Source organism: Giraffa tippelskirchi, chromosome 13, assembly GCF_054371585.1.
Source record: "Giraffa tippelskirchi isolate mGirTip1 chromosome 13, T2T-mGirTip1v1.2.pri, whole genome shotgun sequence".
Lineage (NCBI taxonomy): Eukaryota > Metazoa > Chordata > Mammalia > Artiodactyla > Giraffidae > Giraffa > Giraffa tippelskirchi.
The window spans coordinates 102,988,225-103,053,703 of record NC_137287.1 but is presented as its reverse complement, the minus strand read 5'-3'; the positions used below and the strand labels follow the sequence as shown (position 1 = coordinate 103,053,703).

General features: G+C 44.5%; 3 protein-coding genes and 1 long non-coding RNA gene across 5 annotated transcripts; 1 reads left to right on the top strand and 3 right to left on the bottom strand.

Moving 5' to 3' along the window:
• Window positions 1–9,514: 9,514 nt before the first annotated feature.
• On the bottom strand, window positions 9,515–18,844 carry REM1 (RRAD and GEM like GTPase 1). 2 transcript variants are annotated; one of them, XM_081559477.1, is made up of 5 exons: window positions 18,754–18,844; window positions 17,342–17,870; window positions 16,156–16,238; window positions 11,568–11,769; window positions 9,515–10,129 (listed from the first exon to the last, which is right to left on the bottom strand). In XM_081559477.1, the coding sequence occupies exons 2-5, from the start codon at window positions 17,679–17,681 to the stop codon at window positions 9,858–9,860; spliced, it is 897 nt and encodes a 298-aa protein (XP_081415603.1). In that variant the 5' UTR covers window positions 17,682–17,870; window positions 18,754–18,844; the 3' UTR covers window positions 9,515–9,857. The 2 variants fall into 2 exon arrangements, with proteins under 2 accessions (XP_081415603.1, XP_081415605.1); XM_081559479.1 differs by having other exon boundaries at window positions 17,342–17,715.
• Window positions 18,845–23,195: 4,351 nt separating this feature from the next.
• On the top strand, window positions 23,196–25,997 carry DEFB124 (defensin beta 124). The gene is made up of 2 exons (XM_081559481.1): window positions 23,196–23,253; window positions 25,849–25,997. Exons 1-2 carry the CDS (start codon window positions 23,196–23,198, stop codon window positions 25,995–25,997), a joined length of 207 nt encoding a protein of 68 aa, XP_081415607.1.
• Window positions 25,998–40,211: 14,214 nt separating this feature from the next.
• On the bottom strand, window positions 40,212–52,757 carry DEFB123 (defensin beta 123). Its single transcript, XM_081559480.1, has 2 exons — window positions 52,591–52,757; window positions 40,212–40,454 (listed from the first exon to the last, which is right to left on the bottom strand). The coding sequence occupies exons 1-2, from the start codon at window positions 52,646–52,648 to the stop codon at window positions 40,309–40,311; spliced, it is 204 nt and encodes a 67-aa protein (XP_081415606.1). The 5' UTR covers window positions 52,649–52,757; the 3' UTR covers window positions 40,212–40,308.
• On the bottom strand, window positions 45,011–48,171 carry LOC145533054 (uncharacterized). The gene is made up of 2 exons (XR_014073782.1): window positions 46,351–48,171; window positions 45,011–46,217 (listed from the first exon to the last, which is right to left on the bottom strand). It is a non-coding gene; the product is annotated as an uncharacterized LOC145533054 (long non-coding RNA).
• Window positions 52,758–65,479: the final 12,722 nt, after the last annotated feature.

Here is a 65,479-nt window from a genome sequence, read left to right as displayed (position 1 = left end):
GCCTGGATTCAATCGCTGATCAGGGAACTAGATCCCACAAGCCATAACTGAGTTCACATGCTGCAACTCACGCCACAACTAGAGATCCTGCATGCCACGACGAAGTTCAAAGATCCCGAGTGCTGCAACTAAGACCTGGTGCAAATAAATAAATATATATGAAAAAGAAAAGCAGATTATACATAATATGTATAGTATCAGGGGCAAAATATCAATAACCTCATATATCCCTGGAGAAGGAAATGGCAACCCACTCCAGTATTCTTGCCTGGAGAACCCCATAGATAGAGGAGCCTGGTGGGCAAAGACTCAGACATGACTGAGTGACTAAGCATATGCAGATGACACCACCCTTATGGCAGAAAGTGAAGAGGAACTAAAGAGCCTCTTGATGAAGGTGAAAGAAGAGAGTGCAAAAGCTGGCTTAAAACTCAACATTCACAAAACTAAGATCATGGCATCTGGTCCCATCACTTCATGGCAAATGGATAGGGAAACAATGGAAACAGTGACAGACTTTATTTTCTTGGGCTCCAAAATCACTGCAGATGGTCTCTACAGCCATGAAATTAAAAGACACTTGCTCCTTGGAAGAAAAGCTATGAAAAACCTAGACAGTGTTTTAAAAGCAGAGATATTACTTTGCTGACAAAGGTCCGTATAGTCAAAGCTCTGATTTTTCCAGTAGTCATGTATGAATGTCCCCCCTGAGCAACTGAACAACTGAACAACAACAATAATATCAAGGCAGCAATTGCTTGCTGCCCCTTGCTGTCCCTTCTTTCTTTAAAACAGAATCCCTGATATTCCCTGATTTTGAGCTGGTATATGGCTATTCAGAAATAAAGTATCCTAGACTTCTTTTCAGTTAAGTATGGTGATGAGACTAAGCTCTGGTCAATGGGATATAAGCAAAAGTGTACGTACACTTTCTGAGAGGTAGTGCTTTTTTTTGAGCTCCTAACTACTTCTTATTGGCTGAAACGTGGATGTGACTACTGCAGCTTGGGCGGTATAATGGATCGAAGATGGTGGAGTCACAGGATAGAAGGAGCCATGCCAGTCTTAGACTGTCTACTTCTGGATTTCTTTTCCATGAGAGAGACACATACTTCTATCTTATTTTCATCCCTGCTGTTTCGGATTTCATCTCTTCCAACTTTTCGGTCCCTTGTAGCTTTCATCGCTATGCAGCAGAACACATATAACTATGACCCCATTTATGTGGGGGAAAAAAAGCAAACAAACCTATATATGTGTGCTAGATGGTTGATTTTTGACTTTGGCACAGAAATCCCCAAGGTAATTTGCTTCAACATTGAAGATGTATTATCTTATGTAACAGTAAGTCCAGAGGCGGGACAGCTTCATAGTTGGCTCATTCAGTGGCTCAACTTCATCACCAAGGACTCAGGGGCTTCCCATCTTTCAGCTTTGCCACCTTCTGACTAGATTCCATCATAATTGCAAGATGGGATCAAGCTCCAGGAAACATGTTCATACACTTCAATGACCAGAAGAAAAAGGACTTCCCCTTTTTGCTGCAACTCTTTTGTTTGCTTGCTTGTTTTTCATCTCTTTTTCAAGGGCAAAGAAACATCCTCTAGAACCCTCCAGGTTTGTAGGTCCATCTTTAAATTAATCAATTAGTTAATTAATTAAGCTGTGTTGTGGGGCTTTTGGACTATTAGTTCCCTGACCAGGGATTGAACCTGGGCCCTTGGCAATGTGAATGCTGAGTCCTAAACACTGGACCACTGGGGAATTACCAGGATTTGTTCTTTATTCCACGGTGGAAAAGGAGAACAACAGAGCAAAATGTGACTCTTGATGCTGTGGAAGAAAAGAAATACGGCCAAATGTCTGCTATGATGTATATCTAAGTGGGCTGAAAAATCAGAATGGATACACCCCAAACTGCTAACAGTGGGTACTTTTGGGGAGAGGAGTGGGATGTGGGGAGAATGAAAAGAGTCATGTAGAAAGTACTAAAATTGTTATCCAATAACCTGACCCACTTCTCTGTTGCTTGCAAAAGGGATGACTCATTGGCTCAAGCCAGGTGTGGTGATCTCATGCCTTTTTGACTGATAGTTGCTTTCTCAAAGTCCCTTGCAGTTAGTGATGGCCATAAGACTCAGTCTTATAAGTGAGATACAAAAGGAAACTGTCAAGGGAATAATTTCCTCCTTAATAAAAAGAAAACCTTTCTCTGTCCTTTCCCCTTCCATTCTTGCTTGAAATACTGGTGTGAGAATGTGATGCTTGGAGTTGTGGCAGCCATGTTGCAACCATGAAGGAATTGCCTAGAGGTTTATGGAGATGCAGACCCAGTGTCCTGATATTATAAGGTGGATGAATCAACCTTAGAATTGCTTACTTCTGGACATCCTATAAGAAAATATCCTTATAAGGATTTGTATCATGTGCAATTGAGGGCAGCTTAACAGATAAATGCATTTTTACTTTTACCATATCTTTTATGTGGTTCTGATTTATCTTTATAATTAAAATGTATTATTTATGTAATTCAAAGTTCAATTTAAAAAATGTACCACTTGGCATTGGGCACCTTTGGAATCCCAATAAGTCTGAAGAGGTACTCTTGAACAAAAAGAACAAACTGTTCTTTATAATTAAGTACTAACTTCATGGTATGAGGGGTGACCTTGCAGACTGGGGGATGGCTGAAAATACATTTCTCTATCACTATTTGGGTTTAGACCAGAGGTTACAAACTCTCAGCCTCTGGTCAGAATCCTACTGTGGGACGTGTTTTATTTTTTCTGTCCAGGGCTTAAAAAAAAATTGGAATTAGCAGTAATTATTTAGGAATTGGGATACTTCACATAAATATCTGTCTTGCTGCCTTTCTTAGAAAAACTGAAATATCTGGCAACATTGGGTTCACATCCTAACAGGACTAACAGGAAGCTTAGTTCTGTCTCTCTCTTTAGGCAAGGCAGGACTTCAGTTTGCCACAGAACTTGATGCTTCCTAATGCCTGTTACCCAACTGACTTCACTGATTTATATTCTCTGATTCTGTGGGCACTTGCATTAGTCACCCTTTTAGGTTTTGGAGTCAATGTGCATACATACACACGTGTATATAAGATTCAACTGTTTCCTAGACAACAGACCGTGAGAAAAGGCATGAAAACTTATTCACACAGGTGGGCAGACCTTAAAAAGGACTAAGTTTGGAGTGGTCACATTTACTGTAGACTGTTTTGTAAGACTGCTGCTGCTGCTGCTGCTAAGTCGCTTCAGTCGTGTCTGACTCTGTGCGACCCCATAGACGGCAGCCCACCAGACTCCCCCGTCCCTGGGATTCTCCAGGCAAGAACACTGGAGTGGTTTGCCATTTCCTTCTCCAATGCATGAAAGTGAAAAGTGAAAGTGAAGTCGCTCAGTCGTGTCTGACTCTTCGCAACCCCATGGACTGCAGCCTACCAGGCTCTTCCGTCCATGGGATTTTCCAGGCAAGAGTACTGGAGTGGGGTGCCATTGCCTTCTCTGAGAAGTGGTAAAAAGAGGCAAGAGCACCCTTGACAGCCCTGCTGGGACACCTGGGGTCTTAAGTAAAAGATGCTCAGTTGTGTCCAACTCTTTGCAACCCCATGGACTGGAGCCCATGAGGCTCCTCTGTCCATAGGGATTCTCCAGGCAAGAATACTGGAGTAGGTTGCCATGCCCTCTTCCAGGAGATCTTCCAAACCCAGGTCTCCCACATTGCAGGTAGATTCGTTACTGTCTGAGCCACCAGGGAAGCCCAAGAATAGTGGAATGGGTAGCCTATCCCTTCGCCAAGGGATCTTCCCGACCCAGGACTCGAACCCAGGTCTCCAGCATTGCAGGCAGGTTCTTTACTGTCTGAGCTACCATGGAAGCCCAATAATTGAGCTCTTAATCCAACCCCAATAACTCAGACTTCTGAAGATTACTGCTGAGGGAGGGGGATAATTCTGAGGCAAGACTTACATCTGTCAGTAGGGAGTAGGGTTCTCCAAAAGGTGAATGGAGATTTCCTCAGGGTAGGCTTGAAAAAGCTAGTGCTTTTGGAGAGAAGCATGGGCTTGAAAAAGGAAGGCAAGGTCAGACTCTGGGGACAGTGTCCTGTGCCCCTGACATCCCCAGGAAGGAACCCCTTTACCTTAGGGCCTTCTCTGTGTATTCATTAGAACAAGACTGAGTTTGTGTGTTGGGGGAGAGTAACAACCTAGCCACAGTCTTCCTATAGCCTCCGCTTTATCCTGCCATGGGTTGGCTCCCCCCTCCCCTCAAATGTCCATGTCCTAGTCTTTGAAATCTGTGACTATGTTACACAGCAGAGGGAAATTGAGGTCACAGATGGAATTTCAGGTTGCTTATCATCTGACTTTAAACCAGGAAGATTATTCAGGATTGTCGGGGTGGGCTCGGTGTAATCACAAAGGTGGAAGCGTGAGGCAGAAGAGAGAGAACCAGAGAGATGGCAGCATGAGATGGACTTGGCTCCACGATGCTGGCTTTGAAGATGGAGCAAGGGGTTACGAGCCAAGGAAAGTGGCTGGCTTCTAGCAGCTGAGAAAGGCAAGGAAACAAAGTCTTCTCTAGAACCTCCAGAAAGTAATGCACCACGGCAGACACCTTGGTTTTAGCCCAGTGAGACTCAAGTTGGACTTTTATTCACTGGAACTATAATAGGGCTTCTCAGTTAGCTCAGCTGGTAAAGAATCCTTCTGCAATTCAGGAGACCTGGGTTCGATCCCTAGGTTGGGAAAATCCCTTGGAGGAGGGGATGGCAACCCACTTCAGTATTCTTGCCTGGAGAATCCCCATGGGCAGAGGAGTCTGGCCGGCTACAGTCCATGGGGTCATGGAGTCGGACACAACTGAGCAACTAAGCACACACATGAGATAATAAGTTTGTGCTGTTTTAAAACATTAAGTTTGTGGTAATTTGTTACAGCAGCAACAGGTAACAAAAGTACCAGGCCACCTGGAGAGGCTAAGTGTAGGTGAGACTCCACTTTACTGCCAGGATCAACCTCCTCCAACGTGAATGATTCCAGCTCCAGACTGTGTGAGATCATTCTAGTCACTCCGGTCTTTGTGAGTTTCCCAGCTTAGGTCTCAGAGAAGAGCCATACCCACTTTGCCCTGCCCAAATTCCTGACTCACAAAATCTATGAGATAGTAAAACAATTGTTTTTATGCCACTAACCTTTGGGTGATTTGTTATGCAGCATAGAAGCTAGAAGAGCGATCCATCTTAGCCTTGAACTTGAATCAGCTGGAACTGGGGAAAATGACACACACTGCTGAACCCAGAGCTCCCATCCCATCGTTAATATTATTTTTAACTAAACTCTGAGCTGAACAGAAGGAAACAGGGCCGAAATTGAAACTGAACTTGTATATTTTTTCAAGCTGTTCCACTAGAATATTCAAATATTCTTGAGACAGCCGCACAAAGAATTCTACCCTAACCCTTTCACTCCGTATATTTTGATTTGCCTAAGGTCACTCAGTCATGGCAGGGCTGAGAGATTCTTAATCTTTAAAAAGAACTTTAAAAAAAAAACCACAGCAGCCAATTGTGTCCGTTTCTATCCTCCTTACAGAGAAGGCAGTGGCACCCCACTCCAGTACTCTTGCCTGGAAAATCCCATGGATGGAGGAGCCTGGTGGGCTGCAGTCTATGGGGTCGCGAAGAGTTGAAACAACTGAGCGAGCTCATTTTCACTTTTCACTTTGATGCATTGGAGAAGGAAACGGCAACCCACTCCAGTGTTCTTGCCTGGAGAATCCCAGGGACGGCAGAGCCTGGTGGGCTGCCATCTATGGGGTCGCACAGAGTCGGACACGGCTGAAGCGACTTAGCAGCAGCAGCAGCTATCCTCCTTAACTTCCTTCAGAGCACACACTCTTGTCAAAGTTTGAATAAAGGAAGGATTGAACTGTGCCTGTGAGATCCCACCATCCAAAAACGAGGGAATTCCAGCCTGAACCTGATTCCTTCCTTGGGGGTCCCTGAGTGGAAGCTTCATGCCCTTGGCTGAGAAACTGGAACTTTCCATCCAGGCCAGGATCAAACATGGATCCTCACTCAGTATTTGAGCAGCCAGGCTGGGGTGTGTTGGGATCCAGGTGGCCTTCATCTCATCTGAATCAGGCCAGCACAGTTTGTGGCCCTCCCCTAAAGCAAAAGGAGGGGGGAGACTCTGAGGAGACTTGGGGCCCCTGGGGAGACATTCATCTTTCCAGAGCTTTATCACTTTTTCCATAACAGTACCCTCCCTTCAAGGTGGAAAGTCCCAGCTGGCGGCTGAGGATACTCTCAATGTGCTTTTGTTCTTCACCCTGCCCCCAGCCGAGGCAGCAGGGTGCTGGGTAGACACCAGCTGCGCTGAACTTTCTGCACCATCGAACAGCACCATATAGATCGCCCCTCACACCATGGGACTAGACTGCCTCGATTCCAATCTTGGCTCTGCTATTTGCTAACTGTTCAACCCTGGCAGGGTTTGAAACTCTCTCTGCTATAGTTTCTCCATCTGAAAACTGGCATGGTGATGATATGACCCATTTTGAGGATTTAATCTATGAAAAGCACTTAGCACAGTACCTGATACATGATAAGAGTGAAGGAACTGTTTTCTGTTATTATTACATAACCTTGGGCAATTCTCCTTTCTCTGGGCCTCCGTTTCCCCATATGTACAATGAAGATGGTAGTTCCTACTTGCCTCTTGTCAACTTATCTGGTTGTGAATCCTGACTACCCTTTCTTGCTGTGTGGTCTTGGACAAATTTCTTGGGTTCTCTTAGCCTCAATGTGCTCATCTGTTATGTTACTTAATGATAACTATTAAGTAGATGGTGATGATGAAATGAGAAAATGTGTACCAAATATGGAACATGGGGCCTACAACATAGAAAGAGCTCAAACAAAGTTAGCTTTTGAGTTTTTTTGTGTTTTTTTTTTTGGTTTGTTTTATGTCTGAGAAAGAACTTTCTAAACTGTAATAGGCCATGTCCCTGGGAGGAATATTGTGGTTTTCTGGCATGCTTTCCCAGCCATGCCTTATTCACAGACTCCTAAAATCCGAGAGATTGGGATTGGAAGGGCCCCTTTACAGACTGGTTAATAAATCTATTCAGCAAATATTTACTACGATGAGTAGTAATCTCTACGATGAGACAGGTTTTTTCCCTAAGGTTTTAAGATATGATAGTAAGAACCAGCATTTACTGAATCTTCCTAGACACAGGAACTGTTATAAGTCCTTTACCCATTTTAAGTCATTTAATCCTCCCATCAATCCTGAGGGGAGGAACTGGCATGAATCTCATTTTGTGGATGGGAAAACTAAGGCACAGAGAGATGGAGGGGGGCAGGGGTTGAACACCGAACCCCTGGTTTAGGGTCCATGCCCTCCACCACTGTGCTGTCTTGCCATGTTGGCTGCATACCCAATCTTGTATGCAGTCTGCACTGTTTCTTTCATTTTTCCTTCCACTTCCTCCCCCTAATCCTGGTCTCAACGATTTTTCTCCACAATCTGAGTAGCTTCCTCTTGCTTTCTGGCCCACAGTTTCCCCATCTGTGAATTGAGAGGATAGGATTATTTTCACGACCACCCTGATTTTTAGTGCCTTATCAGTTTGTAATTATTTTAAACATATACTTATTTTCTAGTGCATTCTAGGGAGTAACACCCTAATCCTTCTGTTCACCACTGTCTCCCTAGAATCTGGCACTCTGCCCTGTACTTAGTAGGCCTTCAATTAATAACTGTGGATGAAGAAAAGAAGAAATCGTGGTGACTGTCCCCAGGTTTTCCCAAACCAGCTCCTGTGCTCTCTCCCCAGCCCCTCTTCTTTTCTCAGTCTGTGGGACCTCCTCCTTCCCTCCCTCCCTCCCACCTCCCAAGGCCGGCTTGGGCCCTCCATCCGGCCTGCATTTTTCCGGGTTTGATATCATTTTTTCCACTCTCCCGCCTGCTGCCGGCTGCCTCTGCCAACTTTCCACAAGTATAGCCCCTCCCCCATGACCACAGGCCTCCAGAGACCGCTTGGGGTGGGATGAAGACCCTCCTCCTTTTCCCTTCCCCAGGCTGAGGTTGGGACAGGAAAGTTTGCCATCACTGCCCACCGGCAAGATTGGGGTGGGGGGAGGTCATAGCTGGAGGACATGGTGGCTCGCCTCCCTGTGCTTTGGTGTCCTGGCAGCAGGGACTTGGCCCACGTGCAGGGCTGAGGCATCTGACCAGGCAGCTGGATGGGGGCAGGGGTGTCAGCCATCAGGGACACAATGGTCCAAACCGTTTGCATCTTGTTCTCCTTTCAAAGTAGTGTGACACCACTTCCCCTTAGGCTGGAAACTCCTGACCTGACCCTCAAGGCCCATTCCCAGCCAGACTGGATGCCTCATTCCCTCCTACTTCTCACATAGACGTAGGAGAAGGCTGGGCCCTGGGGTCTGGTCCTTACTCTCACTGGCTGGGTGGCTCTGGGGCACTCACTTCCCCTCTCTGGGCTTCAATTTCCACAGCTGCAAAAATGAGTGAGTTGGATTACATTGCGAGTCCATCCTGGGGATTAACAGTTTGAATTTCATGGAGTCTACCCACCCCCTTTATATTGTATGCAAATCTGTGTTTGAAAGTCCATTTCTCTGAGAGTCTATAGTTTTTTGTCACATTCTCCAAGAGAACGGTGGGAGATGTGAGGGACAAGGAAGTCTGGCGTGCTGTAGTCTGTAGGGTCACAAAGAGTTGAACACGATTTAGTGACCGAACACCACCACCACCAAGAGAACTATGGATAAGTTGGGCCCAGTCTTGTAGTCTCACAAGCCTGGACTGAATTCTGGCAACTTCACTTATAGCAGCTGTGTGATCTGCAGCATAAGCCTTTACTGTTTGTTCCTCTGTTTTCTAACGAGTTAAACATGGGTTGTGAAAATTAATTGTTGTGACAGCTTAGAATCCAGTCAGCTCCCAACAAACACCAGCTATTATATTGCTAGGGTGCGGGCTAAAATTCCTTTCAGAGAATATTTTGTGAATTTAAACTAAAAAGTGGGTTAATGAGAAAATAAGGAGGTTATCACACTGAACTGTGGCTGTTGGTGCTCTACTGGGTCTCCCTCAAAGTTGTGGGGCAGGGGCTGTGCCCAGCAGTTCTGGGAGGAACCTGAATATACAATTTGTCCAGTGATCTTACTGACTAACCGTGACACCCAGAAAGTGAAAGTTAGTCCCTCAGTCCTGTCCAACTCTTTGGGACCCCATGGGTGGAAATCTCCAGGCAAGAAAACTCCCTTCTCCAGGGGATCTTCCTGACCCAGGGATCGAACCTGGGTCTCCTGCATTGCAAGCAGATTCTTTACCATCTGGGCCACCAGGGAAGCCCCTACCCTGACACCCAGGTCAGCAGGCTAACCCAGTCTGCAGCCCTGTGTACACGGGCAAGCAGGACATGGAGACACCTGGACAAGCCCCAAAGAAGAGGTCTGGGCATTCTGACAGGAGATCCTTCCGGTCTGGTTTATTGTGGGGGGTATTTCTGAGGGTTGGCCAGAGCCCAAGGACAAAAGAGTTTCTTAAATTTTTTTTACAAAAAGACACCCACCGTATAAAAAACCCAATTTAGGCTTTGGCCCCGTAGTCTGTCCATCATTTCCCTAGGGCAGAGAGGTCCGTCCGTGAAGCTGTGGCTGGGGTGATGCTCTGTCCCTTGGGGCAGCGGGCGGCCAAGACCCACCATACACACTCTAACCGCCAAGACTCTGCCCCTCGGTGGTGCTAGTGGAGCCTAGAACGCACCCCAGTGTCCCGTCACCCCTTGGAGGGCGGGTGGGTGGCCTCAGAGCACGGCCAGGTTGTGGCAGGACTTGGATCGGGCCTTGAGAGCCCGGCGCCGTGCGCTGCGGGCTGTCAAGCGAGCCAGGAAGCGTCGAGCACGCTGCCCCAGGCTAGCCCTTCGTCTGGGCGCGGGCGGCTCCCCGGCTGCGCAGTCCCGGCGGCGCAAGCGCAGTTGGCGCACCACGCCTTCGAAGAGCTCCGCTACGTTGTGCTGCAGCGTGGCTGACGTCTCGATGAACTTGCAGTCGAACACCACAGCGCAGGCGCGGCCCTCTGAGGGGGCGGGGTCAGATAAGCCGGGATGGAGCCACAACCGGAAAAAGGAGATAAAGGTAGCGGAAGGTGTGGTCAATTTCAACCAGGAAGCACAGTTTTTCCTTTCCCCATACTTCGTGCTCCATGCCAGGGGACTCAGACATAAATCTGGCTTTGAGGAGTTAGTTCACAGGCTAGTGATTGATACTGGTGGCAGAAATGAGGCTGGGAAGACAGGGAGGTTGGGAGCAGTTAGGTCCCACAGAAGTCTTGAATGCCAGGGAAGGGGTCTAATCTGTGCATCAGAATTATCTGGGGAGCTTGTTAAAATGCAAGATTGCGGAGCCCAGCCACGGAGATTCTGATTCGGTAGGTGAGGCTTGGAACCTGCAATTTAACACAATCTCCCGGGGGTCATGTTGCAGAATTTGGGGATTTCTGCTTATAAAGCACATGGTCTTCCAGCTGCAGGATGCCACTGGACTGGATGTAGGGCCCTGGGGTCTAGTCCTCAGTGGCTGGTGACCTTGTGGAACTGGCTTCCCTGCTCTGGGTCTCAGTTTCCATAGTTTTTAGATTTTGCCCTATGAGTAGGGCCATTTTAAGATCTGTATCTTGGGATTTTCCCAAGGTGACACAGAGAATTATGGCAGAATTTGCTCCCCGATCTGTCTAAAGTATAAACCTCATTCCCATCCTACCAGTTAGATCATCCCAGCCCTTCTTCCTCAGCCAGGGTCTCAGAACCCTGAGAAAGACCTGTATCTGTCTCACCTGATACATCAATCATATTAAAATATTCTCCATCCCACTTTAAATACAATTTAAATATAACTTTAAACATTTTGGTTTGCAGTTGCTGGCTGACAAATATTATGTTTTGTAGACAAAGCTCTGTGAAATTTGAGTTTATAATTTTCTAACTATTTTGGAGCCAATAATTGTCTTTTTCAGGTCTCAGATGTAAGTCCCTGAAAAGCTTATAGGTACTGGGCCTGTCATGCCTAGTGAATTGTGTCTCTAAGGGCACTGGGGCACATAGGGGAATTTTTAGGCAGAGAAGCGACAAAGTTCGCTCTAGTTCTGGAGAACTCCAGCAACTGGTGAGGAGAACCCATGGAATGGGGACAGAGAAGTATAGGGGTTGGCCCAGGCTAAATTGGAGATGCCAGGATGGGGCAGAGGCTGTGGGCATGGCAGGGGGAGGGAATGTGGGGTTAAGGGAAATGGACCTGACAGGATTTGGGGACTGGTTAGAGGGACCGAGAGAGGAGGCAAAAATGGTTTCTAGCTTTCAGGTTTAGGCAAATAGATGTAGGATGGAGGTGGCCAGGGGGATGGGGTGGGGTGAGATGGAGGTGGGGGATGGAGCACGAGTTACTGATAGGAAGAGCACTGGAGGAGACGGCGACAGTGGGGCTGAGAGAAAGGCGGAGAACGAGGGTGGAGGGCTCACCTTCCACGGAGACTTCTCGGCAGCGTGCCAGGTCTGCCTTGTTGCCCACCAGGATGATGGGCACATGGTCGGCCTGATGTGTGCGCCGCAGCTGGATGCGGAGCTCAGAGGCACTCTCGAAGCTGCCTCTGTCTGCAATGGAGTACACGATGACATAGGCGCTGCCTACCTGTAGGCACGACTCCTGGCTCCAGCTTTCATCCTGCAGGTTAGGAATCAGAGGGTACTGAGGCCCTAGCTGAGAAAGGAAGGCTGGGATGGTCTAACGGGTGGGATGGGGCTGAGGTTTATACTTTGGACAGATTGGGGGGCAAATTCTGCCATAATTTCCTGAGTCACCTTGGGAAACCACCAATCCTTTCTCAGCTGCAGTTTCTCTGCTTGAAAAATCTGGCTAATGGCACTACTTCACTCCATTCTCTCATTCATTGGTTCCTTCTATAGACGGGACAGACGGGCTTCCCTGGTTGCTCAGCTGGTAAAGAATCTGCCTGCAATGCAGGAGACCCCGGTTTGATTCCTGGGTCAGGAAGATCCGCTGGAAAAGGGACAGGCTACCCACTCCAGGATTCTTGGGATTCCCTGGTGGCTCAGAAGGTAAAGAATCCGCCTGCAACGCAGGAGACCCCGGTTTGATTCCTGGGTCAGGAAGATCCGCTGGAAAAGGGACAGGCTACCCACTCCAGGATTCTTGGGATTCCCTGGTGGCTCAGATGGTAAAGAATCCGCCTGCAATGCGGGAGACCTGGGTTTGATCTCTGGGTTGAGAAGATCCCCTGGAGAAGGGAAAGGCTACCCACTCCAGTATTCTGGCCTGGAAAATTCCATGGACAGAGGAGCCTGACTACAGTCCATGGGGTCACAAAGAGTAGTACACGACTGAGCGACTTTCACACACACGTAGGCAGGACATTGGAGACAAAAGATTTATTTGGTTCCTGTTCCTTCTAAGGAGCATTCTGGCTTTGCCGGTTCAGCTCTTTTGTCTGGTTTGAGGAGGTTCTGGTCTTGCTAGACAGTTCTTTTGACCTTTTGCAGTCCAGAGTTAAGAGAGAAAGGAAGGGAGAGAAGTGAGGACAGAAGGCTGTCTTCCAGGGGAGGACTTTTTCTGTATAGTCTTGGAGAGTTGGAGCAGCAACAGTGGGTGTGAGGGAAGGGGATGGGTGAGAGGCAAGGGGCATTTTAAAAAGTGGAGTCCTTTCAAGATGTTTGACAAGGAAAGGGAAGAACTGAAATAATTTTGATATTCTGTTTTGGATGATGGTCTTTTGACAGGGACAGCACTCAGACTGAGCCACCTGGGTACGAGCTTTCTAAGTGTTTAATAAGACACAGTTCCTGCCCTCCAAAAGCTCATAATCAGGAAAGGATGCTATGGAAATGGAGATATAATGCAGTGTGATAAGTACCATTAAGAGAGACATAGGCAAATGGCTGCAGGAAGCATGGGGCTTGAGGCAGGGGTAGACCAGAAGAACTCAACTGGGCAGCGTGTGAGAGGCCTTCCAAGTACACTGGTAAGTGGGGTTAGAAAGGCTGAGCAGGCTAAGCAGGAGGGAAGACGGTGGGCAGGAGTGGGAGATGCAGAGTGTGGTGGAAGCCTTGTGTGTTAGGGGAAAAGAAGCCAGGAAAGTTTTCTGATAATCAAATAAGGTAGATAAGTAGGAAGGCATAGGTATCCATTATTGTCAAAGGGGGTAAGTTCTCAACAGTCATACTGGTCCTTCCCAGATAACTCTGAATTGAGTCAGACAGATGTGGATTCTCATTCTGGATTCTTAGCTGTGACTATGGACAGGTTCCTTTCTCTCTCTGAGTCTGTTTTTTCATCTGTAGAATGAGAGGGTGGGTCTTGACCATTCATTCATTCATTGCACATATTTATTTATGAAGGATTTGCTATGTGTTAGGATCACAAAAGCTGGGTGGTACGTGCATTGGTAGGTAAGAACCTCTTGAGGGTTGATTAAAAATGTAGATTCAGAACCCCACTTTTGTAGGTTCTATTTCATTAGGTCTGGGGTGAGACTTGAGAATCTGATTTTTAATACCCTCCAGGTGACCCTGATGAACAGCAAGGCTAAGGTACTACTGGTTGAGCCAACAACCCTCTCAATCCTGTCAGATTTTGCCTCCCTGACATAAAAAAATATCATCTAGCCCAAGGATGGAAAGAATGGATGCTTATTTCAATAAGGCTACTGCTGCATGGACCCTCTTTGGGAAATGCCTTCACAGACACTGGCCAGGGAATCTGCAGGGAAACCAAGGGCCAGACAAGAAGAAAACACTTTCTAAGGCCACACAACCAGTTGGGCGTAGAATTCTAATTCCTGCCACCTAATTCTAATTCTAATTCCTGCCAGTATTCTTCCTACTCTGTCTCCCAAATGGGACTCTGAGTCTGATCACTCTTCTTAAGTCCCTGGACTCTGCCCCATAGGATTCTCAACTGTATCCAAAAAGTGGACCCTCTCTCACCAGTCTGTGAGCTCCATGAGGCCAGAGGACATGTCTGCTTTATTCACTCCTGGATCTCCAGTGTCCTGGCCCATGGTATATATCCACCAATGTTTCTTTCTTTCCCCCTCCTTCCCTCTCTCTCTCTCACTCCTCCCTCTTTCCTTCCCTCCCTCTATTTTTTATTTAATAAATAGCTTGGGGTGTGAATCAGCCACTGGATCCCCAAGGCCTTCCACTGGGGCAAAAGTATGTGGGACCCTGAAGGCTGCTGCCACCTGGTTGGCCCCAAGGCTGGCCATGTGCAATGGGGCTGCAGGGACCCAAGATCAGACCCTGGGGTGGGCCTTGCACATCTGGCCCTCCGCTTGCCTTGGCTGAGGTGTGGACCAACAAGTATTTCTTAATGAACAAGTGAAGGAGTAGAACCTTGGATGGAGGTTCAGAAGGTGATGCTCCCAGTGGGGATAGAAAGGGGAGGTCCTAGTGCGTACGAGTGCAAACTTGGAATTCCCTGGTGGTCCAGTGGTTAAGAATCCACCTGCCAATGCAGGGGACACAGGTTTGATCCCTAGTCTGGGAAGATCCCACATGCCAAAGGGCAGCTGAGCCTGTGTGCCACAACTACCGAAGCCCTTACACCTAGAGTCTGTGCTCCACAACAAGAGAAGCCACCACAAGGAGAAGCCCACTCACTGCAATGAAGAGCAGCCCCATTCGCTGTAACTAGAGAAAGCCAATGCACAGTCAAAACAAATAAATAAACAAATATTTTAAAAAAGAGTGTAAACTTTGGGGTCTTATAATCTGAGTTTGAATCCTACTTGCTATCTGAGAATTTTGGACATTTTACTTAACCTCTCTGAGCTTTGATTTCCTCATCAATAGAATGAGAATCAGAAGTACACTCACTCAAGTTTTTGTCTTGACCGAGTGTCATAATATATATATCTAGTGCTTAGCACTTGGGGCTGACACTCAGGAACAGGGTGTTCCATCAATGTCAGCTGCTTTTAAGAGAATCATCATCATTATTATGTTCATTTGGACCTGGGTTTCCTTTTATGCTGGTGAAAAGGAATTGGTCCCATAGCTCCTTCATCCCTAAATTTGAGCCTATCACGAGCTATCAGCCATTCTTGTCAATGACCCAACACTGTCCCTCTAAGCCCCACTCGGTGGACAGGGCCTCCCTGAGTGTTAGGGGAGGGGCCTACCCCTTAGAGAGATGGGATCCAGGTGATTTTTGGATCCTTCTCTTCACTTAGTTGTATTTCTTCAAGGTTCTACAGTGAGCATACCTGTATAGCAAGAAGAAAAGAACTCCAGCAAGATAAGAAAAGCATATTGGGGACATGTCCTTGCCTGATGCTCTCTTCCTGCTTTGGAATGGGCTAGCGAGGGACATCCTTGGTGTCCTTTTTTTCACTAGCTACCAAGTTATGATTAATAAGAATTATCTTTATTGCCAATCCTTCACTCATGTTCAGCAATTTTTTCATGCTCCAAACTGTGCTTACCCCTGTGAAACTGCATAAGAACATTTAAAATTAAAAAAAAACTCAGCTGGTAAGGGAGGCAGGAATGATCCACCCATTTATCAGGTGAGAAAATTGAAGCTCAGAGGGGGTAAATCAATTGCAGAAAGGCTATTTGTAAGACAAAGGAATGGTAGTGTGTGGGGGGGGTGTTCCCTCCTCTGTGCAGTGGGAGTGGGTGAAGTGGGATGAGGGTTCTCATGAGAGGAGAAGGTTTGCAGGGGTAGCACATCCTGGGATGCTATCAGGAGGGGATGAATAGACTTGAGAAAAGAGGGTCAGGGTCATTAGGTCCTTCTGGCTTTGGTTGGAAAGGCTGCTGAGGAGCTGTGGGTCTGGGTACCACCCACAGTGCCATGAGGAGCTGAGGATGGGCCCTGCCCTGTCCCTGCTCTGTGATGTCCTACGAGAGACAGGGATCTGTACTAGCCTCAGCACTGCTGCTCTGCTTAGCGGCTGTCGTGTCAGTCTCTGTGCGACCCCAGGGACTGTAGCCCGCCAGGCTCCTCTGTCCATGGGATTCTCCCAGGCAAAGCCAGGAGATCTTCCTCAGCCCCCCTCCCCGCCAAAGCCTGCCTGCTGTGCCATACCAGCTTCTCAGCCTCCCAGGTGTCCATGACCAGCAGCGTGGTGTCCTCTCCATCCACTGTGAGTGTCCTCTCGTACACATCTTCTGCAAAAGAAGAAAGCCGGGTTTCAGGGAGGAGACGCAGGCCTGGGGAAAGGTGTAGCCCTTCCTAACCCCTCTTTTCGGTCACATCGCACCCTGCACTTCTCCTTGAAGTGTTCACCATACTTGTTTGATGTCTGTTCCTCCTGATGGGTCAACAAGCGCCAGGAGGAGTCCTGGCTCCCCAGCTCCCAGCACAGTACCCGGCACGTAGTTGGTGCTGAGAAAGCTTTTGTTGGTTTGCTGGACTGAACGGATGTGGAGCAGTGGGGTTAAACTGGGGCTGGGAATTCTCCCAGTCCTGCTCTGTCCCTGGCTTAGCGTGTGCTTCAAGAAGATCACGTCACCCTCTCTAGACCTCCGTCTCCCCATCTGTTGTACACACCAGTGTACATGTATAGACCTTTCATATAGGTTCTCACTCTACGTGACCAAGGCTGGAGAAAGGGCCTAGTCAGAGTGTCTCCACCTCATCTCTGCTGTTAAGCCTCTCTGCCACCCCCCCACCCCCCCGCCCACTCCACACACACACTTACCCTGGGTCCTTTCCACCAGCCCTGAAGGGACCCATCTTCATTTCCTCTGTCCTGTCCCTGATCCCCATCATCCTGGGACCCTCAAGCCCTCTCAGTTCACTGCGTCTCTTGGGAATAGAGGAACCCAGGGCCCAAAACTTAGAATCTGGGAGTTTCCATTTGGGCAGGATTTCAGTTTGGCTGCAGGTCATGATGGACATAGATGATTGCCTGTGGGACTGGTAGGGTCTGAGAGTTGGGGGAAAGTCCATTGTTTCTTTATAACTGGGACTTGTGGAATTCAGAATTGCTTCCCTTATGACATGAAAATGAAGCACACACCTCTTGTCCATGAGAAATTAGCAAACTTCTCAGCCACTATTCAAGGAACTCCCCCTCCTATAGATCTTTGTACGGGTTATGTCCTGCACAGTTCTAGGGGGCCTCATTCACTTCACAGCCTGGGTGAATGATGCCTCTTAGGGTTGAGCAGGGCAGGAGTTGTATAGCGGTTCTTGGCAGCCTTATGTCCTAGATGACAGGGATTTGACTCCTTCGACCACAACCCAGCCCAGCCCACAGGGTCCCTACCTCCCAGCTGTTCGTGGAGGTCCCTCTCTTGCTTCCCTGCAAAGAGACTGGCCAGACTGGTCTTCCCGACACCTGGATCTCCAAGCAGGACCACGCGATAGAGGGCCTCCCAAGAGCTTTCAGAGTCACTGGATTCAGAGGACCAGCCGTTGGGGGCAGGTGAAGGTTGCTGGGTAGGGGCGTTGAGGGAGACTGACTGGCCCAGTCGGGGATGCCGGGACTGTGTAGAAGGTGCCGTGCCCAGAAGGCCAGGCTGGTGGCCCCGGGCGGACAGGGGCAGTGGAGTGCTGGCTCGGCGACGCAGGGGAGTCTTTGCTTCTTGCTGAGTATTTAGGGTCATCTTTGGGAAGGGGGGTTTCCTTCTTTCCTTCCTTCTGCAAGAAGTGGGAGTGGGTGGTGAGCCAGGTGAGGTGCTCTGAGCCCCTTCTGTAGAGTCCTGATGAACTGCTGTGCGGGCTTCCTCCAGAGCCCTTTCTTGCTCAGATGGGAGGAGGCGGCACCTCAGATTCTCCAGATGGGGGCTTTCTGGCTTCAGGCCCAGAATGAACTTGGGTCAGGCCGGGAGGGGTGAGTGCGCGTCAACACACACATGCATACACACCCAGAGGCCACTTCCTATACTTTGAGGATGACCCACTCCCCCCAAGACACACAGGCAGAAGGGCAGCAGGGAGACAGGATGTCCACGCAAGCATGCACACAGATCTGCCCCCCGCATTCAGAGCAGGAGACCCACGTTCATGAAAGACACCTGAATTGCCCCCTCCTCCGCTTCCCCGCGGTCGGACTGGGGTTGGGGAGTACAAGGCGGGTTGAGAGCCCCTTGGTTGGGGGCGGGGTGGGGGGTGGGGAATTCACTTCTGTTGCATCCCAGGAGAGCTGAGGAAGAGGCCCGGGAGGACAAATCCGCACTTCCAAAGACTGGGGTCTGGGTGGGGGTTCCCTCCGCCTGAAACCTGAGAGCCCCGGTGCCATGGGAACAGCTTGTCCGGCCCGCCCCCTCCGTGAAAAATTCAGGAGCGACTGGCACGACGGCCTCCAGCTGCTGTTGGAGGGCGGGGCTCGGAGGCAGCCAGACCCCAGGTCTGGTGACAAGAAGGGGTCCCGGAGGGGAGGGGGTGGGTGGAGAGGAGACCCACAGAGCCCAGGAGGGCATGGCATTCCCAGAGTCCGAGCTTCCCCAGTCCCGAGGGTCCTGGGTGCGAGTCCCCAGATCCCGGGAGGGTGCCCAGGCTATCTAGGTCTCCCGACCCCAGATCCGGGGACCCTCACCCCGGGGGGCGGGTTCGAGGGCCCCCCTCCTCCTCCCAGCTTGCGCGGCAGAACCCTTCCGCCCCCCTCCCCGCAACAGACGCCTTGGAGAACTCCGCTCCAACTCGACTAAGTTGGTGGCGGGCTGCGTGGGCCTTTACCTTGGAGTGGGGAGGGATCCAGGGTCCCCGGCGGCCGCAGCTGCCGGGTGCTCCAGGCTGTACCACTGCCTCGCCGCGCAGCCCCTCGTCCGGGTCCCGCCCAGCCGCCCAGGCCGGGGAGGAGCCGCGACCCCGCCCCGTCCAGCCCCGCCCCATTAGGGCAGCCCCGGGGTCTCCGCCCCAAGGCTTTGGCTGCTGAATGAGTTTTTGCAGAACTCCGCTGACCCATCGCTTTAAGTTCTTTGCCAGGGACGGGGGAATGAGAGAGTAGAAGGACACAGGTTCCAGATTCCTGAGCCTGGATCCTCTTTGCATCCACATCTATCCACTCCAGCAATGGGGCGTCTAACTCTTTGTTGTTGTTCTTGTTCAGTCGCTAAGTCATGCAGGACTCTTTGCGACCTCATGGACTGTAGCACGCCAGGCCCCCCTGTCCTTCAGTATCTCAAATTCATGTCCAGTCTGAAGATGCTATCTAACCAGCTCATCCTCTGCCGCCCCGTTCTCCTTTCGGGTTCAATCTTTTCCAGCATCAGAGTCTTTTTCCAGTGAGTGGTTTCTTCATATCAGGTGACCAAAATATTGGAGCTTCAGCTTCAGCATCAGTCTTTCCAGTGAGTAGTCAGGGTTGATTTCCTTTAGGATTGACTGGTTTGATCTCCTTGCAGTCCAAGGGACCCTCAAGAGTCTTCTCCAGGTCTTCCCTGATGGCTCAATAGTAAAGCATCCGCCTGCCAAGGCAGGAGACTCGCGTTTGATCCCTGATCTGGGAAGATCCCACATGCTGCGGAGCAGCTAAGCCCTGCACCATATCTACTGAGCCAGCATTCTAGAGCTCGCAAGCCACTGACTGCTGATGCTCTCCTGCCCTAGAGCCCATACTCTGGAACAAGAGAAGCCACCCAATGAGAAGCCCGTGCACCGCAACTGGAGAGTAGCCCCTGCCCACTGCAACTGGAGAAAAGCCCTTGCAGCAACAAAGACAAAGAACAGACAAAAAAAAAAAAGTCTTCTCCAACACCACAATTCAAAAGCATCAATTCTTCAGCTCAGCCTTCATTATGGTCCAACTCTCACATCCGTACATGACTACTGGAAAACACATAGCTTTGGCTATATGGTCGTTGAGCCTTCACAAAAACCCCTTGGGAAACTTGTTAAATATTCGGATTCCTGATCCCACCATGCAAGAAAGACAGATTCAGCAGTCCTGTATACAGGTTTGAACATCTGTATTTTAAACAGATGTCTAATTTAGCCTGATGCAGAGTTCATAGACCCCACTTTGAGTAACTGCTTTGGATGGAGAATTAATTTTGGAAAGGGGGCAGAGGGAGCCCAGGAATTCTGCCCTGCAGGGTTCTGAATGCTTGTTTTGATCATTCATTCATTCAACAAATTCTAAAGTAAGTGTCCCTTATGCAGCTAGGGCTGTCCTGTACCTGGAAGAATGGCTGTCCCCTACTTGATGACTATTTACTGAACCTTTTTTAAAAAGTATTTATTTATATTTGGTTTCACTGGGTCTTTGTTGCTGTACGTGGGCTTTCTCTAGTTGTGGAGAGTGGGGCAACTCTAGTTGCAGTGGCTTCTCTTGTTGGAGAGCATGGGCTCTAGGTTCCCAGGCTTCAGGAGTTGCAGCTTGAGGACTCTAGAGCTCCAGCTCAGTAGTTGAGGTGCAGCTCAGACTTAGTTGCTCCACGGCATGTGGAATCTTCCTGGACCAGCGATCTAACCTGTGTTGCCTGCATTGGCAGGTGGATTGCTAACCACTGGATCACCAGGGAAGTCTTACTGAACTCTTGTGCTGTGCCTGGCATGGTTTGAGCACATTGCCTAGATTATTAGCTCATTTAATCCTGATACCACACTACAAAGATTAACATAGTGTGGCTTACTTGGGCACTCAGATCTCTGTGTACTGTCCCTTTCTATCATGGTCTGTGCTCTTCCCCACCCCCTCCAGTTTTCCTAGGCCTGTAGGAGGAGAAAAGTGACATTGTGAACTTCATATAGAAGAGAAGTTGGCTGTAGGAAACTTGTGGTTTGGCTATCCATGGGTCTTTGAGCAAGGTGCTTCCTTTTAGGTCGAGATGGACTGGGGTAGGTATGCCTGTGGACCCCATACGGACCAGGCTGTGCCTGTAGGTAGGCCTCATTGTCATGGCTGAGGGGGTCCAGGTGTCCAGCTCAGGGCATCTCCCACAGCAGCCTGGCAGACTTGCTCAGCCCCTGCAGGGCTTTGGGCAGATACTGAAGCCCCCTGCCCCCCACAACTGGTTTCCTTCTGTGGCTTGGCCCTCTAAACTTCCCTTTGCCACCTACAAGATGGGCTGTGAGTGATGCAGCATTGTTTGGGAGTGATACAACTTTTAAAACATTTATTTATTTATTTGGCTGTGCCAGTTCTTAGTTGCGGCCTGCAGAATCTTCCATCTTCATTCCTTGTGCCATTCGGGATCTTTAGTTGGGTCTAAATGCTAAAGATCCCTAGTAGCGCAAGGAATGACAGTATTCTGGCTTGGAGAATTCCATGGACTGTATAGTCAGTCCATGGGGTTGCAAAATTGGACATAACTGAGCGACTTTCACTCCCTAGCCAGGAATGTTTTGTTTTTTTTTTTAATTGGGATAAAACTCATTTATTTATTTTTAATTGGAGGATAATTGCCATACAATGTTGTGTTGGTTTCTGCCGTACAACAACATGAATCAGTCATAATTATATATATGCCCTCCCTCCTGAACCTCCCTCCCACCCCTAATCTAGGTTATCACAGAGCACCAGGCTGGGTTCCCTGTGTTATATAGCAACTTCCCACTATCTATCTATTTATACATAGCAGTGTATATATGTCAATGCTACTTTCTCAATTCATCCCATCCTCTGCTTCCCCTGCTGTGTCCACAACTGACCAGTGATTGAACCTGGACCCCCTGCAATGGGAATTCGGAGTCTTAGCCACTAGACCACCAGTGAGACTAGACCAGTGGGAGTGAGACAACTTTGAGTCCCATCTCTGCAACTCTATTGCTATATGGCCTTAGGCAAGTCGCTTCCCTTCTTTGGGTTTCAGTTTCTTTATTCAAGGGCTTCCCTGATAGCTCAGTTGGTAAAGAATCCGCCTGCAATGCAGGAGACCCCAGTTCGATCCCTGAGTAGGGAAGATTCACTGGAGTAGGGTTAGGCTACCCACTCCAGTATTCTTGGGCTTCCCTTGTGTCTCAGCTGGTAAAGAATCTGCCCGCAATGCAGGAGACCTGGGTTCAATCCCTGGGTTGGGAAGTACTCCTGGAGAAGGGAACATCTACCCACTCCAGTATTCTGACCTGGAGAATTCCACGGGCTGTATAGTCTGCTGCTGCTGCTGCTGCTAAGTCGTTTCAGTTGTGTCCGACCCTGTGCGACCCCATAGATGGCAGCCTACCAGGCTCCCCCGTCCCTGGGATTCTCCAGGCAAGAACACTGGAGTGGGTTGCCATTTCCTTCTCCAATGCATGAAAGTGAAAAGTGAAAGTGAAGTCGCTCAGGCATGTCCGACTCTGAGCGACCCCATAACTGCAGCCTACCAGGCTCCTCTGTCCATGGGATTTTCCAGGCAAGAGTACTGGAGTGGGGTGCCATTGCCTTCTCCGGCTGTATAGTCTATGGAGTCACAAAGAGTCGGATATGACTGAGCAACTTTCACTTTTTTATTCAAAACGACAGTCCGAACAGGTTACACTGTTGCTACAAAACTTAGAGTTGTCTATGAAATAAAAGCCTGAACTTGGCATTCAGGGCTCATTGTGCTCTGGCTCCAGTCCTCTGCAGCGCCATTTCTAGTCTCTCTGAACAAATCCTTTGCTCTAGCTAATACTCTTTTAGCCATATTCTGTTCCTTCAGACTGGAATACCCTTCCCTCTACTCATCTTTCAAGATGCAACTCAGGTGCCTAGGTACCAGACACTGTTATGAGCTCTGTACATGTATTATCTCAGTGGTCCTCAAGCTTTAGTGATGCATAAATTCACCTGGAGGGACTTATTAAACCATAGCTTGCTGGGATTCACCCCCAGAACTTTTGATTCACTGCATTTGAATTGACCTTGAGAATTTGCATTTCTAACAAGCCCTGGGTATTGCCCCACCTCTCAGGTGGGGAAGCTGCAGGTTCTGACCCCAGGACATTGCTTCAAGACATTCTGTCCCCAGCTTCAGAGCTCAGCAACCTGCAGATGGTATGGTTGATCAGTTCCCCACATAGCTGGGTAAGATCCAGCTCTATCCTTGGGACCACAAGGCCTTAGACTCCCACTTAGGTCTCCTGCTGCCCACACCCCTGCCTTGATCTGCAGCCCGATAAAGGCTGATCCACAGGCAACAAGACTCAGCGTGCTTGGCTCCTCTTCTCTTGTGCTCTCCCCAGTGGTCCCCTGACCCCCCCAGAGCCCTGTGGCCATGACACAGCTGCTTCTGCTTCTTGTGGCTCTCCTGGTCCTGGGTCATGTGCCGACAGGTAACATCACCCGTGTGTGTGTGTGTGTGTGTGTGTGTGTGTGTGTGTGTGTGTGTGTGTATGTGTGTATAGAAATGAAGGACAGATTCTTAGCTGCTGGGGGATAGAGGAGGCCTAGATCAGTGTTTAAGTTCTGGCCTCACCACTGACTTTGCTGGGCAGTTTAGAGTGAGTTGCTAAATCAGCCTGCACTTCAGTTTCCTCAGTTTAAAAATGGGATTCACTCAACAAATATTCATTATGAAAATATTTACTGTGTGCCAGGCACTATTACAATTTCTGGGAATCAAGCAGTGAAAGCAAACAAGGTTCTTGCTTTCATGGAGCTGATATTTTAGTCAGTAGAGACAGAAAATAACCAAATAAACATATAATATGTTAGGTAGAGATAAGTACTATGAAGAATGAAAGCGAGACAAGGGGCTAGTGTGTCAAGTGCATGGGGAGAGTGATGGAAGAGCTGATGGGGTGGTGACAAAGGGCTCTGATCCTTTTTTTAAAAAAACACTTTTTATTTTGGAACATTTCAAGTTTACAGGAAAGTGGAGAGAGTAATACAATGAATAAGGCAAGTTAAAAATCTGTTTAGTATGGAAAAATTTAAACTTATACAAAAATAGAAAATAATGTAGTGTTTTTATAAGAACCCGTTTTATTTTTAGAAATTTTCAAGCATAAATAAAAAAAATAGTATAAAAACTCAGATGCATCTATCACCCAACTTCAACAGTTATCAACTTGAACCAGTGCTGTCTTGTTATTCACGGGCTGCCTCTTCCTCAGTGAACTACTTTGAAGTGAATTTCAGATCTCTTATGTGAGGGAAGCATGAGCAGAGATCTGACTACAGTGAGAATATGAAGGAGATCATTGCAGACAGGAGGAGTAGCAAGAACCAGGGAGGCAGGAGGTGATAGGTATACTGGAGGAGTGGTGAGGAGGCCAGGGAGGCCAGGGCGCAGAGCACAAGGAGAAAAGTGGAGAGGGGTGAAGTCCAAGATATGAGGAGGGGACAGCAGATCATAGAACAGAAAATAATAACCTCTGTATCTCAGGATTGTTGGAAGGTTGAAATGTGATGATATATGGAGAGCAGTTGTAGGAACTGCCCTCACCTGAGAGTCAAGGTCTTGCGTTCTGGTTCCAGACCCATCGCTTACTGGTGAGAAGTCGGGCAAATCCTTCCCCTTCTTTATCTGGAACAAGAGGGGTTGGCCGGAGTGAGCCCTGGGTGCTCCAACTCTCTAAGCTGTCATACTGATAAACCTTTCCATTTACTGAGCATGTACTGTGTGCCTGGCACTGTGCCCTCTGAAAGAGAGGTATACAGACGAGGAATCTGAGGCCAAGGTCACTCATCTGGGAAATGGCAGAGCTGGGATTTGGACTCAGGGAATCTGAGCTGGGTTCACACCAAACTGTTAACCATTGCACTGCATGCCCCCTTCGGAGTGTGGATTCTTTGCCTCATGGAGATTTTGATACCAGCTCTCTATCATTGTAAAATTCTCTACCTTGGCAGGATGTGATGGGCTTAATAACACTTACGGGTAGGCCCAGGGGGTCATGGGAGGATTTCTTGGGATGTCTTTTAATCCAGGAAGAGGCAGGCAAGCTTTCCCCCTTCACCTCCCATTCAACCCCAGTTCTTCTGAGTTTCTGGGTCATGTATCTGGAAATATCGCTGTAATAGGCCCGTCTAAGTGGTCCTCCTCTCTCCTCCCTTCCCACACCTGTCCTAATTGCATCACAGCACCCTGATCACTTATTTCAGGACATTTACTGCAACTCTACTTATTGTATTTATTTGCTTGAGTTTTAATCCCCTTTTCCCAGTTGACTGAAAGCTCCTTGAGGGCATGGCCACCTTGTCCCTATGTACTCCCAGTGCCCCATGTTTGTTGAATGAATAACTGAAGGAGCTGCCCCTCACCCCTCATGCTGTGACCAAAGACCCTTGGAAGGGATATTGACCCAAAGCCTTAACTTTTTCATGGCCCATTTTTTTGGAAATTTCTTCACTAAATCCTAACATTAAACAGGTCCCTATGTATAAAACACAGTTTGAATAATGGTTACAAATATGGACTCTGGAGCCAGATGGCTGTGTGACCTTGGACAAAGATGTTAACCTTTCTGTGCCTCAATTTCCTTACTCATATACTGGGAATATAACAAGACAAACTGTAATCGAATACTGCTGTTATGAAAAGCACTTAGAGTGTATTTGGGGTGTGGGTTAACGTGGACAAGAAATTCGTCTTTGACTTGTAACCAGTGTTCTAAATTGTGACGAATGGGACTGGACTGAGATCTGTGGTTTAAATTGTAACGGGTTGTCTTATCTATGACATGTGGTCTAGCCTGTTACCTCTAGTCTGACCCTTGACCTGTGGCCACAGCTCTTGTTCTGTGGCTCAACTTATGCCCTGAAGGCTGCTCTATGACCACAGTCTGAGAGCTAACTGGTGGCATGTTTTCTACCTTGTGGTCGGTGGTCTAATTGGTGACCCTGTTCTGTAGTAAAATCTGCGACCAGTGATCTAACCTGCACACCCTGGGTGGCTCTGTGACCCTGGGCCTTCCTCTGCTTAGGGAGAAGTGAATTCAAACGGTGCTGGAACGGCCAAGGGGCCTGCCGGGCTTACTGCACGAAGTATGAAACCTACATGCACCTTTGCCCGGATGCCACCCTGTGCTGTCTGCCCTACGGACTCAAGCCTGTCAAGACTGAAAAGGTTTAGCTGGTTCTGGGACTGACACCCTTGCCCTCCAGTAAAATGCAAGCTGCCAGCTGTCTCCTCTTGTCATTGCCTCGCCACCCCCAGGGCTGGAGTGAGGGGTGGGTGGGGGAGGTCCAGAGTGTGGGAGGGATGGAAGGATGGTTGATGGAGGGAAGTGAATTGCTCAAGGAGAGTGGGCACTAATAGCCACTGTAAATGGTTCCGGTCCAGCCTGTAACACTTTCACTCTAACTCCGGAAAAATTACGCAGCTTTCATAAGCCTTTCCAGACTCCTCATCTGTAAAATGGGTATAATGATACTATCATGAGGTTAGGAGTTTATTGAAGGGGTGCAAAAGAGAAAGATAGAGTTAATAGTAATGATAACAAGAGTTAAGTAATGGTAATAATTAGTAAATAATAGAGCTAGCAACAAGCTTCTGATGTTCAGAATGGGATAGTACATTTGGCTTGAAGGACAGAGCCTGATGAGAGTGAAAGGATTTTTCTGTGTTAATATTTCAAGAGTCTGCTCAGATAGAAAGGATCATGAGGATTTTCTGAAAGCAAAGTCCAATGCAGAAGACACGGGTTCAATCCCTGGTCAGGGAACTAAGATCCCACATGCTGCAGGGCAACAAAGCCCAGTGAGCTACAACTAGAGAAGCCTGAGTGCCATGTGCATGGAAGACTCAGAACAACCAAAAACAATAATAATAATAAAAACCAAGACCCACCCCTTCCTGCCCCAAAACCCCTAAAGTACTTAACCTCAGAAGACAAGTGGAGCCTGGAGCCTGAGCATAGTCTTGGCGGCTTCCTGCTGTGCCAGGTGTTAACTCTTTAGTTTCTGGTATGAGAGGGATCTGGAAATCCCTAGACCAGACACAGGAAGCTGCAAGTGGAGGGGGAGACACCCCAGGGCTTGGGATGGTAGCTTTTACCAACCAGGAGGGAAGCAATGCATTATTTAATAACAAAGCATACCACTGGAACATCAGTCCTGCTCTGCACCTTCCTTAGTTTCTGGGTGGTCCAGACCAGAGGTCCCCAACCTCTTTGGCACCAGGGACCAGATTCACAGAAGACTATCTTTTCCATGCATGAGGTAGGGGCTGGTTTCAGGATGATTCAAGTGAATTACATTTATTATGCCGCTGAAGATCTGACAGGAGGTGGAGCTCTGGCAGTATGGTGAGCGATGCAGGAGTGGCTGTAAATACAGATGAAACTTGCTAGCCCACTGCTCACATCCTGCCATGTGACTTGGTTCCCAACAGGCCACAGACTAGTACCGGCATGAATCTCTGGCCCTGGGAATTGGGGACCCCTGCTCTAGACATTGAACCGATTGCCAGTGGGCCTGTTTTAGAACCCAGTGTGGTAGAAGCGAGGTGGGCATGGTATCTAGAGCTTAGAAAGAGGATAAGAAGCCCAGACATGGCCACAGAACCACAGAGATCTGACATGGAATGGCTTGTCAGTCTCCTGTTCTGCCCCCAGGCCTCAGTGGTCTGAAAGAGGCCAGAAAAGTTCACCAGCAACTTGATTTAACCAGGAAGCAGTGGATGTTTTCAACGACAGGCCCAAACTCTCCAGACTCCAGCTGATGCCGGCCAGCACCAGACCAGCGAATCTCGCTCTCACCCCCGCCACCGTGTTTGGGAGGAGCAGGGAGACGAGAGGAGGAATCTGAAACCCTGAGCAATTTTACTAAAGAGACTAAGTCCCTAAGAACTCAAGAAACCTCAGGAGACTATTTAAATTGTTGAATTAAACTGTATTGAACTAAATTTAGATCTGCACTCAGACCCCCCCGCCCTCCCTCTCCCCTTCCCCGAGTTGTTTTACAAAGAATACAGAAGCTGTGTTTTCTTTGTACACTCCCAGACATAGTGCAAGGGAATTTGTGACTTTTCTTGCAGGGAAGATGGTGATGATTTCTAAGTGAGGAGTCAGACAGACTCAAGTTCATACTCTACCATGTATAGGCCACAGGCTGTGCCAGTGGGGTGAGTCACTTCCCCTGTCTGATGCCGGAGACCTTCTCTGCAAGATGGGCATGATGACAGCTCTTTGTGGGGTAGCTGTGGGGTCAGAGGAGATAATCTGGCCCTTCATAAGTGCTCAGCAAATGAAAGCTGCTGCAACCGCTATCACTTCTACGGAGCAAGAGGCACGCCATTGGCCTTGTCCGTGGAATTTCAGACCTACTGAAAATCTGCAAGAACAGTACAAAGAATTCCCATAGATCTTTCACCCAGATTTCCCAAATATGAATATTTTACCACTGGAAGCTTTTCATTTCCTCCCCTATATATACATGTACATATGTATAAATATATGCGGGCATGCTAAGTCACTTCAGTCGTGTCCGACTCCTTGAGACCTCATGGACTGTAGCCCTCCAGACTCCTCTGTCTATGGGATTCTTCAGGCAAGAATACAAGAGTGGGTTGCCATGCCCTCCTCCAAGGGATCTTCTTGACCCAGGGATTGAACTTGAGTCTCCTTTTTCTTCATTGGCAGGTGGATTCTTTACCATTAGCACCACCTGGGAAGCCCACATGAAAGTGAAAGTGTCGGACTCTTTGTGACCCCATGGACTGTAGCCCAACAGGCTCCTCTGTCCATGGGATTCTCCAGGCAAGAATACAGGAATGGGTAGCCATTTCCTTCTCTAAGGATCTCCTAACCCAGGGATCGAACCCAGGTCTCCTGCGTTGCAGGCAGATTCTTTACCATCTGAGCCACCAAGGAAGCCCACGTAAATATCTATATAATTATATGCAAATATAGTTTTAAAAAAATATGTTTATTTGTCTCTGTTGAGTCTTTTTAAAAAAGTAATTTTATTTATTTATTTTTGGCTGTGCTAGGTCTTTATTGCTGCACAGGCTTTTTCTCTAGTTGCAGAGAGTGAGGACTACCTCTAGTTGTGGTGGGCAGGTTTCTCGTTGCAGTGGATTCTCTTGTTGTGGAGCACAGGCTCTGGGCAGGTGAGCTTCAGTAGTTGCAACACGTAGGCTCAGTAATTGTGGCTCCTGGGCTCTAGAGCACAGTCTCAGTAGTTGTGGCACATGTGCTTAGTTGCTCTGTGGCATGTGAGAGCCTCCTGAATAGGAGATCAAACCCATGTCTACTGCGTTGGCAGTGGATTCCCCACCACTGAGGCACCAGGGAGGTCCTGTGTTGGGTCTTTTTGTTGCATCATGTGAGATCTTTCATTGAGGGGCATGGACTCTTTAGTTGTGGCATGTGGGCTTTATTTGCTCTGTGGCATGTGTGATCTTAGTTCCCCAACCAGAGATCAAACCTGTGTCCCCTGCATTGCAAGGTGAATTCTTAACCACTGGACCTCAAGGGAAGCCCCACAAATATAGTTTATATATGTATACATATCAGATATAACAGCCTTTTATAGCTAAATAGTTTTGGATTTTTCCTAGAAGCCAAAGGCATTTTCTTACATAACCACAGTACAATTATAAAAATAAACACAGTACGATTATAAAAATCAGGACATTAATATTCACAAATTTCTATTGTCTAATCTTTAGCTACAGAAAACCCCTGGATCACACATTCCATTCAGTTGTCATGTTTCTTTGATCTCTTTTAATCTGGAACAGCTCTTCATTCTTTCATGGCATTGATGGTTTTGAGGCATCCAGGCCAGTTGCTTTGTGAAATGTCCCTCCGTTTGAGTTTGTCTGATGTTTCCTTAGTATTGGCTTCAGCTTTGGCATTTTTGGTAGGAAGTCTACTGAAGTGATGTTATGGGTCTGTCAGTCATGTCAGAGGCAGCCATTGTGCTTCCAAGACTGAAACAGGACAAAACCGATGGGATGGTTTTCTGAAGTTTACACACGTGCAGGGCTATTTCCCACCCAGTATCCTAACAGACCCTCATTTAAGCCTACATCCAACCTCCTAAATCCCAAGGATGCATCTAACAAGCCAAAGAAACAGGGCAATTCTAGGGTAGAAGATTCCTCAAGATACTTTATGAATGAGGGTCCAAGCCCAGAGAGAGAAAGTGACTTGTCTAAGGCCACACAGTTTCCAAGGCACAGAGCTAGAGCTTGGACTTAAAGCTTTGGACCTCCAGTCAAGACTAGTTGTGAAGTAAAACAGGAGCCACCCATTGGCAGGAGGGGCCCGTGTGAAGGGGAAGCTTTAGGAGGAAGGGAGCTCCGTGGCACTGGCGGTGTGCAAGGTGAGCCAAGTGGGTGGGGGATGTTAGAGAGGAAGTTTTGCTTTGACATAGGTGCTTAGACATACTATTCAGAGCATAGACATTCCCAGAGAGTCACTAAATGGCTGAGTTAATGATAATAATAGTATCAGTTAACCTTTAGCAAGTACCAACTGCTTTACATATATCATCTCACTTAATTCTCACAGTCGCTTGATATTGTTAATAGTTGTGGCACTCGGGATCTTGGTTGTGGCATGCGAACTCTTAGTTGCAGCACGTGGGATCTAGTTCCCTGACCAGGGATTGAACCTGGGACCCTGCACTGGAATCTCAGCGTCTTAGACACTGAATCACTGGGTAAGTCCCCCTTTTGTACTTTTTAAATAACATTTTTTTCTAATTGTAAAAATGATACATGTTCACTGGAGAAAAGTTAGAAAACAGAGAAGCACAAATAAGAAGGCAAAAGTCAGTATTTTCGCTATACATATATATCCACAAATAAAAAAATCCATAAAATGTGATTTACAGATAAAATGGAATCAAATTGTACATTTTTTGTGTGCCTTGGCTTTTTTTAAACTTGTCTAACTATCATGAACATTTTCATTTGTGCTTAGTCTTCCAAAACAAGGTTTTTAGCACTAAAATGCCACTGGAAATTTCTTTAAAAATTTCCAACTTTTATAACTTGAATAATATGCTTAGAACACATTGTGGAAAAATAAAACATAGATGAGCTTCAAAATATTCACCACTTTTTCATAATCCCTGTTAGCTTTTGTTACATACTCTGTCAGAATGGATATATACATTTTATATAATCACTAAAAATTATATACATATTTTTAAAATTACATTATATATATAGTGCTCATGTACAAAATATGTAATATTCATATATATGTATTTTCACATGCATCAGAGTTTAGAGTAAAGTAGAGTTCAGTTAGAATGGAGGTTAGAGGAGTTTCTCATCCTGCTGATCAGATGGATCCCTTCCGGCTTACAAGAAAGGAAAAGAACAAAGTTGCAATGATGGATACTGTTGGAGGTTCAGGGTGGGGTTGAGGGACACCTCACCCCCTTCCCCACCTGAGTTTTTGAAGGCAGACTGTTGAGTGGAATTTTTTTACTGGGCCAGGGCTACATTTAAGTCTGAGAGCCAGATGACAATCACATTTGGCCCAAATAACTCTTTTTAAAAAATTTTGTTCATTTAGTTGGAGGATATTTACTTTACAATATTGTGATGGTTTTTTCCATACATCAGTATGAATCAGCCAAGGGCGTACATGTGTCCTCTCTATCTTGAACCCTTCCCCCTTCCTTTCCTTCCTACCCCATCCCTCAAATTACTCTTGAATCAGGACATTGCCTTTCAGGAGACTGACAGATAGTGAGTTTTCCTCCATCAGTGGAGCACATTGTGTTTCCCTGGTGATAACACCAAGGTAAGTGATTGTTTATCTTTAGGGGCCATTTTAATGAAAGATTAATATCTCTATGCAGTGGAATTACACAAGGCAGTGTGGTATCTTCAACGACAGATACTTTCTGTGTGTAGGGATTGTGAGAAATCCCTTCTCCTGCTCAGGCAAGCCACTGGCTCAAGGAGGGATTCTCCTGGCTTATTTAAACTGCTATTGTTCATATTTGCAAGACATTTATCTGACAGAGGACTCATTTCCAGGATACACAAAGAAGGCTTACAAGTCAGTAAGAAAAGGCAATGTAATAATGGAGCGGGCGATATTTAAATAGACATTTTACAAAAGAAGACGTACAGATGGCCAATAGCCCATGAAAGATGCTCAAAATCATTAGGCATCAGGGAAATGCAAATTAAATTCACAGTAGGATGCCATTACCTACCACCAGTATGATTAATATAAAAAAGACTGACCATAGTGAGTGTTGGTGAGGATATAGAGGAACTGGAATTGCTAATACATTGTTGATGGGAATGTAACTTGGACAACCGCTTTGGAAAAACAGTTGCAGAATTACTTACAAGAATAGAAATATGTATATATGAAGACTTCCCTAGTGTTTGTGGCAGTTTTATTCAGAGTATCTCATAACTGAAAACAACATGTGAATGGACAAATTGAGTTACATCCGTATAGTACAATAACAGTAAACAACAATAACAATATACTGAAGTACACAGCATGAATTAATCTCAAAAAAATTGTGTTAAGCAAAAGAAGCCAGAAACAAAGGTGTACATACTAAATGATTCCATTTATGTGAATATTTTAAAAGGCAAACCTCCCAAATGCCCATCAACAAATGATTGGATTAGGAAGATAGACTGTCTATCAAAGGATTACTACCCAGTCATAAAAAAGAACAAAATACTGCCATTTGCAGCAACATGGGTGGACCTAGAGAATATTGTGCTTAGTGAAATAAGTCCAACAGAGAAAAACAAATATTATATGATATCACTTGCATGTGAAATCTAAAAAGTAATACAAGTGAATATATATACTAAACAGAAACAGACTCACAGACATAGAAAACAAACTTATGATTACCAAAAGGGAGAATGGATGGGAAGGGATAAATTAGGGGTATTGGATGGACAGATACAAGTAGTCATATGTTAATATAACGTAGATAAGCAAGAAGCATTCACTGTCTAACACAGGGAATTATACCCATTATCTTGTAACAACCTATGATGGAATTTAATCTGCAAAAATCCTGAATCGCTATGCTGTATACCTGAAACTACAATATTGATTTCAATTATACTTGATAATCAATTATAATTAATATTGTGATCAATTATACTTCAATTAAAAAAAATTCCACTTCAAGAGTCAGATATATAAAGGAAAAAAAAAAGTTAAGACTAAGTTGATGCTGAAGCTCCAATACTTTGGCCACCTGATGCGAAGAGCCAACTCACTGGAAAAGACCCTGATGCTGGGAAAGATTGAAGGCAGGAGGAGAAGGGAGAACAGAGGATGAGATGGTTGGGTGGCATCACTGACTCAATGGACATGAGTATGAGCAAACTCCCAGAGATGGTGAAGGACAGGGAACCCTGGCGTGCTGCAGTCCACGGAGTCACAGTCTGCACGGTTGAGCGATAGAACAGTAACAATCAGGTTGACTTAACAAGTAAGAAAATGAGTTGAATAAAAAACCAAACCCCCAACTATCTCTCTCTCAGCATATGTAGTTGAATTTGGGTAAATTATTTTGCTTGTCATGCAGCTCCATTTGTCTCAAAAAAATTGAGAATCCGGAGAAAGAGACTCTGTTAATTGCTAGATCAGATTCCCAAAGGGGAGATACTGCCCTCTAGGGGTTACTTTGGGAATTTGCTGGGGTCATTTTTTGATCAAAATGAATGTGGCCCCTGCTGGAATTTGTATATTGAACACCTGGGAAGTCAAGTGGCATCAACATGAGTGACTGTCCTGGAAAGTGAAGTATTGACTCATTTCCCAAACAAAATTCAAATGTCCTACTAGACATTTACTTAGGTGAAAACTCGTCTGTAGTTCTCTAAGTCCAGAATCTAAGGCTGTTTTGCAAGTATTTTTTGCACATTGAATTTTCCTGGAATGAAACTACCATGTAAATCAAGGAATGATTATATTTTTTTTCAGTTAGAACTTTATACAAGCTGTTTACTGTTTTGCAAATTCAGGACACAGATTGCATGCACTTCAGTTTGTATTTGAATTTACACATGTAACACATTCATTCCTTGGGGCCTGTATTGGCAGCTGTTGCACTCATGATATGTATAAGATCTGACTACTTCATTCTATTTTTAAGTGTATTTACACACTGAAATGGGCTTCCCAGGTAGCTCAGTGGTAAAAAATATGCCTACAAGGGCAGGAGACTTGGGTTTGATCCCTGGGTTGGGAAGATCCTCAGGGGAAGGAAACGGCAACCCACGAAAGTATTCTTGCCTCGGAAATCCCGTGGACAGAGGAGCCTGGTGGGCTACAGTCCATGGGGTCACAAAGAGTTGGACATGACGAGCTACTGAGCACACACACACACATTAAGGTATGTATAGTTTCTCTTCTCTTCTTTTATATTATAGTTGATTTTTCTTGAAATTTTGTGAGTAGATAGGTTACAATATGGGCTTCCTGGTAGCTCAGCTGGTAAAGAATCTGCCTGCAATGCAGGAAACCCCAGTTCCATCCCTGGGTTGGAAAGATCCCCTGGAGGAGGGCATGGCAACTTTTTTTTTCAGTTTAAAAAACTTTTTTTTTTTTCCAGTAAAGAATCTGCCTGCAATTTGGGAGACCTGGGTTGGGAAGATCTCCTGGAGAAGGACATGACAACCCACTCCAGTATTCTTGTCTGGAGAATCCCCATGAACAGAAGAGCCTGGTGGGCTACGGTGTATGAGGTTGCAAAGAGTTGGACACAACTGAGAGACTAAGCACACACGGAGGTCAGATGATACATAAATTTTTGGATCCAGCATCTAAAATGAAACAAACTTTCTTTTCTGCCAACCTTGCCTCCATATTGGCGTTTGAGTGGCGAGCAGCCAGACCGCACTTTCAGTTACATCGGGATGATGCCTGCTGAGTCTGAGGACTAGCAAGGAAGCCAGGATGGCTTGAGTGGAGTGAACCAGCGGAAGAGTAATTGAAGATGAGATTAGAGAAATAATGGAGTCCAGACTGCGTGGAAAGGAGAACGGTGCTTGTAAGCTCTTGTAAGAGCTCTGGCTATACTCTGTGTGAGATGAGAAATTGTTGCCGAGAAGAAGCCAGTTCTGACTCCACGTTGGAACTGTTTCTTTGACTTACTGTTCATTGCTTATTATTATAATCATACAGAATGGCCTGCCTCAGAGAATCCTGCCCCCCTGCCGGACTGTTAAACGACAGTGCCTTTGTTCAGAACCCTGTCCACCTGTAGATGTCAGGAAGGAAGAAATTAACATATCCCCTGCCTGAGGCTTGCCATTCGAGGAGATGTTTGCAAGATTACTGGCCTTTTTACTTTGCTTCCTCACCTCCCTCCTTCTCTGATCTATAAAAGCACCTGGCATCCAGACACTGAGAAGATGGTTATTTTGAGACACTAGCCTGTCATCTTCTTGGTTAGCTAGTTCCCTGAATTAAATCTCTTCCTTGCCTCAAACCCTTGTCTCTCGGATTCATTGGCCTGTCATGTAGGGAGCAGAGCGAGCTTGGACTTGGTAACAACATCACAGAGGGTTTTGAGGAGAGGAGAGCTAGAATCACTGTGGTTACTCTACTGAGAATAGACTGAAAATGGATGAAGGCAGAAGAAGGGAAATTAGTTGGAGGTCAATGTAGCAATCCAGGTTAGACATGATGGGGGTCTGGACCAGGCAGTAGCAATGCAAGTGCTGAGAAATGAAGACTGGATATGTGGTAGGCTGCTATAATGTGACAAGTGGGGTTCCACAAATGTCAGCAGGTAATATATGGGTCTCATCACTAAAATGAATGAGGGGTGTCTGTGTAGCTATCAGGCTGGAGCTCTTGTCCCATGAGTGAGGTCCAAGTCTATCTTTGTGATTCATAGCTGGTGTATCTAGCCACCATGAGGTGGTGTGGTTTCAATTCAGATACTGATGATGAGGATCCTGAGTGGGGGTGGCTGGGGATGGGGTCGGGGGAGTGGAAGGGAAGGACTGAACGAAACTTCTAGGATATCAGCAGTGACTCCAGGAGTCCTCCAGTTAGATGGCACCCAATAACCAAATGGACAAAGACAGTCAGGGGAGACTGGACTGAAAGAACACTAAAGATTTGAGGATTGATCTACAGGGAGGCCCGGCGTGCTGCAATTCATGGGGTTGCAAAGAGTTGGACATGACTGAGTGACTGAACTGAACTGAACTGCTGCCTGAAATGGATTCTCTGCCATTAGTATCTACATTTGCAAAATAACTTTTTAACTTGGAAAGTCCTTCACAATCTAGCCCTTGTCCACCTATTTGGTTTCATCACATATGATTCACTCACTCTATCTCTTTTAAAAAACATCTATTTTCTTTTAGCCTTTCTTCTCCTAAAAAGCATTGCTTATTTACTTTATTGAGGTATAACTGATATATAATAAACTGTACTAATTTAAAGTGTGCAATTTGATGTTTTGTCATACACGGTATCCATATGAAATTATCACCAAAATCAAGATAATGAACATATCTCACCATCCCCCCAAATTTCCTTGTGCCTCTTTGTAATCTCTTAATACTCCTCTCTGTTTCTCCTTCTCTTACCCTCCGTCTAGTACTGATGTACTCTTACTATAGATTAATAGTTTCTAGAGCCTTTTACTAATGGAGTCATACAATATATTTATTTTTGTCTGTTTTATTTGGCATTATTGTTTGGAGAGTCATACATGGTTTTCTGAGATTCAAAAGTTAATTGCTTTTATTGCTGAGTATCCTGCTCTATGGCTATACCACAATTTGTTTATCCATTCACTTGTTGATGGACATTTGGATTGTTTGCAGTTTTTGGCTACCACAAATAAGTCTGCTGTTCACATTTATGTGTAAAGTCTTCACATAGACCTATGTTTATATTTCTTCTGGGTAAATACACAGGTGTGGAGTGGTTGGATCTTGTGGTTCATTAGACTTTTAAAGAAACTGCCCAATTGTACAAATAGTGTAACTCCGAAGTGGTGGTACTATTTTACATTCCCACCAGCAGTGTACAAGAGCTTCTGCTGCCAACGCTTGCTCCTCATCAGCGATCATTATGATCAATTGTTTTAATTTTGGACACTCTGATACATGTATATTAATATTTTATTGTGATTTTAATGTGCATTTCTCTAATATCTATCCATTTTCATGTGCTTATTTCTTACATATGTAACTTTTTTGGTGGTGTCAGTTCAAATATTTAGCTCATATTGTTATCCAATTTTGCTTCCTTTTATTGAGCTTTGAGAATTCTTTACATAATCTGAAAAAAAATGTTTTATAGGACATGTAATTTTCAAATATTTTATTTTCTGGGACTTTTAGCTGATTTAGCTTTTTCATTTTTTTCTGTTCATAGCTTTTATCTCTTTTTGGAAAAACCTGATTTTTATTATATATTGAGAAAGCAAAAAAATATTTTAAAAAATATAAAATGTAAAAAGCAATAAGACAAGAAACATCTCTATAACTACCACCCAGATAAAAATTAGAACATCAGTATTACTTCTTGCAATTCCTATATTCTTAGAGTTAACCATCATCCCATATTTGTGCTTTATAGATAGTTTTGTCATCCATGTCTATTTCCCCAACAAAATATTTGTTTACCTGTACACAATTTTCAACAGATACTTGAAAAAATTCTGTTAGTTTTTTGATTGGAATTTCAATGAATCTAATAAACAGTGTAGAATTGACATCTTTAAAAAATTGTTTTAAAAGTCCTTATTGAAATTGTGACAATATTGCTTCTGTTTTCATGTTTTGGTTTTTTGGCTGTGAGGCATGCGGGATCTTAGTTTCCCAACAAAGGATCAAACCCACACCCCCTGCATAGGAAAAAGTGAAAGTGAAAGTCACTCAGTCGTGTCCGACTCTTTGCAGCCCCATGGACTACACAGTCCATGGGATTCTCCAGGCCAGAATACTGAAGTGGGTAGCCTTTCCCTTCTCCAGGGGATCTTCCCAACCCAGGGATCAAACCCAGGATATATATATATAGGAAGGTGAAATCTTAATCACTGGACTGCTAGGGGAGTCCCAGAATTGACATCTTGAAGATATTGAGTTATCTAAGTCACAAAATATTATGTCTTTATTAATTTAGGCTTCTTATAGTGTACTTCAATAAGGGCTTTTGATATTCTCCATAAAAATTCTTGAACACGTTTTGTTTGAAATGTTCACAGTTATCAGGAAATACTTTTTCTTTTGGTTGTTAATAGTTTGATTATGTTATGCTATTTTGATTTTCTTTGTGTATATCTTGCTTGGAGTTCACTAAATTTTGTGAGTCTGTGGATTAATGTCTTTCCACAATTTTGGAAAATTTTCAGCCATTATCTTCAAAAAATATTTCTTCCCAATTCTCCCTTTCTTCTCCTTCTGAGACTCCAGTTACATATATGTTAGACCATTTGGTATTCTCCCATAAGTTTCTCATGTTTTGCCCTATTTGTTCTGCACTTTTTTCTCTCTGTGCTTTGATTTCATTTCCTATTCATCTGTCTTTGAGTTACTGGTTCTTTCTTCTACTCTGTTCAATCTGCTGTTAAGTGCAACCAATAAAGCCTTAATTTTAGATTTTGTATCTTTTAGTTTAGAATGCCCAGTTTATTCTTAGAGATTCCATTTGTGATAGATTGATACGTTGATGATCACCAGTGGAATCATGCCTCCAGTATTCATGTCCTTGTGTAGTTTTTCCTGTATTGACCTTGGGTCACATGACTTCCTTTGCCCAATGGGACTTATAAAAACATAACATCACAAGTTTGATAAATGATGCATATTGGGACTTACCTTCTTAGACCTAGCCATCATGTTAGAAGCCAAAGTTAACTTCCTTGAGGTGGGGAGGCCATATGGAGAGACATGTAATTATATCAGTGACCCCAGGTGAGAATATCAGAAGAACCAGTTAATTAACACACATAACTCTGAGAAATAATGAATAGTTGTTATTTTAATCCACTAAGTTTTAGAGTGGTTTGTAATGCACTGATAGAAAATGGGTACTTTTTTTTTCTGTGTATTGGTTTAAATTATTCTTTCAGTCAATCTTTTCCCCAAATTTCCTTGACAAGTTTATAATAGTTACTTAGAAGTTGTCCGTTGCTTCTACAACTAAAGATATAAAGAAGGAACCACAGTGAGGTGGATAGGAGGGAGTGGAGTCATGGTAGAAGTCAAGACCCATACCCCCTGGGGTGGTGGGGTGGGCGATCCACACTTAGGAGCGTAATTACAATTGCAGAGGTTCTCCCCAAGGGGAAAAGGGTCTGAATCTCACATCAGATTCCCCAGCCCAGCAGTCTTCCACCAGGAAGATGAGAACCCAGAATGTTTGGCTTTGAAGGTCAGTGGGGCTTACTTTGGGGACAGCCAGAGCATTGTGGGAAATAGAGACTCCAGTTTTAAAGGGCACACACTCTGGGACCCGTCTGCTGATCAGACCCACCTGCTGATCTTGGAGAGCTTCCTGGAGAGGCAGGAGGCAACTGGAGCTTACCCTGGGACACAGACACTGGTGTCTGTGGACACTGGTGCTGGCAAGTGGCAGTTTGGAATCCTCCCTCTAGCTTTACAGTTCCGGGGGGCCTGATTCCACCCACTAGCCTTTTGGCACTAGTCCTGGGACACCTCAGCATCCAGAAGGAGAAGAGGGCATCAGAGGATAAGATGACTGGACGGCATCACCGATGCAATGAATATGAACTTGGGCAGACTTCGGGAGATGGTGAGGGACAGGGAGGCCTAGCGTGCTGCAGTCCATGGAGTTGCAAAGAGTTGGACACCACTGGACAACTGAACAACTGGGACACCTCAGGTCAAGCAACTAGCTGGGAGGGGCACAGCCCCACCCCCCAGCAGGCATGACTGCCCCAAGATTCCCTGAGCCCACAGCTGCCTTGAAACCTGGCTCTGCCCAACAGAGGGCCTGGACCCAACCCTGCACACCAGTGCGCCAGCACTAGCTCTGGGACCCCGAGAGCCCTGCGTCCAGAGACTCTGGGATCTTGCTCCAATCAACAGTGGGTGGGCACTACTAGCCCCAGGACCCCAGTCTTGGGACTCCCAGATCCTGCAGACAACAAAATGCTTTTAGTTCTTGTTATGTTTCCATAGAGGTTAAAGGAAAATTTTGGAATTTCATAGGCATGATTTATTAAATGATAACCTTTCACTAACTGCCAGAATAATGGTGTTATATGTCGTGTAGATTTCAGAAAATTCCTCTGAGTGCTTGTGAAATATAATGAAATGGTTTTGACTTAAATGGACCACCTGAAAGAGGACCTTCTGAGAACCACTGGGTGGACTAACAGGCAAACACAGGGATCAGCCAGAGATGTTTATTGATAGAGTTCAAGAATCCACTGGGGTCACACTCAGGGTAACTTCATCTGCCTTTTGATAACTTTAGGCTTCAAGGAACTTAGATTTGCCATGGTAAGTTTCTTGGCAGGTACCTGGACTTCACACAGCACAGTTTATTATTTGTGCAGTAAACATAGACCTTTTCCTTCTTGAAGCATTTCTGGCGACACTTGCCATGAAGATTCCAGCATTTTAGGGTGCCACCTGAAAAGAAAGAAGAGAGATAGTGTCAGCCCTAAGAAGAGGGAGATTCTGGATTTGAAAGGTCTGTAAAAGGATTAAAACCGACATGATAGAGGGTGCTCAGTGTCCTTTGACTTTCACCCTGGTCCTTCTTTCTCTTCTTCCCTTCTCTCCCTTTCTAAAAATTGTGTTAAAATACAAATAACATAAAGCTTATCAGTTTAAGTATTTTAAGGTGTACAGTTCAGGGGCATTACGTAAAGCCACAATGTTGTGCAACCATCATCACCACCTAGTTCCAGAACTTTTTAATCATCCCAAACAGAAACTCTGCACCCATTAACTATTCCCATTTCCCCTCTCTTCATCCTTGGGCAATGACCAATTTGCCATCTTCTCTATAGATTTGCCTAATCTAGATATTTTATGCCAATGGAATCACATAATATGTAGCATTTTATGTCTGACTTCTTTCACTTATTCACTCATTGTCAAGTAGCTGCAGTAGCGGCAGCAGTCAAGGTTCATCCATGTCGTTGTTTTTTTTTTTAATTAAAAAAACTGAAGTACAGTTGAATCCGGATGTTTCATGGATCTGCTTCTGTGCTCGGTTGTTTATACTGGTTCTCAGTCATGTTTTCTTATTTCCCTGTGTGCCTAGTAAATCTTTGTTGTTGTTTAGTTGCTAAGTCATGTCTGACCTTTTTTCAACCCTATGGACTGTAGCCCACCAGGTGCCTCTGTCCATGGGATTTCCCAGGCAAGAATACTGGAGTGGGTTGCCATTTTCTCCTTCAGGGGATCTTCCCGACCCAGGGATTGAACCCACCTGTTCTGCAATGGCAGGCAGATTCCTTATCACTGAGCCACCAGGGAAGCCCAGTAAATCTTTAGTAGTATAAGAAACATCACAGTCGAAAAAAAACCTGAAGTATAGTTGATTTACAATATTATGTTAGTTTCAGGTGTACAGAACAGTTATATATATATATATATGTATATGTATGCTGCTAAGTCTCTTCAGTCGTGTCCGACTCTGTGCAACCCCATAGATGGCAGCCCACCAGGCTCCCCCGTCCCTGGGATTCTCCAGGCAAGAATACTGGAGTGGGTTGCCAGTTCCTTCTCCAATACATCAAAGTGAAAAGTGAAAGTGAAGTCGCTCAGTCGTGTCCAACTCTTTGCGACCCCATGGACTGCAGCCTACCAGGCTCCTCCATCTATGGGATTTTCCAGGCAAGAGTACTGGAGTAGGGTGCCATTGCCTTCTCCGATGTATATGTATATGTGTACACACACACACACACACACACACACACACACACACACACACACACACACACACACACACACACACACATATTGGGGCTTCCCTGGTGGCTCAGAGGGTAAAGCGTTTGCCTGCAATGCGGGAGACCTGGGTTCGATCCCTGGGTGGGGAAGATCCCCTGGAGAAGGAAATGGCAACTCACTCCAGTACTCTTGCTGGAAAATCCCACGGAAGGAGGAGCCTGGTAGGCTACAGTCCATGGGATCGCAAAAGTCGAATACGACTGAGCGACTTCACTTTCCATATATACATTTCTTTTCAGATTCTCTCCCTTGTAGGTTATTACAAAATATTGCATATATTTCCCTTTGCTATACAGTAGGTCCTTGCTGGTTATCTATTACATATATATAATAGTGTGTATATGGTAATCCCAACTTCCTAATTTATCTGTCCCTTACCCGCCTTTCCCCTTTGGTAACCATAAGTTTGTTTTCTATATCTGTGAGTCTATTTCTGTTTTATAAATAAGTTCATTTGGATCATAGTTTAGATTCCACATTAAGTGATAGTATATGATATTAGTCTTTCTCTATATGACATTTCATTTAGAATGATACTCTCTAGGTCCACTCATGTTGTTGCAAATGACATTATTTCATTCTTTTTTTTATGGCTGAGTAATGTTTGATCATATATATACCTGCCTGCCAATGCAAGAGACACAGGAGATGTGGGTTTGATCCCTGGGTCAGAAAGATCCCCTGGAGGAGGAAATGGCAACTTATTCCAGTATTCTTGACTGAATAATCCCATGGACAGAGGAGCTTGGTAGGCTACAGTCCGTGGGGTTGCAAGGAGTCAGACGTGACTGAGCGATCAACACTCACTTTCTTTCAGGACTGTGCCTACGCAGAGCAAGACTCAGTAAACACTTGCCAAATGTGAAAAAGTAAACCTTAGAGCAAGAATACTGGAGTGGGTTGCCATTTCCTTCTCCAGGAGATCTTCCTGACCCAGGGATCGAATCTGTTTCTCCAGATTGGCAGGCAAATTCTTTACCACTGAGCCACATGGGAAGCCCAGCCTTAGAGCAATGATTTAAAGAAAAAGGAAGTATAGTTAATAACGCAATGGTAGATAAAAATTTGAATCATAAAAAGACTCAAGTAATCTGAAAGAAGGCAAGGAAAGAAGATAAAGTAAACAAAGAAAGGATAGGCAGTTAGAAAACAAATAGAAAATGGTAGGTTAAATGCAACCATATTGATAATTATATTAAGCATAAATAGTCTGAACGTCTCAATCAAAAGGCAGAAATTGTCCAATTGGATGAAAACGCAAGATCTATTACATATTGTCTATAAGAAATTCATTCTAAATGGAGAGTCATAGTTATGTTAATAGTAAGAGAAAAAAATATCATGAAATCACTAATCGAAGATAAGCTGGAGTATTATTAATATACTAGCTATGTTAAGATTTAAAAAGTAGACTTCAGAGCTAACTAAATTGCTAAGTATAAAAAGGTAATTTCACGATGACAATCTCAGCTTATCAAAAAGACATTAATCCTCAATCAAATGCACCAAATAACAGAGCTTGAGAATATACGAAACAAAAAGCTGAAAGAACTGAAAGGAGAAATAGACAAATTCACAAAGATAATTTCAGCTTTCAACATTTCTCTCTCAATAGTTGATAGAACAATTTAATACAAGATGCAGAATATTTGAACTGATGAGTTTATCAACCAACTTAATAGATATTTATAGACCACTCTACCCAACAACAGAAAAACAGACATTTTTCCAAGAGCTCACAGAATATTTACCAAGATATACCATACAGGATCTCAATAAAAATAAAAGGATTGAAGTCTTTTAGATAATGAACTTATGGTTATCGGGGGGAGGGAAGAAGAATGGGGGGAAAAATAGGGAGTTTGGGATTGACATGTACACTTTGCTATATTTAAAATGGATAACCACACAAGTAATGGATAACCAACAAGTCTTACTATACAGCACAGGGAATTTTGCTCGATGTTATGTAGCAGCCTGGATGGGAGGGGAGTTTGGGGGGAGAATGGATACATGTATATGTATGGCTGAGTCCCTTTGCAGTCCACCTGAAACTATCACAACATTGTTTTTTTTTTTTAAATAAATTTATTTATTTTAGTTGGGGGCTAATTACTTTACAATATTGTAGTAGTTTTTGCCATACATTGACATGAATCAGCCATGGGTTTACATGTGTTCCCCTTCCTGGACCCCCCTCCCACCTCCCTCCCCATCCCATCCCTCTGGGTCATCCCATTGCCCCAGCCCTGAGCATTTGTCTCATGCATCGAACATGGAATGGTGTTCTGTTTCACATATGATAATATACATGTTTCAATGCTATTGTCCCAGAACGTCCCACCCTCACCTTCTCCCTCAGAGTCCATAAGACTGTTCTATACATCTGTGTCTCTTATTCTGTCTCGCATATAGGGTTATCGTTACCCTCTTTCAAATTCCATATATATGCATTAGTATACTGTATTGGTGTTTTTCTTTCTGGCTTACTTCACTCCGTATAATGGGCTCCAGTTTCATCCATCTCAATAGAACCGATTTAAATGTATTTTTTTAATGGCTGAATAATATTCCATTGTGTATATGTACCACAGCTTCCTTATCCATTCGTCTGCTGATGGACATCTAGGTTGCTTCCATGTCCTGACTATTGTAAACAGTGCTGCGATGAACATTGGGGTACACGCGTCTCTTTCAATTCTGGTTTCCTCGGTGTGTATGCCCAGCAGTGGGATTGCTGGGTCATATGGCAGTTCTATTCCCAGTTTTTTAAGGAATCTCCACACTGTTCTCCATAGTGGCTGTACTAGTTTGCATTCCCACCAACAGTGTAAGAGGGTTCCCTTTTCTTCACACCCTCTCCAGCATTTATTGCTTGTAGACTTTTGGATAGCAGCCATTCTGACTGGTGTGAAATGGTACCTCATTGTGGTTTTGATTTGCATTTCTCTAATAATGAGTGATGTTGAGCATCTTTTCATGTGTTTGTTAGCCATCTGTATGTCTTCTTTGGAGAAATGCCTGTTTAGTTCTTTGGCCCATTTTTTGATTGGGTTGTTTATTTTTCTGGAATTCAGCTTCAGGAGTTGCTTGTATATTTTTGAGATTAATTGTTTGTCTGTTGCTTCATTTGCTATTATTTTCTCCCATTCTGAAGGCTGTCTTTTCACCTTGCTTATAGTTTCCTTTGTTGTGCAAAAGCTTTTAATTTTAATTAGGTCCCATTTGTTTATTTTTGCTTTTATTTCCAATATTCTGGGAGGTGGGTCATGTAGGATCCTGCTGTGATTTATGTCGGAGAGTGTTTTGCCTATATTTTCCTCTAGGAGTTTTATAGTTTCTGGTCTTACGTTTAGATCTTTAATCCATTTTGAGTTTATTTTCGTGTATGGTGTTAGGAAGTGTTCTAGTTTCATTCTTTTACAAGTGGTTGACCAGTTTTCCCAGCACCACTTGTTAAAGAGATTGTCTTTTCTCTATTGTATATTCTTGCCTCCTTTGTTGAAGATAAGGTGTCCATAGGTGCGTGGGTTTATCTCTGGGCTTTCTATTTTGTTCCATTGATCTATATTTCTATCTTTGTGCCAGTACCATACTGTCTTGATGACTGTGGCTTTGTAGTAGAGCCTGAAGTCAGGCAGGTTGATTCCTCCTGTTCCATTCTTCTTTCTCAAGATTGCTTTGGCTATTCAAGGTTTCTTATATTTCCATACAAAGTGTATCACAACATTGTTAATCGGCTACACTCCAATATAAAATAAAAAGTTTTTTAAAAAAAGAATTGAAGTCTTATATAGGTGTATGTCTGTCCACAGGAAAATTAACTAAAAATTAATAGCAGATATGTATCTGGAAAATTCACGAATACTAGGAAACTGAACAATGTACTGGTAAATAACTAGTGGGTGAAAGAGAAATCAAAAGAGAAATTAGAGAAGTTTGAATCGACTAATTAAAAGTATAATACATAAAAATATTTGTGGAACTGAGATGAAGTAGTAATTAGAGGGAAATTTGCCGTTTAAAATGTGTACTTTAGACAGAATGGTCTTAAATCAACCATCAACGCTTATATCTTAAGTGAGAAAAACAAGAGTAAATTAAGTAGAAGAAAAATCATTAAGATTGGAGCAAAAGTAAATAAAATAGGAAATTTGGGGTGCCATTTCCTACTCCAGGAGATCTTCCCGACCCAGGGACTGAACCCACATCTCTTGTGTCTCTTGTATTGGTAGGTGGAGTTCTGGATTCCATTAGATACCACTAGCATCACATTGGAAGCCTCAGAAAAATAATAGACAAATTAAATCTGAAAGCTGGTTTCTTGAAAACATAAAAAATTTTCTAAATTTCTAGTCAGGCAGGCTGACCAGGAAGAGAGCAAAAGAGAAGAAATGAATTATTATCAAGAATGAAAGAGAGGGGAATTCCCTGGCCATCCAGTGGTTAGGACTCCATGCTTTCTCCGCAGAGGGTGGAGGTGTGATCCCTGGTTGGGAACTAAGATGCCACAAGCAGTGCAGGGTGGCCAAAAAAAGAAAAAGAAAGAAAGAGAGGACTTCACTATAGATTCTGTAGATATTACAATGTTAATAAGGTCATAACTGAGAAAACTTCATGACTATAAATCGAACAACTTACACAAAATAGACAAATTATTTGAAAAACACAAACTACTGAAGCTCATACATGAAGAAATACATAACTCTAAACCCCTTAATTTTTTTTTAAGAAATTGAACTTGTATGTAAGTATTTTCCACAAAGAAAACTCTAGGTTCAGATGGCTTCATTGGTGAATTCTATTAATACCAAGCATTTAGAAAGAAATAATACCAATTCTTTTCAAAGTCTTCCAGCATTACCTTGACACCCAAGTCAAAGACATTCCAAGAAAATAAAACTACACTTATATCCCTTATGAACTTTGATGTAAAAATCCTTACAGACTAACATCCCTCATAAACCAGATGTGAAAATCCTTAACAAAATATAAGCTGAATCCATAAATGTATAAAAAGGATAATACATCATAATAAATGTGAATCAGTCCAAAAATGTAAAGGTCAGTTCAACATTTAAAAATTCAATCAATAATTAATAATTCACCACATCAGCAGAGTAATACTCCTACCTCACCCAATCATATGATCACTTCAATAGATGCAGAAAAAGCGTTTGACAGAATTCATAATACCTGATTACCAACATCTGTGAAAATTCTGCAGATACTATCATACTTACTAATGAATTAAAAACAGATTTTAAAGGGAGACATAAAACTACTACCGTTTAAAGATGACATGATCATCTACATATAAAATCCTCCCAAAAGCTATGAAACCTGTTAAGTGAGTGTAGAAAGGCTGTAGGATATAAGATTAATACATAAAAACCAATTGTATTTCTGGATCATATAATAATTCTATTTTTAGTTTTCTGAGGAACCTCCATATTGTTCTCTATAGTGATTGCACCAACTTACAATCCCACCAATAGCGTAGGTGTGCATACGTTCTAAGTCTCTTCAATCAAGTCCAACTCTTTGCAACCCCATGGACTGTAGCCCATCAGGCTCCTCTGTCCATAGGATTCTCCAAACAAGAATACTGGAGTGGGTTGCTATGCCCTCCTGCAGGGATCTTGCCCACCCAGGGATCGAACCCACATCTCCTGTGTCTCCAGCATTGCAGGGAGAGTCTCTACCACTGAGCCACCTGGGAAGCTCAACAGTGTAGGAAGTTTCCCTTTTCTCAATACCTTCTCCAGCATTTATTGTTTATAGACTTTTCAATGATGGCCATTCTGACTGGTGTGAGGTGGTACCTCACTGTAGCTCATTTTTGGCCACACCTGTGGGATCTTTGTTCCCAAATCAGAAATTGAACCTGTGTCCTATGAAATGGAAGAACAGAGTCTATACCACTGGACCACCAGGGAAATCCCCTCACTGTAGTTTTGATTTGCATTTCTCTAATAATTAGTGATGTTGAGAATCTTTTCATGTGCCTACTGGCCATCTGTATGTCTTCTTTGGAGAAATGTCTATTAAGGTCCTCTGCCCATTTTTCAATTGGGCATATACCCAGACAAAACTATAATTCAAGGGCTTCTTTGGTGGTCAGGTGGTTGAGAGTCAACCTTGCAATGCAGGGGATGCTGGTTCGATCCCTGGTCAGGGAGGATCTCACGTGCCATGGAGCAGCTAAGTCCATGTGCCACAACTACTGGAAAGTGAAAAAGTGAAAGTGTTAGCTGCTCAGTTGTGTCCAACTCTTTGTGACCCTGTGGACTGTAGCCCTTCAGGCTCCTCTGTTCGTGGGATTTCCTAGGCAAGAATACTGGAGTGGGTTGCCATTTCTTCCTCCAGGGGACCTTCCCAACCCAGGGATTGAACCCAGGTCTCCTGCATTGCAGGCAGATTCTTTACTGGCTGAGCCACCAGGGAAGCCCCAGAACTACTGGGCCCATGTGTAATTCTGTGTTTTATTTTACAAAAAAGATAAGGCACTCCCCTCCACAATTTGACAATAAAATCTGAATTTTCAATTCAAGAATGTCAAGATGAACTGTTGTTGAGAGTGAGAGGAAAGATGGCCTCATATACGTTGTTTCAGCCACTCTGGAGGCTACTTGGCACATTTTCAGATGGTGCAGTCTTGACGCAAAATTTCCTTTCTAGATGTCTTTCCAAGGGAAATACACATGTAGACTGAGAAGCCTGTACACTGGAGATACAGTTACAAACGAGTTAGAGACAGACAGCTTCCCTCAGAGAACTTCCACTCAAGTGTGGGAGGGGAGACGAGAAACAACTATTAAAGAAATAGCTACCCAGATATTTGATTGACTAGACTTAGGCTGAAAATTGTAAAGGAGGAATTCTGGGTGCTGTGAGGAGGTATAATGGAAAAGGATGTGACATACCCCACCTAAATCTAATCTCTGCTGGGTTCTTGGGCTTTATACATATGTCCTGAATTCCACAATGAACCTAACTTAAAATTTTTAAAAATATTAAAGTGATACATACTTCATTCCCTTTTAATCATGAGACCCTTTGGTTGCTGAAAAGCAGAATTGGGCAGAGTTTCTGGCCTTTGGGGGAATGGTAAACAATAGAATGACAAAGTTCAGTGCTCAGTTTAAATGAGATGAGTTGTTGTAGTTTATAGCAAGACAACACATTTAAGAACCTAATGTATTTAGAAGGGTGAGAGGTTTCCAAATTTCAAAGAACTCCTTTATATATTATTAGCTGAGCCTGGTGGATTCAGATTAAACCACTTCATCGCAAGCCACAGGAAGCAAAGGCTGAGGGTCTGGCCAAAGAAATTTCCATTCAATCTCCTTTACCACCACCACATCCAACAGAAAGGAAGAGCAAATATTCTCCCTAGAGGAAACTGGGGCACTTAAATACAATTTTGCAGCAGCAGCAGGAGGCCTTAGAGCTCCACCAGGGCCCACATCTTGCCTCTGCCAGCCAGGACAATGAAGGACCTACTGGCAAGCTAGAGACAAAGGCCTTCCTCTCCTACCACCCCCCTACCCCGCTCCCCAGACTAGGGCCTGCTGGTCAACCTGAACACTTAAGAAGTAGAGATAAGTCATGTGAGAAAGGCAGGGGGCAAGAGAATCGCTTGCTACAAATACCTAGATTGGCCTGGAGAAACTGCTAGAGAAGAGGGCATTTACTTTCTGCCCTCAGAGGGTAGCCCAGGGAAATTGCTAACAGCATCAATACATTATGGTGCCATCTGGAGGAGGATTAGATTAGAAATGCCTGAGGGAAGTGGTTGAGCATCTCTTTCTCCTCTCCTACGGCATAAAGTAATCAGGAAAGTCCTCTGTTCCCTCTTGTCTCCAGTGGAAATAGGAGAACAGGTGATGAGCTGAGAGCCTGAGAGAACTGCCGGCAGTAGACCCCTGTGCAGAAAGCGAGTGGGAGGGGCTGTGTGTGAACAGCCTAAACCTAGGGATTAGATGGACGATTTGACTGAGATGAAGGGCTGAGTCAGTGGGGCTCTCATCAGGACCAAGAAGTTTCCTCAGTCATGGATCACACACAACAAGGGACCTTGCCGCAGAAGTCAGTGAAGGTCCAGCACTGGGCGCTACCTCCTCATGGGCCTGCCCCAGGGCCTTTGCACTTCACATTCCCACCAGCTTGAATATTCTCCATAAATCCATGCGGATCACCTCTTATCCTCCCTCAGGTCAGGGTGAGCCATTCCATGAGCACCCCTTTAAAACAGCAAATTCACACCCCTGTGGTATTGGCTATCCCCTTTCCCACCTACTCTGCTCATCATACTCACCACCTGACATTTCACATGTTTCACTTATTTAAAAAAATTTCTGCTTCTCTCAACAGAATGCAAACACCAAGAGGCTAAAGACTTTGCTTACCTTGTTTTGTTCTCATGTGTTCACTGTACTACCTCCTGCACCTATCATAGTGCCTGGAATATGAAATTTGTTCAATCATGTTTATTGATAGCTCAGTTGGTAAAGAATTCACCTGCAATGCAGGAGACCCAGGTTCGCCTGGGTCAGGAAGATCCCCTGGAGAAGGGATAGGCTACCCACTCCAGTATTCTTGGGCTTCCCTTGTGGCTCAGCTGGTAAAGAATCCGCCCACAATGTGGGAGACCTGGGTTCAGTCCCTGGGTTGGGAAGATCCCCTGGGGAAAGGAAAGGCTACCCACTCCAGTATTCTGATCTGGAGAATTCCATGGACTGTACAGTCCATGGGGTTGCAAAGAGTCAGACATGACTGAGCAACTTTCACTTTCACATTTATTGAATGAGCCAATAAATTAAATCATGACATCTAGTTAACTTCTAAATCCAGGTGCTATCCTCAGAAACAGAAAGGGAACAGAAGGAGAAATTCTCAAAGACTAAATATTTATTCAAAAGAGATTGAATTAACTTGAAACTGTTTTAAAACAGAACTGATGAGCATTTATTTAACTGCGGAGTTTAGGCACAGCCCGTTTAGTGCCTTCTACCACCCCTCTCCCCAACAGTTGCCTCAGCAGGATGGAATTTCCTGGGAAAATTGAAATGAGTTACATAAAATGAAGAAGCTACACTTTCTCTTTTTTTTTTTGCATACCAAAATTTCAGTGTGTTCAATGTTGTTCCCTCAAACCAATGTTACTATACACATGCCTTTGTTGTAGCAGATTGAGAAATGGGGACATTGAAACTCTGAGCCGCTGAGCTGCTTTCTGGAGGTCACCCAGTTAGAAAATGATTGAGCAGTGTTTAACCCAGGTTCTGGGCTTTCCTCTCTATCCCCAGCTGAGTAGTATTTCAGGCATTTGCCACAGGCAGGTACAAGGTCTGAGGTGAGGAAATTTCTACATTTCAGCCCTGTGGACCGGTGAGGTGAAAGCCTTGGCTGAGCAGAAGTTTCTGTCAGTTGAACAAGAGGGGCCAGACAGCGATGCTAGAGTTGGTGGAATAGCCCTTTTTTGCTTAAGCTTTCCCACGGCTCCTCCACCTGGCAGTCAAGGCTCATCAAGACCTGGACCTTCACTGCTTCCGCAGTCTTAACCCTTGCCACATCCTTAACCCAGGGGTTCCAGATCTTGGGCTTCCCTGGTGACTTAGATGGTAAAGAATCTGCCTGCAATGCAGGAAAGCTGGGTTCGGTCCCTGAATTGGGAAGATCCCCTGGATTAGGGAATGGCTACCCACTACAGTATTCTTGCCTGGAGAATCCCATGGACAGAGGACCCTGATGGGCTACAGTCTATGGGGCCACAAAGAGTCAGACACTACTGAGCGGTTAACACTTTCAGTCTTACCCCCCTTGCTACACCCTTAACCCACCTTTCCATCGTGGGCTAGTTTCCTGAAGGCATGGTGCTGTCTCCCACATCCAGACCTTTGCTATTAGCTGACTTCCGTCTGGGACACCCTTCCTCTTCCACCTCTCTCCCTCCCCTTCTAATTTCTAACCACTTTTCAGGACTCAGAATATCTCTCTAGGAGATCTCTCCTTGCCCTCAGCCTGGGCTGGTCCCTCCCTTGTGCACCAGGACCCCAGATCCCCTCTAACACAGCTCATGGCACTCTGGGTAAATGCTATTTCACATCTCTCCCAGTGAGTGCCTCCCAGTGCGGCTGCTCAGTTGCTTCAGTCATGACCGACTCTTTGCGACCCCATGGGCTGCAGCCCTCCAGGCTCCTCTGTCCATGGGATTCTCGAGGCAAGAATACTGGAGTGGGTTGCCATGACCTCCTCCAGGGGATCTCTCCCACTCAGGGATCGAATCCGAGTCTTACCTCTTCTGCATTGGCAGGCGGGTTCTTTACAACTGTGCCACCGGGGAAGTCTGAATCCCTCCCAGGCCATGTCATTTATCTCTGTGGTCCTAGCTTCCCAACACACGGACTGGCACAGAGATGGTAACAAGTTAAAGATGAGCTTTGCTTTCTCCTTAAGGCGGTTGCAGTTTGTACTAAGCCTAGATCATTAGGGGCCTATTTTGTGACACGGCCACTATTGTGTATCCTCCTCCTGCATCTCCTACTCATCATATGCATTCTTCTTCACAAGCAAACCCACCTGAGCATGCTCCCTGGGACAGCAGGATGGGGTGACTGAGCAAGAAACTCTCCATGTTGTAGTTGGTACCTAAGATCTGCTGCCTGGCCGCCGGGGAGGGTTCCTCCTCTACAAGGTGATCACCCGAGGCCCGGCAGCCCATCCTCCCCGCCCGTGGGATTCTGTGTCCAGATCTCTCTCTCCGCACCCTGTGCCCCTCCCCTGAAGAGGTCCAGGTTACCTGGGGTGAGCTGGGACAAGAGCAGCAGTCCGGCCAGAATCAGCGAGAGGAGCTTCATGGCTACAAGTGGCCAAGGGAAGCGGCAATGGCAAAGCAGCTTGGCAATGTGATGCGATGGCAAAGCTAGTGGTGGAGTGCTCTGGCCTCTCTGGCTCCTGCTTCTTTGCTCCAACTGGTACAGATGTCACCCGCACGTGCCCTCCACCGCCCGCGGGCACGGCCCCCGCACGCCCTGAGCTGGCACGCTTGCTTTTCTTTTAGGTCACGCGATAGGGCGCGACTGCCAATCAAGGGACCACCAGGGGGCGCCACGCACACGGAACCTAGAAGGTCGGGGAAGATTTCCTAGAGAAGATGGCCGTGGACCGTGTTTTGAGAAACAAAGACCAAAATGCCAGGTGGATGAGCCCACATGGCTTTCCAGGCAAAGGGAGGTCTGTACAGAGGCTTCTGTTGGTGTTGAACATGAGAAATATACTGTAACTGGGGCTAAAATCGGCAGGAGAATGAAAGAGATGCAGCTCCCAGCAGGAGCCTGGCTGTGCCCTCTCACAAGTATTAGCAGCCGCAGCCCCCTGCCAGCTCAGGGCTACCCATGTGGTCAGGCCTTCTGGGCGCCAGGCTGTGCCTCGTCCTCAGAGGTTCAAGAACCAGCTATTGTAGTGGGAGGTCCCTCCCTCTGAACTCTTAGGATTTGAAAATCCATTCTCTTCCCTCAGTTCTGGCTACCTAAGGGTAGCAGCTGCGTTCTCCGGTTGCTGTTGTACAGTCGCTCAGTCGTGTCTGATGTCTTGAGGCCCCATGGACTGCAGCATGCCAGGCTTCCCTGTCCTCCACTATCTCCCGAAGTTTGCTGGAATTCATGTCCAGTCAGTCAGGGATGCTATCTAACCATCTCATCCTCTGCTGCCTGCTGCTTCTGTTGCTTTCAGTCTCCCCCAGGATTAAGGTCTTTTCCAATCAGTCGGCCCTTTGCATCAGGTGGTCAGAGTATTGGAAATTCAGCTTCAGGATCAGTCCTTCCAGTGAATATTCAGAGTTGATTTCCTTTAGGATTGACTGGTTTGATCTCTCAAGAGTCTGCTCCAGCACCACAGTTCGAAAGCATCAATTCTTCCACACTTAGCCTTCTTTATGGCCCAACTCTCGCATCCGTACATGACTAGTGGAAAAATCTGTGGTTACTAATACCTCAGGGTCCTCTTTTTGCTGTTTCTGCCTTCCAACAACAATGCAACTAATTCTCTACATTAAGTATGCTATGTGACTTCCATTTCTTGACTGGACCTTATTTGACACAGATGTCAAGGGTATAAAAGCATGATCCCATGGACAGAAGAGCCTGGTGGGCTACAGTCCATTGGGTCGCAAAGAGTAGGACATGACTTAGCAACTAAACAACAACAATGGCTTACGAGACAAAATAACATTGAAAACCATTTTTGTAGGGACAGAAAACAGATTGAGGAGGTTGAAGACTGAAAGGTAAGTGAAAGAATGAGATCAGTAAGTGTAAGCAACTCTTTCTAAAACCTTTAAGATGAAGAAGAGACAGTAGCTAGGAAGGACTCAATGCCTAAGGCCTAGAAATCCATGATTGTTGTTCATTTCTGTTCCATGTGTGTATTCAGTCATTTTTGACTCTTTGTGACCCCAAGGACTGTAGCCCGCCAGGATCCTCTGTTTATGGGATTCTCCAAGCAAGAATACTGGAGTGGGTTGCCATTTCCTCCTCCAGGGGATCTTTCTGACCCAAGGATAGAACCTGCATCTCCTGTGTCTTTTGCATTGGCATGTGGATTCTTTATCACTGAATCACTTGGGAAGCCCTTCATTTCTGTTAAGGAAGCTCATTTTTTCCAACATATGTTAGTTAAGACTCAATTAGGGAAGCAGCAGTACTGCTATCAGCATTATGGGCTAAGGAATTTATTATAAGGATGAGACTATTCAATTGTGGGAAGAGATGGGAAAGTAAAGAGCTGTCTGGGGTCACTGAAGGAGCTGGTGCAGAAGCCTGTGAAAGGTCACTTGCTCTTCAAAACTACTGCCTATTTGAGTTCATTTGTTGTTTAGTTGCTTAGTTTTGTCCAGCTCTTTGTGACCACATGGACTGTAGCACGCCAGGCTTCTCTGTCCTCCCCTATCTCCCTTAGTTTGCTCAAACTTATGTCCATTGAGTCGGTGATGCTATCTAACCATCTCATCCTCTGCTGCCCCCTTTCCCTTTTGCCTTCAATCTTTCCCAGCATCAGGGTCTTTTCCAATGAGTTGGCTCTTGTCATCAGGTGGCCAAAGTATTGGAGCTTCAGCAACAGCCCTTCCAGTGAATATTCACAGTTGATTTCCTTTACGATTAACTGTCTTGGTCTCCTTGCAATCCACGGGACTCTCAAGAGTTTTCTTCAGCACCACAATTTAAAAGCATCAGTTCTTCGATGCTCAGCCTTCTTTATGGTCCAACTCTCATATCGATACACGACTACTGGTAAAACCATAGCTTTGACTATATGGGCCCTTGTTGAGTTCATAGAGAGGTTTTGAGTTTTGGGCCTGAACCTGGGTCAGTGTGGTCAGAAGGGCTGGCTGTTGGGAATGAGAGCTGATGTGTAGCAGGAACAATGAAGACAGACTGAAACTTGCAGACACCCCTTACCACCTCTAACCAGTGACAGCCTTCAGAACACAGGGATGTTGCTTCATTTCCAACTCCCCAATATCAGGCAAAAAAAAAAAAAAAAAGGAAAGAAAGAAAAAGAAAAGAAAGAAAAGAGTTTGTGGCAAAGCATAACTTGATTCCATATAGGGAAAGGAATCATGAAATGTAATTTCATCCTAGTTTGGGCTACAAAAACAGCACCAAATGCCCATGTTAAAACTCATCACATTGTATGCATTAAATATACACAGTTTTTTTTTCTACTCAACAATTTGCAAAAAACAAAAATTGCAAAATGCAGTTTTCTATTCTGGTGGCTAGAGAATGGGGCAGAAATGTATCTGTTGGATGCTGTCCTCCCTGAGAGAAGAGATCCTACTCTTTAAAGTGCCTGGATACATAGAGAATTTTGGTGTGGAGGGTGGAGGAAGCAGAACTGAAAACATGCAGTCCTGAATCTGTGATTTTCTGTTAATAACTTTGCAATTTCAGATAAAATTCAAACTCTTCTCCCTGACATACCTGATCCAGTTGCTATATAGCTCTCCGGCTTTATCTCATATCAGTTCCCACTCATGCCCTATTCTTCAGCCATACTAGCCTTTATTCTTTCCATTGAACACACTATATCTGCTTGCACTTGCTATGCCCTTCACCTGAAATATTTTTATCAATTTTCTTATAATTGGCTCCTTTGTGTCACTCATGTCACCTTATATTGAATTTATCAAGCCCCTGCTGTATACTATTCCAGGATCATGAATTTTTAAGTCAGATAGATTTAGGTTGAGTGCCTGACCTTCAAATTGTTAGCTTTCTGAAATTGTATAAATAACTTAGCCTCTACTGACTCAAGGTTTTCATGGATAAAAAGACTTAATGTTACATAGTTCACTGAATCGTTAAAAAGATTAAATGAGTAAAATATATAAAGTTCTTAGAAGAATACTTAAAACAGAGTAACTTCTGATTAATTGTTAATGATCATGACATTAAAAAATCATTTAATTAATCCCGAAATGTACAGAAAGAAGCGTGTAAGAACAATGCCTGGGGCGTCTTCTGGAAACACTCTATGGTTTTCTGCTCATATCTGTGACTTGAGGACTGGGCTCACCTCGGAATGTCAGAGTTTCAGGAGGTGGCAATACTGAACACTGATAGTTTAGTAATCAGTGAACTAAAACAGACAGGAATGGGAGAATTTAATTCAGATGACCCTTTTATCTATTATGGTGGGCAAGAATCCCTTAGGAGAAATGGAATCGCTTTCATAGTCAACAAAAGTCTAAAATGCAAGTACTTGGTTGCAACCTCAAAAATGGCAGAATGATCTTGGTTCATTTCCAAGGCAAACCATTCAACATCACAGTAATCAAAGTCTATGCCCCAGCCACTAATGCTGAAGAAGCTGAAGTTGACCCGTTCTATGAAGACCTACAACACTTTCTAGAACTAACACCAAAAAAGATGACCTTTTCATCATAGGGAATTGGAGTTCAAAAGTAGGAAGTCAAGAGATACTGGGAGTAACAGGCAAGTTTGGCCTTGGAAAAGTGAAACAGGGCCAAGACTAATAGAGTTTTGTCAAGAAAACATGATGGTTATAGCAAACACCCTCTACCAACCATCCAAGAGACGACTCTACACATGGACATTACCAGATGGTCAATATCAAAATCAGATTGATTATGTTCTTCGCAGCCAAAGATGGAGAAGCTCTATACAGTCAGTAAAAATAAGATCTGGAGCTGACTGTGGCTCAGATCATGAAATCCTTATTGCAAAATTCAGGCTTAAATTGAAGAAAGTAGGGAAAACCATTAGGCCACTCAGGGATGACCTGAATCAAATCCCTTATGATTATACAGTAGAGGTGACAAATAGATTCAAGGGATTAGATCTGGTAGACAGAGTGCCTGAAGAACTATGGATGGAGATTTGTAACATTGTACAGGAAGCAGTGACCAAAACTATCCCAAAGAAAAAGAAATGCAAGAAGACAAAGTGATTGTCTGAGGGAGATTTACAAATAGCTGAGGAAAGAAGAGAAGCTAAAGCCACCTGTAGCTTCCTGCAGTTGGATCTCTTCAGAAAGGAGTTCTGTGGTTGATGAGCAATGTCCACCATGGTCCCAGGAAGGAAAATCAGCGTCATGACGCATGACTGCCATTCCTTTACCAGGCGCTTTACATAATGTTTTCACATTAAATCTTCACAACCACTCCAAAAGTTAAGGGCTGTAACTATTATTATCCCCATGTTATGGGTGAGGAAACTGAAACCAGATTAATTACATAACCTGTATGAGGTCACCCAGCTGGTAGGAGTGAAACCCAGTAAGACCCTGTGGGGCTCCTGGGCACAAAAGTCTTTTTGTGTCCCTGGTTTCTTGATTACAAGAAATAGGTTTCATTTGCCTCCATGACCTTCCCTGAGTGACAGTGGCCAGTTCAAACAGTGGCTAATCAGGGAGGGGAGAGAGAAACAGTCAAGAAACAATAGTGCAGCCTTGGGGCAGGGTCCTGGTCCCCCCTCAAGGGATACATGTAACAATAGCTTTGAGCTGTTTTGCAGATGCTGAAACCCCCACCAGGTGGAAGAAGTTAACTGTGTACTGCCCACAAGTATGCAGACCCCAGACCTGTTGGAAGCAAAAGGTTGATGATGCTGACTCCCAGAAACCTCATCACTAACCAATCAGAAGAATGTCCACGAACTGATCACACTGTCCTCTTTGAACCATTACTATAAAACTCCTCACTATGCTCTCCGGGTTGGGACACACAGTTTTGAGGGCATTAGCCTGCTGTGGGCCCCTCTGCCTGTCAAAGAAATAAAGCTACTCTCTTCTACTTCAAAAAAAAAAAAAAAAAGAAGAGAAGCTAAAGGCAAGGGAGAAAGGGAACGATATACCCAACTGAATGCTGAGTTCCAGAGAATAGCAAGGAGAGATAAGAAGGCCTTCTTAAATGAACAAGGCAAAGAAATAGAGGGTAGTGATAGAATGGGACAGACTAAACATCTCTTCAAGAAAATTGGAGCTATCAAGGGAATATTTCATGCAAGGATGAGCACAATAAAGGACAGAAACAGTAAGGACCTAACAGAAACAGAAGAGATTAAGAAGTTGCAAGAATACACAGAAGAACTATACAAGAAAGGACTTAATGACTCAGATAACCACGGTGGTGTGGTCACTCACCTAGAGCCAGACGTTCTGGAGTGTGAAGTCAAGTGGGCTTTGGGTAGCATTACTGTGAACAAAGTTAATGGAATTGACAGAATTCCAGCTGAGCTATTTAAGATCCTAAAAGATGATGTTCTTAAAGTGCTGGTCCTAGTATGTCAGCAAATTTGAAAATCTCAGCAGTGGCCATAGGACTGGAAAAGGTCAGTTTTCATTCCAGTCCCAAAGAAGGACAATGCCAAAGAATGTTGAAACTACCCCACAATTGTGTCTTTGACTGTGTAGATCACAACACACTGTGGAAAATTGTTAAAGAGATGGGAGTACCAGACCACCTTATCTGCCTCCTGGGAAACCTGTGTACTGGTCAAAAAGCAACAGTTACAACTGGACAGGGAGCATTAATTGGTTCAGAATTGGGAAGGGAGTACAACAGCTGTATACTGTCACCCTGCTGATCTAATTTCTATGTAGAGTACATCACGTGATGTACCAGGCTGGATGAATCATAAGCAGGAATCAAGATTGTCAGGAGAAATATCAACCTCAGATATACAGATGATACCACGCTAATGGCAGAAAGTGAAGAGGAACCTCTTGATGGGGGTGAAAGAGGAGACTGAAATTCATTCAATGAAAGTCTGAATGAATATTTTCCCTTCTCTACTCTTCCACTACCAAACTGGAAAATTACATTTGAAGAAACAAGTTTGCTCAACTTACACTAAAACATGATAATAGTGGATCTCTAGGACAGATAATGAGGTACTTTATAGAACTTAGTAAAGACTACACATTTTTTTCAATGTGTAACATGGAGTCTTGGAGAATTGTAGATTGAGTTATAACAAGGGCTGAGATCTATTTTAAAAAATCCCTCTGGCTTGTGTGATTTCCCTCTGCTGTCTCTTACAAGGTGGAAGTAGATAAAGGGAGGCATATCAGCTCAGGGGTGTGTGGTCCAAAGGAGGATGCATGGGCATCGGGATAGTAAGGAGAAGCCTGAGGGAGGCAGGATGTTCCAGGGCCAACTGTACCCGTGGGCAGCTGAGAGCACATGTCTGTGACACGTGTTCCAGTTGATTAGAAGGAGCAGAGAGTCCAGAACTCTTCTTCATTTGGTGTCTCTTCACCAGAACTGAGACTCCTCCCTGGGCTCCCTGAAGTCATGAAGACTTTTTTGCTCACTTTGGCTGCACTGGTCCTCTCATCCCAGGTCATTCCAGGTAACCTAGGCCTTTTCTGGGAAGAGATGGAAGGGCAGAGAGTGGATCTTGGTTGGGACACTCCAGGGCTTGGGAGAATGGGCTGGCAGGTAGAAATGTGAAACACCATTGATCCGGGGGAAGAGGAAAAAGCCCTCAATTCCTGGATGAGACCCCATCCCACCATTTAGTAGCACGCTACTTGGCTCCTCTGAATTTGTGTACTTATTATTTATCAATTTGAAATAATGAAGTTGAGGGATCAACATTAAACACACTGAAATTTTGTTGTGCAGCCAGTGGAGCTTTTTAATTTTTCAAACCCACATAAGAAGGGATCTGGCACTTAAATGTTCATCTTTGCCAGTGAGAGGTGCCAGGTCTTAGGCAGCAACTGTAACCTCCAGAATTTTCCCTCAGTGCTCCCAAATCCCTTCTCTTTGGTCAGCTCCAGGGGTCAAGGGCCGGGGGTCAGCTGTGTGAGGAGCAGTGGGGGAGGACATGGGAAGCAGGAAAGAAGGAAGGCAATAGTGATCTTTTCTCACAGTATCCCTGAAACCACTTGGATTTGCACTAATCACACCTGCCTTAAGTGAGGTTGAATCTCATGATTACTGTTGCCCATCTGTTTCAGCCTCGATACTAGAGCCATGGCAAGGTTTTAAGCAGAGACAAGGTGTCTGCAAACTTGCCCAGCCCAAGGGGCTAGCACCACCCCCTCCTTTTAAATTGACTTAAGTTTCTACCCCCACTGCCCTCCAGATATCTCTTTAACCTTCCACAGTGTCAGGATGTGGGAGGATTGCTTGAGAGCAGTCTGGACCCACACCCATGTCTGCTCATGGTAGACATATAAAGGAAACAGCATCTCCTGATGAGGAGAGAAGAATCTCCAAACCCTGGGTTAGTTAGAGCCAGCTTCATCATTTATTAGTTCTGTGAACCCCAACTAGCCACTTGGCTTCTCTGAGTTCCAATTTAGTCACTTTGAGCTTCCCTGGTGGCTCAGTGGTACAGATCCCACCTGCCAATGCAGGAGATGCAGGTTCGATCCCTGGGTGGGGAGAAAGAAATGGCAACCCACTTCAGTATTCTCGTCTGGGAAATCCCATGGACAGAAGAGCCTGTCGGGCTACAGTCCATGGGGTCCCAAAAGAGTCAGACACAACTTAGTGACTGAAACAGCAACAAAAATTATTAGGTTTAGGGTTCAACATTGAATACACTGAAATTTTAGTGTGCAACAACTGTATCTTTTCTATGTTTTATAACTCATCAGAGTTTTCCCAGGAACTTTCATTCTGTTGGTGAGAAAATTGGAGGTTAGAAAGGCCCCAGGGGCTGTAGGTAAACTCAGCATACAATTTTATCCTTCTTTTATGGTTTGAAACTGTCTCTTGGATTAATTCATTCTGCTTTCGGTAAATGTTTAGTCTTTCAGTGTTTCTCCTTTTCCTCTCTTCCTTTCTACTTCCCTTGATGACAGCTGGACTTAGGGGCCAGTAGCTATGCCATTACTTAAAGAATTCACTTATTCAGTAAATATTGTAGAGTTCATTCCATGTGTCAGGCAATGTCATAAGTGCTGGAGATAGAGCAGTGAACCCACCCACCCACCAACCAACCACCCCAAATCCCTGTCCTCTTGGAGCTTACATTTTCTGTGGGGAGGCAATGAACAGAGTAAGCAAGGAAATGGATAGCAAGCATCAGAGGAGGGAGATGTGGAATTTAAGAAGGGATGTAAGGGAATGCCCCACTGAAACAAATTAGAACAAAGACCTGAAGGAAGTGAGGGGGTGAGCCATGCAGATATGCTGGGAAGAACATTCATTTATTAGCTGAACTACTTACAAAAGAGATGCTTCTCTTCATCTACTATTTGGTTACCTTGTGATTTTGAGAGTTCAGAGAGGAGAGGAAGGACAAATGCTTGATTCTGTCTTTGCTTTTCAGTTTGCAAGTTAATGAATTCATTTTCTGTTAACCTCTGAGGACAAACAATTTGTTTCTCCTAAATATTACTTTGGACTCATGGTTCTAAGCCACAATTCCAATCTATTGCAATTATTCCTGTTGAAGCACAAAGTTTTCTATTCTTGACCCATGGGAATTTCTTCCATTTAGCTCTGGGTATGATAGAATAGTTTTAGGCTCATCTTACAATTTCTTACCCAAGAACTGGAAAAAATTACATTGCCAAGGCATTGGTTTCTTTTATTTTAGTGGGAAATGATATTTTTAGACTACACTATGAGTCCTAGGAATATTAATTTATATTGGTTGGTCAACATTTCTTACCTTTTTTTCATTCATTAGAACTGGAAAAATTTCTATCCATCCATCTGTTCACAACTTAGAAAATAAAATACTTGTGGGTTTATACTGGTACTTCCAATTCAAATACAGAGCACAAATTCAGAACAATTTCTATATCACATCGGATTTTTAAAAATTGAAGTATACTTGATGTACAACATTATATAAGTTTCAGGTGTATAACATAGTGATTCACAGTCTTTAAAGGTTATATTCCTTTTAAAGTTGTTGTAAAATATTGATCATATTCCCTGTGGTATACACTATAACCTTGTAGCTTGTTTTTTTATATATAGTAGTTTGTGCCTCTTAATCACCTACCTCTATCTTGCCCTCCCTGGTCCCCTTTCCCAGTGCTAGTTTATTCTCTTTATGTAAGTCTGTTTTGTTGTTGTTGTTGTTGTTGTTGTTGTTGTATTCACTGGTTTGTTTTATTTTTTAGGTTTCTTATTTTACTTGGCATAATGCCATCCAAGTCATTCCATGTTGTAGGAAATGGCAAAATTTCACTCTTTTAATGGCTGAGTAGCAGTCCATTATTTGTATATACCACATTTCTTTTTCCATTCATATCTGTTGAAACCAGTATTTTTTCCTTGTGTTGAGAATCCTGGTTTTCAAGATCACAGAGGATGATAGAGTTAGAGTGTTCCATAATTACTCATTTGATATCTCCCTCATCACATATACAATAGTTTCAGTATAACAAAATCAACAGTACCAGAATAACATGATTACTCAAACTAGTCAAAATTTGTGCATAGACTGTCACCGGTATTCTCCCATGTTTTTTTATTGTAATGTCTCTACATTGTCAGAACATATATCCACTACACGTTTCAGTATGTTGATAACAGTTTGTTTTTGTCCTTTGTGTTTAGAAGTTAGCTTTTTGATTATAACACTTTTCTTTTCTTGAATATCTTGAAAATATGACACCATTTTTTTCTGGGATAAAGCATTGCTCTCAAAAAGTCCAAGTACAGTTTAATTTTTTTTCCTTTACGTCATCTTATATTTTAGGGGCCTAAATGCCCAAAGCTTTGTTTCCTTTTGTCCAGTAATTTTAGGAGAATGTATCTTGTCTTGGGTCAATATTTTCAGGTATGCTATATACTTTTGCAGTACATGCTTTCAAATATTTTTCTATTTAGGAACATTTATTCAACCTAGTTTGTAGTATTTTTTCCATTCCTTTGATTTTGTTTTCTTCTTTGGTAGTTCCTATTATTTGTATGTTGAAATTCTTTTGTTTGTCATGAATATTTGTAACACTCATTTATTCCTTTTTATCTCTTTCTTTTTGATTAAGAAATCCTCTTTATCATCCTGTATTTATTTTAAGCCATTATCTCTTGCATTTTTTGATCATATGTTCCTTCCAGTTTAATCTTCACTTATGAAATAATTTTTAAAACTTGTGACTCTTTCTGAGGTTCAGTAATATCTAAATTTATTTAATGCTTGTATTTTTATGCACTATTTCCCTTAATCCCAACAATAGCTCGAGGCAAGTGCTATATCTCCTTTTTAGACAAGAGGAAATGGATGATCTGAGAAGTGAAATAACCTGCCTGAGGTCTTCCAGTTGGCTTGTGTTGTAGACAGATTTCAAATCCAGCTGTATGAGTTCCAAGAGTCCATGCTCCTAATCATTGTAACCCAATGACTCTAAGACAAGGACCACTAGGGGTGGGCTGGGATTGGAATGGGGTGTAGACAGATTTCAAATCCAGCTGTATGAGTTCCAAGAGTCCATGCTCCTAATCATTGTAACCCAATGACTCTAAGACAAGGACCATTAGGGGTGGGCTGGGATTGGAATGGGGTGTCCAGAAAGAGTGTGAGACTATAATACCACTTTGTAAATCTAGAGGTGATGTCCCCATTTTCAGTGGTCCTCCTTTTTCTGCCTGGCTGTTTGTCCTCTCAAGCCAGGATTTATTTCCCCACAGGACTGATCCTGGCTTCCTTCTTTTTTTCTCTTTGTATCAGGCAGCACTGAAAAATGCTGGAATCTTCATGGTAGCTGCCGTGACACATGTTCCAGGAATGAAAAAGTCTATATTTTCTGCCGGAGTGGTAAACTGTGCTGTGTGAAGCCCAAGTTTCAGCCAAATACATCACCAAAGTTAATTAATGCTTGAAGCCGAGGGCACCAAAATGAAGACAATGTTGCCCTGAGCCTGTCCTCAGCTGATTCCTGAATTTCATTAAAATGCTTTTGGCTGACTTCTGTGTGTGTCTATTAGTATAGAATACCTAACCAAACTCCAGTGGAAGAAGTGGGTAAGGAAGCAAACATTGGAGAGGAACCTGGACCTACTATGTGCCAGGTATGCACTTACTACCTCACCTATTCCTTTCAAGTAACCTAAGAGGAAGCTACTGTCATCACTTTTATTTTATGGTTGGGGAAGCTCAGGCTGTTGAAGTCATTCATCCAATTCCAGTTATATAGCTAACATGAGCAGGTGTTGAGATTACATATTAGCTTGTATATAGCCTTGCAATTAGCTCCACCCCTGCTGAACATTCATGAATATACATATAAAGGCATATTGTATTTCTTTGAATCTCTCAAATGAAAAACTGGGGGGTAGGACTTCCTTGGTAGTGCAGTGGAAAGGAATCAGCTTTCCAATACAGGGGACACAGGCTCAATACCTGTTCTGGGAAGATATCACATGCCATGGAGCAGCTAAGCCCATGTGCCAGAACTACTGAAGCCTACACTCTCTTGGGTCTGCAAGCTGCAACTTATGAGCTCCTGGGCCATAACTACTGAGCCTGTACTCTAGAACCCATGCTCTGCAACAAGAGAAGCCACTGCAATGGGAAGCCCACGCATCACATGAAGAGTAGCTCCCACTGGCCACAACTAGAGAAAGCCCTCGGGCAGCAACAAAGATTCAGCATGGCCAAAAAACAGAGAGAGAGAAAAAAAAAACTGGGGTAGACAGCATTACATGCATGTTCATTTGCTCAGTTGTGTCTGACTCTTTGTGTCCCTATAGACTGTAGCCTGCCAGGCTTCCCTGTGCATGGGATTTTTCAGGTAAGACTACTGGAGTGGGTTGCCATTTCCTCCTCCAGGGGATCTTCCCAACCAAAGGAATCAAACCCATGTCTCCTAGACAGCCTTGTATAGGGTCCTATTTTCTGGGTTTGTTATAGAAGCTCTTAAGCAGGAAACTGATAATCCCCAGATCCAATTCTTACTCCATTGCTTCTCTCTTTTTTTATATCTAGTTTAAATTTTCATCAAAGTCATACATCCACATGATTTAAAAATTGAATTTATTTAACCTAAAATATGACAGAATGTGATCCACTGGAGAAGGGAATGGCAAACCACTTCAGTATTCTTGCCTTGAGAGCCCCATGAACAGTATGAAAAGGCAAAATGATAGGATACTGAAAGAGGAACTCCCCAGGTTGGTAGGTGCCCAATATGTTACTGGAGATCAGTGGAGAAATAAATCCATAAAGATTGAAAGGATGGAGCCAAAGCAA

What these genes read in the sequence shown, in the direction of transcription:
- DEFB123 (XM_081559480.1), bottom strand. Translation starts at nt 52,648, where the DNA reads ATGAAGCTCCTCTCGCTGATTCTGGCCGGACTGCTGCTCTTGTCCCAG. An exon ending in CTTGTCCCAGCTCACCCCAG is followed by an intron (nt 40,455 to 52,590) that starts GTAACCTGGACC and finishes CTTTCTTTTCAG; the next exon opens with GTGGCACCCTAAAATGCTGG.
- REM1 (XM_081559477.1), bottom strand. Translation starts at nt 17,681, where the DNA reads ATGACCCTAAATACTCAGCAAGAAGCAAAGACTCCCCTGCGTCGCCGA. An exon ending in CCTGGGAGGCTGAGAAGCTG is followed by an intron (nt 11,770 to 16,155) that starts GTATGGCACAGC and finishes CCTAACCTGCAG; the next exon opens with GATGAAAGCTGGAGCCAGGA. An exon ending in CCGAGAAGTCTCCGTGGAAG is followed by an intron (nt 10,130 to 11,567) that starts GTGAGCCCTCCA and finishes CCGCCCCCTCAG; the next exon opens with AGGGCCGCGCCTGCGCTGTG.
- DEFB124 (XM_081559481.1), top strand. Translation starts at nt 23,196, where the DNA reads ATGACACAGCTGCTTCTGCTTCTTGTGGCTCTCCTGGTCCTGGGTCAT. An exon ending in CCTGGGTCATGTGCCGACAG is followed by an intron (nt 23,254 to 25,848) that starts GTAACATCACCC and finishes TCCTCTGCTTAG; the next exon opens with GGAGAAGTGAATTCAAACGG.